This window comes from Chenopodium album, chromosome 17 (genome assembly GCF_948465745.1).
Source record: "Chenopodium album chromosome 17, dcCheAlbu1.1, whole genome shotgun sequence".
Lineage (NCBI taxonomy): Eukaryota > Viridiplantae > Streptophyta > Magnoliopsida > Caryophyllales > Amaranthaceae > Chenopodium > Chenopodium album.
Window position 1 is genome coordinate 41219855 of NC_137850.1, and position 68019 is coordinate 41287873.

General features: G+C 33.2%; 3 protein-coding genes, 2 non-coding genes and 2 pseudogenes across 7 annotated transcripts; 3 read left to right on the forward strand and 4 right to left on the reverse strand.

The window, feature by feature from the left end:
- The first annotated feature begins 2812 nt into the window (after nucleotides 1–2812).
- LOC145587992 (DNA-repair protein XRCC1-like) lies at nucleotides 2813–9634 on the forward strand. The gene is made up of 8 exons (XM_081644634.1): nucleotides 2813–2925; nucleotides 3352–3727; nucleotides 3829–4017; nucleotides 5024–5135; nucleotides 6646–6731; nucleotides 6887–7006; nucleotides 8778–8864; nucleotides 9009–9634. Exons 2-8 carry the CDS (start codon nucleotides 3482–3484, stop codon nucleotides 9363–9365), a joined length of 1197 nt encoding a protein of 398 aa, XP_081500760.1. The 5' UTR covers nucleotides 2813–2925; nucleotides 3352–3481; the 3' UTR covers nucleotides 9366–9634.
- A 1756-nt stretch (nucleotides 9635–11390) lies between these two features.
- Nucleotides 11391–25587, forward strand: LOC145589726 (N-terminal acetyltransferase A complex auxiliary subunit NAA15-like). The gene is made up of 26 exons (XM_081646406.1): nucleotides 11391–11657; nucleotides 12457–12535; nucleotides 13592–13674; nucleotides 13772–13921; nucleotides 14269–14384; nucleotides 15998–16103; nucleotides 17416–17487; nucleotides 17580–17695; nucleotides 17989–18121; nucleotides 18465–18542; nucleotides 18623–18676; nucleotides 19174–19244; nucleotides 19604–19658; nucleotides 19769–19864; nucleotides 20069–20197; nucleotides 20303–20385; nucleotides 20474–20704; nucleotides 21789–21921; nucleotides 22000–22107; nucleotides 22390–22521; nucleotides 22734–22790; nucleotides 22920–23017; nucleotides 23103–23161; nucleotides 23249–23360; nucleotides 23678–23778; nucleotides 24863–25587. Exons 1-26 carry the CDS (start codon nucleotides 11607–11609, stop codon nucleotides 25042–25044), a joined length of 2685 nt encoding a protein of 894 aa, XP_081502532.1. The 5' UTR covers nucleotides 11391–11606; the 3' UTR covers nucleotides 25045–25587.
- Nucleotides 25588–26878: 1291 nt separating this feature from the next.
- Nucleotides 26879–30199, forward strand: LOC145588996 (uncharacterized; annotated as a pseudogene). The gene is made up of 2 exons (XR_014101626.1): nucleotides 26879–29548; nucleotides 29730–30199. The product of XR_014101626.1 is annotated as an uncharacterized LOC145588996 (transcript).
- A 9383-nt stretch (nucleotides 30200–39582) lies between these two features.
- LOC145587994 (E3 ubiquitin-protein ligase At1g63170-like) lies at nucleotides 39583–44385 on the reverse strand. Its single transcript, XM_081644635.1, has 5 exons — nucleotides 44179–44385; nucleotides 42690–43478; nucleotides 40788–40913; nucleotides 40420–40711; nucleotides 39583–39909 (listed from the first exon to the last, which is right to left on the reverse strand). Exons 2-5 carry the CDS (start codon nucleotides 43331–43333, stop codon nucleotides 39667–39669), a joined length of 1305 nt encoding a protein of 434 aa, XP_081500761.1. The 5' UTR covers nucleotides 43334–43478; nucleotides 44179–44385; the 3' UTR covers nucleotides 39583–39666.
- Nucleotides 44386–47384: 2999 nt separating this feature from the next.
- On the reverse strand, nucleotides 47385–47472 carry TRNAY-GUA (transfer RNA tyrosine (anticodon GUA)). Its single transcript is given in 2 exon segments — nucleotides 47385–47420; nucleotides 47436–47472. It is a non-coding gene; the product is annotated as a tRNA-Tyr (tRNA).
- A 3321-nt stretch (nucleotides 47473–50793) lies between these two features.
- On the reverse strand, nucleotides 50794–50865 carry TRNAW-CCA (transfer RNA tryptophan (anticodon CCA)). The gene has a single exon. It is a non-coding gene; the product is annotated as a tRNA-Trp (tRNA).
- Nucleotides 50866–51589: 724 nt separating this feature from the next.
- On the reverse strand, nucleotides 51590–56179 carry LOC145589727 (ABC transporter F family member 4 pseudogene; annotated as a pseudogene). The gene is made up of 2 exons (XR_014101798.1): nucleotides 56036–56179; nucleotides 51590–54109 (listed from the first exon to the last, which is right to left on the reverse strand). The product of XR_014101798.1 is annotated as an ABC transporter F family member 4 pseudogene (transcript).
- Between the last annotated feature and the right edge of the window lie 11840 nt (nucleotides 56180–68019).

Genomic DNA, 68019 nt, shown 5'->3' on the forward strand with positions numbered 1-68019 from the left:
TAGAGGTGATAAAAAAAACGGGTAGGCTAAACCTTTATATAATATGTCGTGCCCAAATTTGCAAAAAGTAGCAGGCTGTTTTCGGGTTGGTTCGAGCTTTAAACTAAAAATGCGTTTCTAGACTTACCCAAACCCGTTCTATTTTCGGGTCGGACTAGTGAATTGGGTCAATGTTGATCACCTCTAGTATTTGTAAAAGTTTAGACAAGACAAAGAGGACATACCTTACAAAATTATGATACTTTTTTTTTGACAGAATAAAAGTATGATATATTGTGACACCAATTTAGTATGTTTTTTTATACACACTTATGGAGCTTTTATAAAATTTAATTCATTCAATCCATCATCAATAATTTGATATTAGGAAGTTTTGATACATGCTTGATACTTCTATTGCTTTCTTTTAGTTGACATATTTTTTAGTCACATTCACCAATACGCATAGATTTTGGGGGAGGGGGGTAACCCCGTAGATTTTAAAATTGTATATCAAAAGTTCAAGAGAAATATAACAAAACGTATCATGATTATATTTTTCATCACGGACAAATCTATATTTGAACCAAGATATCATAGAAAGTTATTTCAAACAAGTGTTGATGTGTTCCTATGGTTCATAGTCTCATACAATCATACTACATGATCAACTTCCAAACATTCGTTAGATCAGATCGTGAAGAATACCGCAAATTTTTAGTTGGTCTCGTGACCAGACATAGCTGGCTGGTCATGCGCTATAAAAATGAACATTTACTAGAAAACATTTGAACATGTGCTAGAAAAAAATAAACATTTTAGTAATTGAACATATACTATTAAAAAATGACATTTCCTAGCTTGGAGTGCGTGGGGAAAGGAACAACCAGCTTTTTCAGAACAAGAGTACTCCATATTGCATCATAGTCCAACGAGTTTATAGGCTTGTTGAAGAGCATGGAAAGTATAGCAAGCTCGTCTATGGGCTCTCTCATAAATCCCAGCAGTCAAGTTCGAGAAGATGGTCTCCACCGCCTAGGCCTGTACAAAACTATCTGAGAATCCGATCCGCAACCGATCCGAATTTTAGGATATCCGATCTGAGTTAGAATTTCTGATCGAATATCCGATCCGAAAAATTGGATATCGAATACGGATTCGGATAATGATTTTCAAATTTTCGGATATCCGATATCCGAAAATTGTCGGATATCAAATATCGGATATCCGAACTGATATCCGAAATTAAAAGGGTAAATAAGGAATTTAGAAAACATTTTTTAAAAAAAAACTGAATATGCCTAAAACAAAACCCCTTACTTCAATCTCTCACTAAAAAGTAAAAACCCTAAATTCCTCCCTCCCTCTCTCTCTATGTTCAAGCGCCACCCCTCCCTCTGACTTCAAATTTTTCTGGGTTCGAATTCGATCTGGAATGAATTTAGGCCCTCACACTCTCACGACATAGATCTCCTTCTATGCCCAACCACCCTTAATTTTATTATTCATTTGGATCTTCTTCTTCTCGCATTTGCTCAGAAAATCGCCATGCTCAACCTTATTCTCCAGTATGTATTTGCATTTCATTGTTTTGATATTTTTGTTGGTTTGCTTGTTAATTTGGATGTTTTTGTTGGATTGTCGATCTATTAGTATTTGTTGGGTATTTCGATCTGATTTTTTTTTTTTTTTTAATCTATTTGTGTTAATTTTCTGGTTTTCTACTTGGGATTGTTTTAGTTTTTTTATCTGATTTTCTGGTTAAGTTATAATAATTATGTGAGATTTAGTTTTCTGTTTAGGGAATTCAGATTCTTATTTTGTAAATGTATGTGTTTAATTCCAGGTCCATGGATGAAACCGTTGATATGACGAGTGAGAGTGTCCTCCTCCAAATGAGGAAGGTGCACAAATTCTAGAAAATTTAAGTCTACAATCAGAAACAGAAGTTCCTCATCCAAATAAAAGACCATACGAATTACGAAGAAGCTACTCCAAGACACTAAAATGCTACTGTTTAGTGTTTACTTGTTTAGAATTTGAAGAGTTGTATGTCAAATTGTCAATTGATATTAAATGGTCTTTTGGTAATTTAATTTGCAAAAAAAGATAAAGTTAATGAGATTTATAAGATAGGCATAATGCTCAAATACGTAGTATTGTACAAGACTACAGCCTTAATGATACAATATCGATAAAGTTAATGAAATTTATAAGATAGGCATAATCAATTTCCAATAATATTGGATAACGGATATCCGAAATATCCGATCCGAATGATTTTGGATATCGGTTATCCGAAATTTTCTGATAGGATTCGGATATCAATTTTAGATATCCGAAGCTTTGGAATTTCGGATCGGATATTCGATCCGTGAACAGGCCTACCACCGCCTGATGGGGTCATCAAATTGAACACAAATGCTACTTTGTTTGATGATGTTTGGGTGGTATTGGGAGTTGTTGCTCGTGATCATGAGGGGAATGTTTTGTTTGCTGACACGAGAAGAATCAAGGCATGATGGTCTATTGAAATTGCAGAAGGTAAGGCAATGACAATGGCTATTCAATTGGGCAAGTAACAAGGTCTCCACAAAATAATTTTAGAATGAAAATCATACAACATGAAAATAAACATTTATTTTATAATATCATACTGCATGAAAATAAACATTTAATTATTAAAAAATATAAAATTATTGTAAAATATGTTCGTTTTTAAACGAGAGACCATGAATATATGCCTAGTTTGGAGACCGGCCTTCAACATCCGGAAAAACACACCCAAATAACCCAAAGCCCATTTCGATGGCTCTAACGGTCCAACCCAAACCCGTCATTGCGCACACCTTCCTCCTGCAAAAGCAATTAAGCAAAGGCAAACAAAACCATCTCACAAGTTTCAACGACATTCTCTTTCTCCTTCTCTCCATAATAATCAACAAGGTACAACTCTTCCCTCCCACATTTCTGATATTGTAGTATTTCTGATGATGTATTTTCAGTTCACTGTAGTATAGATTAATCCTAAATTGCTCATGTTAGTCATTTAATTTAAATTCTTTGATTGCATATTTGCATGTACCAGCTTTTTTTCATTACTTTTTGGGTAGTTATTGATGAATTTCTTGATTTTGACTGTCTGTTTTGATTGATTAAAGTGTTTATCTTAAAACCCTTTTTAGGAATTGGGTAATTTGTTTATATTTGGTTCAGAAATTGGAGTATAGATGATTTTGTTGGGTGGGGCATAAGGTATGGTACATTCGGGTGTATAATAGAAATTGCGTGGGCATGAGTTAGACCCGAAATTGATATTGATTTGAACTGGTTAATTATTATTAATTTGAAATATTGATTTCAATAATGCAGGAGTATGTTGACATTGAGGTGCTTGTTTTGGTTTTGTATGTGGGTTGTGTTCAAGACTTTGAGTTGATTCATCAGTAAGAAATTGACTGCTACTAGAAGTGGTTTGAATATTAAGGGAGTGATTTTGATAATGTCGTCTTCGAAGGCAAGTTCCAGTAGTGAGACTGCTACGAATCCGAAGCGAGCCTTGCCTTCTTGGATGAGTGCAATAGACGATGGAAATGGTGATAAACAAGTTAATGATAGGGTGGATGATGATAGTCAAGTGAAAATTTTGCAGAAAAGAGCAAGAGAGGAAGGCAAAGGAGTGAATGGTGATGGTGAGGAGAAATTATCTTCAGTTGGTCCAAATAAATTGGAGTTCTCTAAGCTTTTGGTAAGCTTACAGTTATGTTTGGAGCTTAGATTTGTGTATATTCCCACATGATGCAATTTTAGGTGTGAGAGTAAATGATTATTTAATTTTAATTTGGACAGGAAGGGGTGGTTTTTGCTCTGTCAGGCTTTGTTAATCCCGAGCGAGGTATATTGCGGTCACAAGCCTTAGAAATGGGGGCAGAATATCAGCAGGACTGGAATTCTAAATGCACTCTTTTGGTTTGTGCATTTCGGAATACGCCGAAGTTTCGACAAGTTGAGGCAGATGGTGGAACAATTGTTTCAAAGGTTTACTCATTTCTATTGTGTTGGTTCATCTTGCTTGTATTGCCTTTTAACATGTTTTATTATATGTGACAGTAGGGGTTTTTTCTGTTGCCTGGTAATGTCAGTGGTCTTGTTAAGGGATAAATGTCAATAAGTGAAAGACGGTATGCTTTTTCCTTTGAATTACTGCCTTGGAAGGAGCTAATCCTGTCATTTGGATGGTTGCCTGTACTATCTTCTCACTTCTAGTCCTATAACAATCTAAAAAAAAAAAACTTGTTGACACGTCACATCTTGATCAGGAGAAGGTAATCAGGAAGGTTGGGGACGGAAACTTGTATCTTCACTTGAAGTTGATCTGTTTTCTCTGTCAATCATAGAATCACAGCCATCAATCATAGAATCACACCCAACTTAAATGATTGTACAAGGTGATTAATAATGAATTTGTGGAATACTTTTCAAATTAATTTGACTTAGAGGACAGGACCTCACAACTCGCAAGAGTCAATAATCAAAGATTCTAAGCATTTAAGTTTCATAGGGAACAGAATAGAAATGGAAAACAGATGAACTAAAATACTTAATTGTGAGATGATTGTATTACATCTAATCAGGGTGATGCAGATCTTTGTTTCTAGATGGCTCTTGCGGTGTTCAATATTAACGTTCTACTCTCTCTGCCCCCCCCCACAAAATAAACTTCCCATTTTTCACAAACTATGTGTACTAAACTTCCCATTTCTCAAAAGTTCATTTTGGGTAGGTTCAAAAGATTAAAGTGTTGTTTTCAGTCTTCTTATCTTCCCACTTTGGGTCCCTATTTTTTATCACCTTCCCTTAAAACAATAAACTCTACCCACTCTTTTATAATTGCTCTTCTTAAAACCCATGCCCATAAGACTTGGGATTTTGAATGAGGACACAGGTAGATTATGTGATGTTCTCACTTTTACTTTTGTTTAATTAATAATGTTAATTCTAAACAAGTTGTTAATCTTATATGCTCCAGTGTGTTTATTTTTAGGACTGGTTAACAGAGTGTTACACCCAGAAGAAGCTGGTTGACATTGAAACTTATCTTATGCATGTTGGTAATCCTTGGAGGAAAAGCGATATAACTCATACAGGAAACCAAGGTACTATGAATTCCTCCTCTTCTTCTAAGGATATTAGGCAAAGAACTAGAACTTGAGATGATAAGAAAGATTGGGTGCTGAAAAATTCTATTACAATAGCTCAAAAATACTCTGCATATTCAGAATGTAAGACTTTTGACTGTCGTCCTATTGTTTACTTTGCTCTTGTCTATGCTTGCTTTATTAAGGGGAGGATTTTGCTTTTTATGTGCATGATTCAGCTTGGATAAGCTTTTGTATTTGTGTGGAGTTGTTTTTTATTTTTAAATGGGGGATCGAGGTTGCAACTTGAAATTGTTTGTTTATGATGAAGCTATTATGTACAGTTGAGTGGTGATGGAAAGTTGACGTTATAATGTACAATTGATTGTTTACTTCAGGGTATGAAAACATATAAACTGTAGGCTTTGACAACATGCCTGTAAAGTGTAAACCTGTCCTGTTTGAGAGCAACGGTTTTTTCTTGTGGAGTGATTAAGTAGTTGTTTCTATTTAAAGGTGTTCTACTCAACTTATATGAAATGCTGCCACAGTTAAGTTTTCCATTTTGTTTATGCACCTTCCCTCAGACTGGTCTTAATTTTTCCCAGTCATTTAATGGTGAATGTTCCTTAAACTTTAGACTTCACAAAGCCGTGTACAGAATTTGGAAAGAGGGTGTGAAGCTGGGAATTCCGGCATTGAGGACTACATGAAGATTGTGTTTCCATAATTTATGCTAGTGATCTTCTTATCTAGCTCCCTCTTATCTGTAGCTATAGACTACTATAATTAAGTGATCACATAAATGAGTACACTGACTATACGTGTAAGTGTCAGCTAATAATGTGAAATAAGAGTCCAATCTAGGTTGTGGAGTTGGAAGGGCCTTTTGCTGCACTCCAGCTGCTTGAGATTTGCGGGCTAGCCTTTTCTTGGGCTCTTCCGTTGAGGCTGAACTTAAAGCTGCTCTGGAGACATAGGTGCCCATTGTGGTCCATTGCAAAGTATGGGACTTGAGTTACACATCAGTCATATTGGTTGGGGGGGGGGGGGGGGGGCTGATGTGGGATTTATATAGGGCTATGGGCTTTCCTCCCCTAGAGCTAGCTTTTGAGGATGATTCTCCTTTGGTCCTGTATCTCTCATGTACTAATATGCTTGCTAGGGAATTGGGATAGAAAATTACAGCATCCTGCTTATGAAATTTTCTAAACCTTGCTAGGAACAGAATCCTCATTGCTATCATTTTCTGTTTGTTGCTTTTTTTTGCTTGTGCTATTTTTCTTTCCCTAGTCCTTCCTATGATGAGTTTGCATAACCATTATGGAATAATTTTCTAATTCATCAGAGCATTTGATGTTATGGATCATCCAATAAATGAATTGTTTCATTTGTTGCTTCCTATAATCAGTAGGCAGTTCCAACAATCTTTTAGAAGCTTATAATGCCTTTTTCCTGATTGAACTGCAGCTTGATGCTCCTTGATAGTGTGTGCACTTCTGGGGGCTAATATTCTGTTTGCTTGCAGTTTCTGAAAAATCCCGACATAATAAATCTCGTAATTATGAAGTGAAACAACCTGAAGTTGAGTCTAGTATTCCCAGCTCACCAAAGGTTAGTCATACAAGTTCTAGCTGCTACTCTGTTCACAGTTTCTTGACAATGCTGGCATGTATGATTTTGCATGTAATGCCTGCTTGCTAGGGTTCAGGCAGCATGTGAACATATGCTTTCAGTTACATTGGTCAAATGTATTTCCATTGCTGCAGGGATTGAAAGAAAATGCATCAAAAGGTCTTAGAGAAAAATTTGCTGCTTCCAAGGTGAAGAAATGGGCAGTTGATGATTGGAACAGAACTCTCACATGGCTTGAAAGTCAGGAGGAGAAGGTACATTAATTTGCTTTTAATGCAGTTTAGAAATCAAATTATCAAAGCAATTATTTGTTTATTTTTAATTTGGGTCCGTGGGGAGATAAGATTGGGACTAATTTCTTCAAGACACTTCAGTCTTCACTTGGACACCTCAACTATTTTGGACCATGTATTACTTTATTATTGGAGTGAATATAAAATATCATAGAGGGAAAGAGGAGGAAAATTATATGCTCGTGAATGGGTCAGCCTTTAGATTTTTAGCAAAGTTAGCAAATAAGTCAACCTATTTGTGCTTGTGTAGATGTAATGGTGGAAAGCACATGCCAACGTGCTGTAGATCAGGAATTGTTTCATGAATGCTGTATGACTCTGACATGTCCCTGTACTTGTATCCAAAGTTTAGGGTTGTTTCTCCATGTCCAGATTGCTGTAGTGCTCACTAGTGCATCGGGTATAAAGGAAAGGACGCTTTGGGAAATGTAATTTAAGTCAGTTATAGTAGGTTGGGGAAGGCTCAGTGAGTTTGTTAGAGGGAAAGGAAATCAGCAGGCTACATATAGAGTGGATCAGATAGGAAGAAAATATGCAGAAAATTGTTGAGAACTTATATTACTTCGCTTGGTTTTGTAGTGGAATTGTCCATCTAAAATGTGTAGGATTGTAGCATTACAATCAAGTGTATCAACTATCAATTTACCCTTAAATCACTTGTTCTTTGTTTATGTTTTTCTGTTTATCTATTGTATTGCAACTCTTGAACATTAACTTGTTGGTGACTGCGATAGGTAGACATACTTAACACTTGTAAATGTATCTGGGTAATATTGTTCAGATATATTCTCCACCTTTCAAAGCTTTAAAGTACATTATGTATGATATCCCCTATACTTGCACTTTTGCGTTGAGACCTTTTGTACAACTACAACAGTGTTATTTATTTAGTTTTATAATGCTCACCCATCTTCTTCTTCTTCCTTTTTTTTTTTTGGGGGGGGGGGGGGTAAACTTTTGAAAAAATTTCAAGATAATCTTCATGTCTAGCTTTGTGCAATATATACCCCTAAACTTGTGAGTTATGCCCCCCTTTTCTTCCACTTAACTGTATAGTTTTAACGCTATAATCCTCTTTGTCTGCTTAAGGTGAAAAAGGAACCTGATATAATTATTTTCCACCTTAGATTAAGCATGCATGTCCCATTAATAACCAAACATATAGATTTTTATCAGTGCCATGTGCTGGCATGAACCTGGTTTGGGAATCGATGTAGTGGTAGTGTCCAGCAATCCTTTTAATTTAAAGTAAAAAGTTACACTGGAAGTGATTTTTTCTGGAGGTGCTCAACATTAGGGAATACGAACCGCATAATTTGAAATCCAATATGAGGATCAATTGGTCATACATATCACATTGGGCTGATAAACTACAAAAATCTCTTTCTGAGGGTGCAATAAGGTAGCAGAGGTTCTTTGTATCGTTTTGAGTGTTCATAATGTGTCGTCATGAGGTTAAAGCTATTAAGTTTGGCAGTTTTAGATCTGTAAAAGTCAAATGTAAGCGAGATAGTCAGACAGAAATATCAAAAATAGCAAAAATGTTGAGGAAAATTTCCCTTTTACATGCTAATAACCCCAAGCGAGAATCCTTTGTTTTTCTAGCCACAACTGCCCAGACAAATATACGAATATACGTGTTGTGTTTGAATTGCGTCTTTACTCTTTACTGTGATTGGGCAGATATCATCTTTTTTCAGTAACTGGTTTTATTATACTGTTTACCTTTCAGCCTGAGCCGAGTGAGATAAGGAACGTAGCTGCTGAAGGAATCTTGACCTGTTTAGAGGATGCCATAGACTTGCTTGACAAAGAGCAGGTATGCATAGCTTGTTGTGTGAAAGATTCAGCAAATTCAATAGTTCTTGCTGCATTGCAAACGAGAAAGCGCGACATTTATTGCTATATTATTTCCTCTTATCGGTCTTACCATTGTGGTTTTCTGTTTAATTTTGGATTCCAGGATTTACGGCACTTGACTGAGCAGTGGAACATTGTCCCTCGGGCAGTTGAAGAATTGATAGAAGTGCAGGGTGCTGAAAGTTTTTTCTCAATTTCCAAAGCTAATCTTCACAAGCAGGCTCTTGCGTGTAAGAAGATCTACGAGGGTGAACTGAAGGAGATGCCTGATGGTTCGAGTGAGAAGAACAGAGAGCAGAAGTCTACCAGCTGTAATACAGGAAAAGGCAAACAGGTTGTCTCAGCTGATGACATAGCTAGTAACTCAATGAGTTATGACAGTGATGAAACAATTGAGATGACAGAAGATGAGATAAATGATGCTTACAATAGTATAGCTTCCAAGATACCTAGTTTATAAAGGACCTTAAAATGTTATGACACTAGAAGATATTGTTGTTTTCTACATGTGGACTTGTGGTGTCATATACACTGTGTAGCATGCCAGCATGGATCTGTGCAATGAAACTTGTTCTAATCGGTGTATATGGTCGTTGTTACTTGTTAGTGATTAAAAACAATCTATATATAAAAATAAATAAAAAAATAAAAATAAATTATAAAATAAAAATAAATAAATAAATAAGAAACTGGCTAAAAAGGTAATCTCTCTATCCCACATTTGAAAATTCATTTCCAAATTTACCTATGAATCTGTGATGGACATACAATATTCAACCTTAACTTTTACGCGTACGAAAATGAAGATATCTACATTTTAAGATGTTTCTTGTTGACTGAGATTTTAATATCCTTATCAATTATGAATTTGCTACTGATGGATGTCGTGTGTATTCAAGTAGTAATAATAAAACTAATGAGAGTCTTGGGATGTCCTATGTATTCAAGTAGTAAGAGTAAAACTAATGAGAGTCTTGGGATGTCCTATTTACTCTTCAACTTTGCCCTCCCCTCCTTTATAGGGAAGGGCAAAAAGGAAGAGGTAACATAGTCTATTGATGTTCATATTAAAATAATCTATGCCTACACTATAACTAATCCCTTACTAAACAAAGCTTTTACATTCCTCATATCAATCTCTAAAACCAAAGCTTTTACCAAGTTTAACCACACAAGTTCCAGTTTTCAATTACATGGACATTATCACTGATGGTGCACATTATACTAGATACACCTGTTGATGATAGAATAGATTTGGTAGTTTTCATTACGTCGTCGAATGAATCCTAGTTTGGGAGAGACGAATTCTTAGAGTGAACTCTCTACCTCTTTCTAGGGCATGGTTTACTTGTATCATACAAATGTCTAATAATTAGGTGCTTCTTAAGATCATCCTATATGTAAGTACTATGATACCCCCGGTCTAAATTTAGTAAGCCCCCCTAAGATGTAAGCTGATTCAAGACTCGTTGGACAAATGAGTTCAATATGAATATAATGGGTCTACGTTCCAAAAACTAGCATTGTTGAATTGAATGAATATAATAACAAACACCTATTCAAAGCCTAACTTGTGGTTTTTCTATAAATTAGTAAGGTAACAGATATATTATTGAACCAAACAACAATAAGTAACAAATGTTTGAGATTAAGAATCCTATCTAGGCGAAGATCCACTGGATGAAAAAATCTAATTCAATTAGATGTGATCAACATTCAAGCCGGGCGTGGCCTTAATGCAAAAATCTAATGCCCAGACTCGCACAAAGTGTAGGGCTTGTTAGGCTAAAATGGATTAATTGGGCTTTTTTGAGCTGGTTTCGAGATTTTAACTAATATATATATATATATATATATATATATATACATGTGTGTGTGTGTATGTATATATTTTTTTTTTTGAGTAGGCCATTGTTAATTACCTTTCATGTATAGTCTATCAAAACACCTACGGGCTTGTTCTCTTCAACTTATTTTCATTTTCAGTTCAGTTCAGCTCCAATCAGTTCAATTCCTATTTCCTTCTCTCATAAAATATTCAGTTCAGTTTAGCTTACTTCAGTAAATAAGAACAAGCCCTACCTCGAATCCTCAATACTCATCATGAACCCCACTTAAAAGACTGATCGATGAGATTTGAACGTATGACTACTTTATCAAGCGAACTCTTGTACCATAAACCATGTTAAATGACTAACTCAATCAAAAGTTTAATCTAATAGTTGTAGCTCGAGATCAATTTATATACTTTATTACTCCACCAACTTATACTAAGTAATAGGGGAGGAGTGTCAAGTGTGTGAATTACTCCGTATAATTTTTGTTTAAAGTTACTGATTTTTATTAATTGAACTTAATTTTTTTTTACACATAATTGAACTTAATTTTACAGACCCTTACTAGAATCAAATTCTCCAATTCAATTGACAACTTTACCCTTGAAACCAAGAAAATTTCTATTGCTTTGCTTGTCCCTATTCCCTACTTTTCTCCATCCTCCTCCTCTCTCTCTCACTCTCCTCTTCTCCCCTTTTCTCACCCTCAGTAGGGTTGCAGCAGATAAACGCCACCTCTCTCTTTCTCTCTCCTCCATTTCTCTCTCTTCCGCAGCCATTAAAACTCCTTCAAGCTTTTCTCCAAACCCTCCACTGTTTCTCATCACCTTCATCGTCTCTCTCACCTCGGAAAATCGCAGCCGAAAATGGGCGCTTCACTTCCTCCTAAGGAAGCCAATCTCTTCAAGCTCATCGTTGTATGTCTTCGCTATTTCTTTCTTCTTTTTGCTCAACTCTTTTCATTAATCGAGGTTCAATTATTTGGTTGTTGATTTATTTGCGTCATTGAATATTCTGCGCCACCCCTTAAACCCTAGATTAGTATTCAATTGTTTGGAATATTTGTTGCTTAAATTCAGGATTTTTTGTTGTTTTTTTTCTTATTGATTTTGACGCTTTGTGCCTGATTTTTGTTAAATTTAACTATTGGGGTTTTAGCTTGATGTTGTTTTTTGTTGACTACTGGTTTAATTACTATAATCACATTTGTTGTTCTAGCTATTTATTAATGTAAGCAATGAGAATGCCGGTTGTTTTTTAACAATGGGAAAAAGATGATAATGTAGAATTTTGTTTCATCATAGTGGTGTTTAATGACACACTGCTGGAGTTGGTGAATTGATCAATTGGAATTAACCATCCTTATGCTGTTTGTTATTTTTGAGCTTTATAAAGTAGAATTTGTTTTTCCTCCGAATGTTCTGTCATTAGTCCTTTAATATTCACAGTTAAGAATTACAAGAATTGTCGTGTTTACTGTATAGTAGGAGATAAAGAGCAAGACTTGTCATGTATTCCTTCCCTTGTGATGTAGGTTGGCAGACTAGGGGGCATTGGGTTTATTATATATATGTAGTCAGTATTAACATTTGAGGCTCAACCTTTTTAGCTCTAAGTTTCTGTTTGTTAATAAATTTTGGAAGGTCTTAAATACAGTATTGTGATTGCATATGGATTTATAATCATTATTTATTTTCTGCTCAATTTTTTCCCCAGAAATCCTATGAAACAAAGCAGTATAAGAAGGGATTGAAGGCAGCGGATGCCATTCTGAAAAAGTTTCCGGACCATGGAGGTATGTGAAAATCTCATGTCATATGAGTTTCTGACTCTGGTAAAGTGAATTTTCCATTTATATATAATATTATTAAATTAGCAAATTCAGCTGACAGTGAGTCATTAGTTAGGTGCTTTGATTTTGATATATTGTTGTGATCGCTTGTTTGAAGTTCTATTGTCGAGGGGCTCTTCTACCACATTTTTTCCCTTCAAAATTGGGTTAGACTATTGAAACTTGAAAGTTCATGATTCTGTTCAACCTGAGACATCAACTTATTATGTTTCAAGGAAACTAAGAAAACCCAAATCATTTGTGAAGTTGTTATACTCTTACTTTAAAGATTGCCAGGACTCTTGGGAATTGTTCCACTAATGATTTTTCTTTCCTTCAGAGTACACTCCTTGATCCAAAGTTGGCATCTTTGTTTTGAAAAACTATAAAGCTTCCATCTTTTGCATCAAATTTTAGATGGCAGCTTGTGTGGGGTTTTATAACATCAGGTTCATAGGTAGTTATCCACTTATCTCCTTTCTTGCATGCCATCCAAGGCAGGCTTGCATCTCATGTTGCTGCAGTGTGATCAATGAACATGAGGCTGTGCCGCCGTGGTATTAATTATTCATGGGGATCATCGATCACGTCTTCCTCCCCAAAAAAATTCTTTAGCTTTTAATGCAAGTTACTTCTTCCAAGCTTGTGAGAAAACTTGATTTTTTTTTTTCCCTTTTTGGTGATAATCTTTGTGTATGCATATGATACTTTCACCTGTTGCTCTTACCTTTTTTACTTGAGTAATAGCCTTCCTAATCACTCAAATGTCTTTTTTTTTTCTAAAAGATACTATTCACAACTCTTTCCTGGTAGATCAAGCAGTTCAAGCAGTTCGCTGCCAATACACTGAAATGTGGGTGTTTGTATGTGAATGGGCTATATTTATGTGTGGGGAGTTGCTTTTTTTTCTTTTTCTTTTTTATTGGTATGATAAATTCTAAATAATTGTGTTCTGTAATTTAGTTTCAAGACTGTAGGTCCTAATGGCAAACTTATAGTCTATCTTTGAATGGTTAACAGAGACTCTGTCCATGAAAGGGCTAACTCTGAATTGCATGGACCGTAAAGCAGAAGCTTATGAACTTGTTAGACTTGGATTAAAGGTTAGCATGTGTGCTCTTAGTTTTCCTTTGGTGGATTTTATGGTTTGATCTTGTTTTCATTGGGTAAGATTGTAATTTAATGCATTTCTTGGTGCAGAATGATCTCAAAAGTCATGTTTGTTGGCATGTGTATGGCCTTCTGTATCGCTCAGACAGGGAATACAGGGAGGCTATTAAATGTTATAGAAATGCCCTGAGGATTGATCCTGATAACATTGAGATTTTGCGGGATTTATCTCTCTTGCAGGTGATATACTGTTTACTGTTTTCCTTATTTTTAGAATTCTTACGACTTGGCCACTCTCTTGGAAGTATTATGGGTCAGTTTAATGTATCCTAAGAGCAATGATCTGTTATTTAGGTTTTGTGTATTAGTCTTCCAATAGATTACACTTCAGTGGTATGTATGTGTAAGACATAGAACTAAAGAATCCTTCAGTAACCTCTTCTTAATACTTATGAGTATAGCCAAATTGTTAAAAACGATAAGAATAAAAAAGTCTTTACTCTTTAGTCGCATTGAGTATATATGTATCTCTTTTTCTCTTTTTCTTCTGTAAAATTGTAAGGCATTCCTTGCTGATTTCCCTGCAGGCTCAAATGCGTGACTTGACAGGTTTTGTGGAAACAAGGCAGCGGCTTTTGAGCTTGAAACCCAATCATCGCATGAATTGGATTGGCTTTGCAGTTGCACACCACTTAAACTCAAAGTATATATGTTTTCTCTTCTTAAGTTGGTTTTCCATCTGGTTAATATCTGTGAAAAAATTGTGCCCTTTTGATGTAGTTTGGGATGGTATTTGTAACTGAGGGATTATAGGACTATTCCATTGTTTGAATATTTTCTTAACATCTTCTATTAAGGAGAATGCTGCTGGATTATTTTAAATTTTTTTTGCAAGTGTAATTAGACCATGAGGAGCTAATTTTTTTGTCTGTTGTGCCTTAGGCGATTTTTTGATTTGTTCCATAACTTTCACTTTCTTGATTTTCTCAATATTTGGGTTGTTGATTGTCTGGACTCTGGAGTCCAGTTAGAAACTGGTTCTTAACCTGGCATTTTAGCCCTGCACTTTGTAGTTGAGATAAATTTTATCTTGAATTTCTCAATATTTAAAATTCTTTGTGGACATTTGTGCAAGTATGATCTTTTGTGTGTACCCACTTGCTAGTTTCCTTTGGTTGGTACTTTTTTTATTTTACTTTACTTATTTTATTTTAATTTTATGAGGTGTGTCGGTGCATCAGTGCGTGAGAGGTATACCTAGTAATTTTACGCGTTTTGCATAGTTGAACTCCTTGCCAATTACTTATCTCGTCTGCAAGAGGTTCTGGTGGAGATAAATTAATTATAAGGTATTACTTAAAGGTGACCAAGAAGTTTTTTCATTCTTTAGATTTCCCATGTTGAGAAAGCCAGGTAGTTTTAGCTTGATTAAGTCTGAGGTTTGCAAATTTAGGGTCTTTGTAGTTGGAGGAAACTGATTTGTACAAGCGCTGGACTCTATTAATCCAAGATGATTCTGTACTCTCTGATTTAGATTATTGCTATTAAAAGCTCATATGCCCTAGGTGGTTTAAAATTGGCCCTGTAAGTCAAAGATATTTCTTCACTTCCCCTGGATTGAGTGCTAGCGTGAAATGTTTGCTTGGAATACCTTTTCTGATGAGTGATGTTGCTTATTGTTTTGAGTTGGTGCACTGATTGAAGTTGACAATGTTTTGTATATGGTCCACATACTTGCGATGCGCTTCTGGCAAGACATTTAGGTGATACCTAGTGACATGGTTTCTTTGGAAGGTCCAAACAAAGCTCAATGTAGTTGAGGGTGCATTTATTGTGTTAGGGCATACTGATTGTTCATATGCAAGATGCTTAAATTGTCTACTGATGTTAAACCTTCATCTGGTGGCTTAGGCATTCAGCAGCAATTCAATTGTCAATGAAGGGCATGAAGGTTCCAAGTAAAATAACATGCGGGACTAATGGGCCGTTATAATAGTTACCTGTTTGACAGGGTCAAATATTAGATGAATTTACTAGGATGTAGGACTGCAAAATAGGACCAATTGTTGGTGTGTTTTGTACTTTTGTATCAGATGGAAGTTTCTTTGTTTCGGTGAATTGTTCACTGATTGACTTGGTTCATATTAATGATTATCATTTAAACGTCTCCTTGTCTTGCACCTTTCATTCTGTTTGTGCATCTGTTAGAAAATATTCTAATGTACTTGTATAATCCGATAATGTGATTTATTGGAAGTTCTTGAAACTTGAATATCTGCATTTATCTAAATCTTACTCTTCAATTTTGGATTGTAGTGCATCAAAAGCAATTGAAATTCTAGAGGCATATGAAGGAACACTGGAGGATGATTATCCACCAGATAATGAACGATGTGAGCATAGTGAAATGCTGCTGTATAAGGTACCTGACTATGTCATACAAAAGACATGCTTGGCACCTAAATGTTAACAGTATATTTTTTTGTTTGGGTTGGGTGGGTGGGGGGGGATGTGGGTGTTTCCAAGTGAGGCATCCCTTGCAATGTGTTATTTAATTTTTTTTTTTTTTTTAATAACCAATGATAAATGCTTTTCTTACTTGCTGAAAAAGTACTTGGCAGCTCTTTAAGCGAACTTTTGATTTACCTACGTTCCAGTACTTGTGTCATACCCTTGTTGGACATGAGTGTTATCTTTATAAAAAAACAAAGAGTAGAAACCATGGACGTGTGCTTGTTAGGCACTGTTGTGGAGTCCACTTTTGAGGAGTGTGAATACAACCTAAAAACTAGGCGTGTCCAACTGTTGCTATGAACTCTGATAGTCTGTGCAAATGTTAACATGAATGCAGTCTCAATTATTGATTTTTCTTCTGTTCTAATTTTATATGCCATTTAGATACTTGTGTTTTCTTTGAGCTCTTATGTATCCTTAAAATATTCTTCCCCTGTTTCATCTTTATTGCAACCTGTAGAGATTACGCTTCCCAACGCACACTTTAACTATTAATATCTTTAATATATGTATGAGTAAAAATATTAAAAAGTGATATATTAAAAGTATAATTTGAGACGAATCTCACAATATCCTGCGTGACTATGTTTTAATTTTGTATAAATCATACTAGATGGTCAAAAGGGTTGTGTGAATAGTGTATCTAAATGTAGCGATTTATGTGGAATGGTGCAAGTATAACGTTTTGTGGTGTTGATGTTCTTATTTGTTGTTATGACAGTTTGAAGATTTTGGTCTTGTTAGAATGTTAGATTAGAAGCTTATTGTCCATTTATTTATGGTGAACTGAGCTATTAATATAGTCCCAAACTTTAGGTTCACTTGATTCTTTTTTATCTATGCTTTCTCTAAATTCTAGTAGAAGAATTCCTATGTGTTTTATAAAACAATCTCTCTTTAATCTATCCAATGTTTGGACTTCAATTTAAAATAGTAGCTGAATTAAGTACTACTCTCTCGTTTCTAATTTTCTTCTTGTTTTGATTTTTTTTTGAGAGAATCACCATCAGCAAGATTATTTAGAAATTGAGGGAGTAGATGGAGTATAAGTAACATATGGAACACATAAACTATTTCTACACTCCATGATTCACCTGTAGTTCAATTTCCATTAACAGGGTTCATTTGCTGGCTTGCTCTTGTGCTATCTGCCTTCAGTTTTATGTTCTTGTTTTTGTTAAGCAATGACATTAATCAAATTTGTAATTTCATTTCTTTAGGTGTCTCTGTTGGAAGATTGTGGATCCTTGGAAAGAGCTCATGAAGAACTACAGCGGAAGGACATCAAAATCGTGAGATGATTGAATAATATGACTTTTGTCCTGGTATAGTTTCTATGTGTTGATCTATAATCTTGATTTTTTCTTTGTTGGTTTGGATATAGGTTGATAGATTATCTTACAAAGAGCAGGAAACTTCTCTTCTGCTGAAACTTAATCGTCTGGAAGAAGCTGCGAAACTATATAGGATGCTGCTCTCCATGAATCCTGACAATTATAGGTTTTTGCTATTTCATGTCTTTTGTTTATTACGAAACATACCTTGTTTTTAAAACACATGCAGACTTGTATAGGAATCTGCATGCTGGTTTTCTGAATGAATAGTCATATTTAATTGTTTGTAGTTGTGGAAAAATGCTCGCTCAATTGTTCAAAGTGAGATGTGAAACATTTTCTGCCAATATCCAGAACCTTATAATATCTTGTGATTGTATCTCTATTATGCTGCCAAATGGGGTTTGCTAGGAAGGTGAGTTGAGGCTAATTCATCTCTCTTTCTCTCTTTTGGTCTAGATACTATGAAGGTTTGCAAAGATGCCTTGGACTATATTCAGAAAAAGGACAGTACACTTCTGAAGAGATAGAGAAACTCGATGCTTTGTATAAATCACTGCAGCAAGAATATAAATGGTCATCTGCCGCTAAGGTTAGGAATTTATAATTATTAATTTCTTCAAATATTTGATTACCTCTTTCTCTATTCAGAAAAATATATCGTTCTTGAGTTACATTCTCATTTCATAAGCCTTTTATTTTGATTTAATAGGATGGATTCTCATTTATTTATTTATTTATTTATTTATTTATTTATTTATTTTTATTACTCGGAGTTTAGCATGCCCCTCCCTCGGGCCTCCCCAATTTGTTTTTGCTAAGCTTATTTTCTTGTTTTACTGGTTTTAGGAGTTTAGCATGCCCCTCCCTCGGGCCTCCCCAATTTGTTTTTGCTAAGCTTATTTTCTTGTTTTACTGGTTTTATTTTCTACCAGCGGATTCCACTTGATTTCCTGCAAGGGGAAAAGTTTCAAGAAGCTGCAGACAACTATATCCAGCCTTTGCTTACCAAGGTATTCTGAATCCTGCTACCTCTATTTATCTGGTTGTAATTTCAACATATTAATCCATGCTTGTTATTTGATGCTTGCAGGGTGTTCCTTCGTTGTTTTCAGATCTGTCTCCTCTGTATGATCAACCTGGAAAGGTCAGTATACATTTTAAAGTGATGTGAAATAGGAAAGATGTGAATGTGTCTGACATTGTTGCAGTTCTCCTCTGTATTTTAATTTTTAGCTTTGTACATTTTGGCTTTCACACTTGTCATGTCGTCAGACAAAATTTTGACTATTAATGTTATTAATTGCCTATCAGTACAACACGTGTTGTTATATACTACTTGAATATATACATATAGATCAACCCAATAACCTTTTACATAAAAATAATGATTTTTTAATTTTTTAATTTTTTTTTAAAATTTTTCATTTATTTTTCATTTATTTAAGTATAATATGTTGTTAAAAAAATATGGTTGAAACTAACTTAAGAATAGTTTCAAAATGTTGACGTAATGAAATGCATTATTTTTTTGTGATCTATTTCTCCTTCCACTCTTTTCTTTTGTTATATGGAGGAGAGTCAGGGACAGGGGATTGTTTAATGTTCTTATATATCATCCTGCCTTTTTTCTCTACTTAACAGGCAGACATTCTTGAAAAATTGATATTGGACTTGGAGTGTTCACTCAGGAAAACAGGAGGTTATCCTGGAAGGTATGTTGACTTCTATATGCCTCTTGTTATAGAGCACTTCTGATATGCTCTCATGGTAGGTGCTTTTTTTATAAGTAGCAAACAAGAGTTTGTATTGTAATAATCTGCTCTGTAGTTGTACCTTGGGTTGGATAAAGAGGCATGTTATTTAATTTATTTCATTTTATTTTGGCATGTTATTGTTTGCTCTAGCCAAAATGTATTTTTTTTTTTTTGGTCTACCCCTGGACAGCATTGTATTTCATAACATTAATGGTTGTGTCTTGTGTGTGTTGATTTTTCTGCTTATCTTTCTGAGAAACTTGATTATTGTATCTGTGTTTCTGAAAATTTGACTGCTAAGCTTCTGTAATTTACAGAACCGAAAAAGAGCCTCCTTCTACCTTCATGTGGACTTTGTTCTTGGTGGCACAGGTATGCTTTTCTGACATTTATGAATATGTAGTTACTACAGTTTACAATGAGTTATCCCTATTACACTTTCTTAAAGTCCATTTGCTCTTTTATACCTGTTGCTTTTACAGCATTACGATAGACGTAGTCAATACAGCACCGCTCTTGAAAAAATTGATGAAGCTATAAATCACACCCCTACAGTGATTGATCTTTACTCTGTTAAGGTTCGTTCATATCTCCCTCAGCCTTTTTAGGATTTCTCGAGCTTTCCTTTTGTAGTCCTGTTCTCGTATGTATCACATTCTCGTTATGTGATCAATGACTCGTGTTTGTTAAACTGAGAAGTGTACTGCCTTCATCTTTATTCTCTGAACTCTTTTGTACAATTATATGCTACCATGCTTATACTGTATGCTATTTTTCCACAGAGCCGAATCTTGAAGCATGCTGGTGACTTGAAGGCAGCTGCTGCTTTAGCAGATGAAGCCCGATGCATGGATCTTGCTGATCGCTATGTAAACAGTGAATGTGTCAAGCGTATGCTGCAAGCTGATCAGGTCTGCGCTTTTCTTCTTCGTTTTCTTCTTTTGCCAAACAATTTTTTTGGACTTTTTGTGTTGGTTCCATTTCTTATATTTTCCATCTGTTGGACATATATATAGGTGACTTTAGCTGAGAAAACAGCTGTCTTGTTCACAAAAGATGGTGATCAGCATAATAATTTGTATGACATGCAGTGCATGTGGTACGTATTTGGTATTCAATGAATAATTCTCAATGCAATTTATATATATGAGAAAGATATTGATTGGGCTTTTGATCGTGTATGGAAGGTACGAGCTTGCATCTGGTGAGAGCTATTTCAGACAAGGTGATCTTGGACGTTCTTTAAAAAATTTTTTAGCCGTGGAGAAGCATTATGCTGATATAACTGAGGACCAATTTGATTTCCACTCATACTGTCTAAGAAAAATGACTTTGAGAACGTATGTGGAAATGCTGAAGTTTCAGGACCGATTGCATTCACACTCGTATTTTCAAAAGGCTGCAGCTGGGGCAATCAGGTGATTCTCTCTACCCCCCTCCACCCCCCCTCGAAATGCCATGGTTAAGTTTGTACTGAGATTGCTGTTCAGTGGTCGACTGTCAAGTCTTTTTTTTTTCGGTCACTGTCAGTTTACATTTCCTGAACACGTGGAACAAATTTTATATGGATGTACACATATTTTATGGAACACAAAAAGTTGAAAACCAGTATCCCCCCCCCCCCCCCCACGTGCGCGCACACACACACACAAACACCTTTTGGAGCCTTTGCTGAAAAGCATTTCGAGGTGATTTAGCTATGTACTAAATTGTGTTCTATGTGGCAGCTACCTGGGTCAATTTATTTTACTGGGAAGGTGGATACCCTGCTATATCTCATATGTATTTTGATATGTTTTTGTCTATCATTAACATTGGGGGTTTCTGTGTTTTTTTTTCCCTTTGCCCACAATCTATGGCCAAAAGACTTTCAGCTCAGGTGCTCCTGCTAAGTATCAAATGTAATGTGTGTTCGTGTTGTTCCGTTTCCAAATGTTTGTTTTTTGCGTACTGTCAATCTTTTTGCTAGAGGGCTAGATACTCTTCACAGCTCATTTTTAGGCGGTAAATTTATAAATGATGGTATTGGAATGTATATTAATTAGTAAAAGATTTCATGCCTATGCCCAATACAACAAAATTTGATCCCTAACATGATTTTTCCATTACAAATCAAATACACCTATAAAGTGTTACTGAAATTCATGAAAAAAATGAGAGGTTTGGTGGTGGAAAATCATCTTGTATGTTGTCTTGTGAATTTGTCGTTGTTACTGCATACAAAAGTTGATTTCTGAGAAGGCTGGAAAGATTAGATCTTCAGATGTTCATTTGATATTAATTTTTTTGGTGCATGAATTATACTCTGTTTCTGCAGTTCATTACTTTTCTTCAGCATAATGCTCTATGTTAGTATATCAAAATGTATATTAGCTTCTCTATATGTTTTGGCTCTGCAAGTTGATGTCTATATTTATGACGGTTGACCTTTTCAAGTTTTTTTATTTCCCTTTTTTTTCTTTTCCTGTTTGTTTGGTGTTGACTGTTTTTTGGTGGCTGCAGATGCTACATTAAGCTGTTTGATGCCCCCTCCAAGTCAGCAACTGAAGAAGATGAGGAGATGTCAAAATTGCTTCCTGCTCAGAAAAAGAAATTGAGGCAAAAGCAGAGAAAGGCAGAAGCCCGAGCTAAGAAAGTATGTGTCTTTTACTTAATGATGATCGTGGATCCTTCTTGTCCATTGAATGCCAATCTAATTTCTGTCTAATTTCAGGAGGCAGAAAGTAAAAATGAGGAAGCAACTGCAAGCAATGTCTCGAAATCTGGAAAAAAACATGTTAAAGCAGTGGATCCTGATCCTCATGGAGAGAAACTTTTGCAGGTTTTGATAATTTTTAAAAATTGTTTTTGAGACTTTTTCTATAAAATATGTTTCCTCCGTGTTAACATAGTTGACACATTGCTTTAGCCTTTAGGAATATTTGCCAATACATGACTTCAAACATTAATACCTTCAAATATTAATGAGAGTGAACAAAACCCCACATGGCTGTTGTTTTTTAAGTAACCGAGGAATTGTAGTTTTAAAATTTGTAAATCCTTTTAGTTAAAGTATAATTGCATAATTACTGTATAGTTGCATTGAAACAATTTATTCTTGTAGGTCGAGGACACAATGATGGAAGCTACAAAGTATCTGAAGCTGTTGCAGAAAAATTCAGCTGATTCTTTAGAAACGCACTTGCTTTCTTTTGAAGTAAATATGAGGAAGCAGAAGGTTTTACTTGCTTTGCAGGTAATTTGTCTGCATTTTGGATTTGAACACTTAAGTTTTACAACTCTTAACTGGAATAATCACTTTAGTTTGACACTATTATATTGCCATTTTGTTCAAATGTCATAACATTACCTTCGTTTGTTGGTTGGCAATTTGGCATTATAATATAAAAAATGTTATTTTTTTTTGTTCTTTGATTGATTTTTTATTTAATTTTGTTTTTTTTAAAGGCTGTAAAGAATTTGTTAAGGTTGGATGCTGAAAACCCAGATTCACATCGCTGTTTGGTATGCTCTTTTCTCTTTCTGTTTGGCTGTTCCTTTCATTTTCCATAACCTGGTTTGCGTCGATGGTTGTCTTCGTCCTTCTGATTATCACCGTATTGGTTGAGTGCTGAAGTTTTTTGCTTATTACAGATTAGATTTTTCAACAAGGTGAGCTCTATGCCTGCTCCTGCCTCTGATGCCGAGCGGCTTGTCTGGAATGTCTTAGAAGCAGAGCGTCAATCTATAAGGTTTTTAAGTTGTTTGTATTGCCATGGATAAATTCTTTCAATTTATCCTTATTCGTTCTAATTGCTTCATTGCTTTCTAATGCAGTCAAGTGCATGAGAAATCTCTGATGGATGCAAACATGTCGTTCTTGACGAAGCATAAAGGTGCTTCTGGAGATATTTGGCTCTTGCTCTCGTTTCCCGTGTTTTGGACCTTTTGGCAATATGTGCTGACATTTATTATTACTGCAGATTCCTTGATGCACAGAGCAGCAGTCGCAGAAATGCTTAATCTTTTGGAACCAAGTAAAAAGTCTGAGGCTGTTAAGTTGATTGAAGAGTCATCAGATGACGTGCTTTCGATGTAATGTGATCTCATCTGATATTGTAAATGTTGTTTCAAGTGCCAATATCATTCTCTCAATCTCAATTAACTCGCTCCATTTGAATTTTTAAAGTTGAATTCATAAATTTTTCATTATATGTTTTCTTTGACTGCCAGATAGGGAAAAGCATTATCATATGTGATCTTGTTAGATTTGTTTCAATTTAAATTTTTAATTACTAGTTTTATTTTTTCATGTGTGTTAAGAGACCGTGAAGCAGATAACATAATTTGAAATGAAGGGAGTACTGTTTTTGAACTTTGTAGGCTGATGTTGAAACTTAATATTTTTACAGAAATGGAGCTTTCGGCCGTGTTGGGCAGTGGAAGCTTAAGGACTGTATTGCCGTTCACAAACTCTTGGAAAGTGTTTTGGTTGATAATGATGCTGCATCCAGTAAGTCTTTTGTGGCCTTTCTAGTATTATTGCCTTTCTTGTCAAAGTTGTGCATCATATTTAGTCCTAGAATATTGACTGTGTTGGCAAATTTTTCAATAGCAGTTTTGTAAAGATTCTTGATGAATTTTGTCTACTGGAAATAGCTGTAAGCTCTGTAACGTCTGATTTGGGCAAAACTTTAACTTAAATGATTCAAGTTGGGAGTCCTCTTTCCCGGAAATAAAGGGGGAAAAATAAAGATAATTTACATTGGCTTTAAGTCTGCAAGCTACAAGTTTGGTATATCCTTCTGATGTACTTGGGTTTGGGACCTTAGAAAAATTATCTTACTTGAAATTCAAAAGATGAAACTTTGACATTATCTGCAATAATGAGCTGTTGGCTAAGTTTTTTTTTTTTTTTTCCCTTCATAATGGTTCTGTCAAAACTTGGTTTTGCTTAAAAAACAGCGAAGGTTAATTATTGTTCTCATTAGTTGTCGTCTGGTGATACTTAGATAACCTTGGAGTCGTGTCTCATGTCTTGAATATACACTTTACTTGAATGCAGTGATATACAAAGTAGGTTTTTTTATCTTTATTGTTTCGAGTTGTTTATCCATGGTCTTGTGCCTGATATTTGTGTCTCAGACACAAGACAACTTTTAGTTTATCTTCTTTTGGAATAGCTCCTCTTCCATCATGTGTTGTGCACTATATTGTACTGGTAACTCCAGTTGATTCTGGTTCGGGTGTGATTGGATATGTATTGTCAATAGTCACATTAATTTTTGTGCTGTTGATTCTGGTTCGGGTGTGGTTGGATATGTATTGTCAATAGTCACATTAATTTTTGTGCTGGGCAGGGTTGGAATGTTGTGGTTTGGCACATGTGTACAGTTCTGGTTTGTGTAGGGATATTTGGATTATCAGTCAGTTTTTCCAGGCATACATATCTGTACCTATGTAACCTAATTTATCATCTTGTGAAATCTTGAGCTGTGATTTTTTGCCTTTTACGGGTTACAATTTGAATGTGACTGATTGTTTTTGTTTCCTTGGTCAAATTTATTAATCTTCAACATGCTATCTAAATGTTGCAGGATGGAAGACACGATGTGCCGAATTTTTTCCTCATTCTGTGTATTTTGAAGGCTATAAGAGCTCTGCTGTCTCGAATGCCTATCTAAACACCTCTTGCGAAAATTCTGAAAATGGGGCTGCAAATCATCCGGATACTGGCTCCGTCACAATAAATGGGAAATTGGAAGACCTGAAGATTTAACGAGCATGATAACACCCGTTTGCAGACTGATCTACGAGTATATGAGATGCCTGTTTAAACATGACTTGGATCAGAATGCCGGGAGAGAAAAAGGGGGTCGTGTTCCCGTGGGGTCAAAGACAATCTATTCCTGGCTGATATGCATGTCATACTCAAGTTATTGAATCATCAGAAGAAGGTCTGGGCTCTCATGTCAAGTCATGCACCACACGATTATCAATGTGCCTTGCAAATGTGTATAATTAGGTCCATTTTGACTAGGATTTTTTGATTTTTTGCCCCTCAAGATGTGCTTTCAATGAGATCCTTGCTTTTGGGTTATGATGATGATTGCATACTCCACATTTGGAGTTTGATGATTCTTCTTTTCAAGGAACTCTGGAGGGTTACAGAAGTTTTTGGATTACAGGGTTCCTTTTTGTGATCATCAAAAAATAGATGGAGATGAACCGCTCCGAATTGTTGTATTGTTTTTCAGATATTCTAAATTATCTTTTTGTATAAACGGCTTAAACGCCAGTCCATGTGAAATTTTTTGCTCAATTCTATAATCTTAGTAGAATTCTTATTTAGGTATGTGCTTGTTTCTTGCCTTTTTCTATGGCGGTTGTTGCTGGCCTACTTGCTCTGTTTTACTTTAATTGCAATAGACCAATAGTCCTATACTCTACAAAGCTAAGCTTGGTCTAGTGGTAAGATTGCTACCTTCCAACCATGAGGTTGGGGGTTCAATTTCCTCTGGGGACATTTTGAGGGTTGGGTCTGAGGATCCCTTACCCTTCCCCCTCACTGTCAAAGTGCCTGACCCATAAATACCGGACTAAAAAAATCTTGAGGGTTAAGATACGGTCAGGTTCTTTCTCCTTACCTTTAAAAAAATTAAAATAAATAAATAATAAAATAAAAAATAAAAAATAAAAAATTCGTATCTGTGGTGTTTCTAATTCACTCTCTTTTATTGGTATTCTGTAATTTCTTTCTTGTTTTAAGTGTGATGTGTGAACCTTATCTTTACTTTTCATATACAAAATTTGTGTTTTTTTTTCTTTTTTTTTTTGCTTCATATTTGTCAAAAGCCCAATCATATTTCTTAATTTTTTTTTATAACTAATACTTCGTATCAATTTGCAGTGAAAAATTAAAGAAGATAATTTCTTGATGAGCTCCTTAAAGTCTTCTTTTGAGGTTAGTTTGTACAAAGTACATATTTATTTATATAATAAAAACATGGGAAATTACTTAATTAATGCCAATTGGAAGTGTGTACGTATATGTATATAAGCATATGCCAATAAATACTTAATTAGTTAACTAATGACAATTTGCAGAACAAAATTATATTGTCCGTTTGAACTAACTGATATCACTATATTAGATAAATTGAAAATGATCGACAATTTCAATACTGGTCAAGGTAGAGAAAATAAACAAACTTTATTTGTATTTTAATGTACATTTTATAACTTTTAGTCGGTGCTTTCATAGCTTGCAAAAGTTTCAATCAATTTTCACACTAAGTAAATAAACTATTTCAACTTAACTAGGCACTAACATTCAAAAGGTTCTCCTTCCCTCGAATTCTCACAGAAAGTTTCTCTCTTGGCATAAATAATGACTAATAATCCAATTAGTCAACACACGCCTACACATTATTGCATTACCCTAGTCAAGACTCAAGAGTCAACACTCGACATATTATTGTATCAATACTATACAATTACTCATCTTTTCTCCGTATTATACAGTTACCACCTTACCAAGCTAACCGTATCCGTGTATATATATATTCATGTAATCATATACTGACCTGAAAGTCTGAAACCATATATCAGTCATGAATCTCATCTTCTTCATTGTTGTTTTCATGTTCTATTTCTGTTTACCAAACTCATGCCTTACTTCTGCCAATTCTTCAGTAGACCGTCTCGCCCTCTTAGCAATCAAGTCTCAAATTACTAATGACTCTCAAGGTGTTCTGAATTCTTGGAACACCACCATTTCTATGTGTCAATGGAATGGTGTAACTTGTGATGCAACACCTTCACAACGAGTCGTTGGCTTACGACTTGTCTCCTATGGTTTAGTAGGAACCTTATCACCTTCTGTTGGAAACCTGAGTTTCCTTCAAAATCTGAGTCTGTCTAATAACAGTTTCCAAGGTCATATACCACCTCAAATTGGTAATCTTCTTAGTCTAAGGTCTCTAATTTTACAGAGGAACTCCTTTGAAGGAGAAGTTCCAGCCAATATATCTCAATGCTCGAAACTAGAGAGACTTAGTCTTGCAGGAAACCATTTAACAGGAAGCATTCCTCGTGAACTAGGCCGTCTGTCAAACTTGAATTACTTAATACTGCAGGAAAATCGATTCACAGGTGACCTCCTTAACACGGTTGTCACGAACATGACTTCCTTAAGCTGTTTGTCTGCAGCTGCCAATTCTTTTGAAGGAAGCATCCCTGACAACATTGGAAGTGTTTTAACAAATTTAGTTTACATTAGTCTTGCACAAAATAAGATTTCAGGTACCATTCCTTCGTCGTTTTACAACCTTTCATCTCTCTTTGTTGTTGATTTGGACCTTAATAGACTAGAAGGCACTCTTCCCTTTGATATTGGGTTTCGACTTCCTCAACTTACATACTTCAAAATAAGTGGCAACTTTTTCCATGGTACTCTTCCTCTGTCTCTTTCTGACCTTACTCAGCTTCAGGTTCTAGCAGTTTATTCTAACAATTTCACAGGAAAATTCATGTTTAGTGCTCGAGACATGCCCGATCTTAGAAGGCTAGATATCTCTTTGAACTATTTGGGGATGGGAGAACCTGATGATCTGAGTTTTGTACAAACTCTTGTTAACTGTAGTCAGTTAAGTCTGTTAGAATGTGGTTCTAACAGATTTGGTGGCATTCTGCCGCGCTTTCTAGGTAATCTTTCAACAGAAATTTCTGCGATAGATTTTCAACAAAACAATCTAACTGGAAGCATTCCAACTGAACTGTTCAACCTCATTAACTTACAGAGACTACAATTGTCAGACAATGAACTAACAGGACATCTTCCACTTGAGATTGAAAATCTTAGAAAATTAGAACACTTTTCCTGCAGTAACAATCACCTCATTGGAGATATTCCATATTCATTAGGAAATTTATCGCGGTTGAGTGAGTTATATACGGATAACAATAGCTTTGAAGGAACTATTCCCTCGAGTCTAGGAGAGTGCACAAATTTATTATACCTGACACTTTCAGGAAATAACCTCAGTGGGTCTGTATCTCCTCATCTGTTCCATGCTTCAATGTTACTCGAACTTCATTTGGATCAAAATCTTCTGCAAGGAGTCTTCCCTGTGGAGATTGGTCAGTTGAGGAATTTAGTGGTGTTAGATATAACAAGAAACGCGTTCTCAGGAAAGGTTCCATCTAGCCTTGCTAGTTGCTTTGGCCTTCTTGAACTTCAAATGGGAGAAAACTTCTTTACTGGTTCAATTCCTCAATCTTTCAAGTCTTTAACTAGTATCAAGTACTTAAATTTATCTCATAATAGACTGTCAGGCCAAATTCCGGATTTCCTGTCTAATTTTTCGTTAGAAGGATTAGATGTATCTTTTAATGATTTAGAGGGAGAGGTTCCGAGAAGAGGGGTTTTCACAAATACAAGTACTGTGACAACTTTGGGAAATAAAAAGCTTTGTGGAGGGATTCCTGAGATTCGTTTGCCAAGATGTTCAACCAATACTACCTTGGCAAGAGGGTCTAAAAGGAGAGGTAGACTGTCTGTTGCTGTGACCCTGATTATCGCGGTAGCTTCTTTAGTTGTTGGTGTGTCGATAATCTCAGCAATATATTTCCTGATGTGTATTAGGAATAAAAAGAGCAAGCTATCTCAGGGATCATTGTTGAATGTGAAGGAGCCTTTCTCAAAAGTATCTTATAATATGCTTCTGAAGGCAACTGACAGATTTTCGGAAGCAAACTTAATAGGTGCAGGCGGTTTTGGTTCTGTTTATAAAGGAGTCCTTGATCCAGAAAACAGCATGGTTGTAGCCATTAAGGTTATCAGCCTTGAACAGGAAGGCGCAAGAAAGAGTTTCATGGCAGAGTGTGAAGCATTGAAAAATATCCGTCATAGGAACCTACTTAAGATTGTCACTGCTTGCTCGAGTACAGACTTCCAAGGCAATGATTTTAAGGCATTAGTTTACGAGTTCATGCCAAATGGAAACCTTAAACAATGGATTCACATTGAACAGCATACGAAACCCCTGAGCCTCCTCCAAAGATTGAACATTGCCATCGATGTTGCTTGTGCACTTGATTATCTGCACAACAGTTGTGATGCTCCTATAATCCATTGTGACCTGAACCAAGCAACATTCTGCTTGACAGTGACATGGTTGCCCATGTCGGAGACTTTGGGTTAGCTACATTTCATTCGAATGCAAGCACATATAACAGCAGTTCAGTTGCAGTTAAAGGGACAACTGGATATGCTGCTCCAGGTAACTACACTATTTTTATTTTTTTTAAGGCCATTCTGTTCAATTTACACGAAAATTGAGTTCTGATATGCAAATTACTTCAGTTGAGTAAAAATCAGTAAAGAAAAACTTAAAGCATTTTTCATAAGTTATTATTAGTAGTTTTACTGATCTGACTTTTGAAACATTCTGTTTTGGATAGAGTACGGCCTAGGAAGCGTGGTATCAAAAGAAGGTGACATGTACAGCTATGGAATCGTGTTGATAGAGATGATGAGCAGTATATTTCCCACAAATAGGATGTTCGAGGGAGATTTAGACCTTCATAAGTATGCAAAATCAGCATTGTCTGACCAATTAACAGAGATTATCGACCCAAAGCTTTTTGATGATAATGTTGTTGCAAGCAATGGAAGTCAATATGTAGCTTTGGCAAGAAAAGACTGTTATGTTAAATGTGTATGGTCTCTCATTGACATCGGCGTGAAGTGTTCAGTAGAGTCACCTCAAGATCGAATCAGAATCGAGGATGCCTTTAGAGAGCTACAAGTAACACAGGAGATGTTCCTTAAAGAGCTAAGCGTCGTTGAAGCAATGCATTTTTAAGGTTTCTATGCTGCACTTATTGAAACTTCACGCTCTTACAGTCTGCAGGAACATTTGCTAGGTAGCTGAAAGATATGAGGCTCTTACATAAAAAAATAACAAAGCTCAAAGTGTTCTTGTTCTCAATTATGAACTTTGTTACTAAACAATTTAAGGATGTTTTTGTGATATTTTCTAGTTTTATAAGGCTAAATTTGATTTAAGATTGTCTTTTCAAGTTTTCTGAGACCAGAATTGGCTCTTAGGGGGAAAAAACACTACATCAGATCTTAAAAAAGATAGACTCGTTCGTTATTATTATATTGTAGTTACCAATTTCTTGGTTTTAGTGTAATAATTAGTCAAATATATTATAATCATCATGATTTTGAAAACTGACAATAAAATCATTTTTTCTGGACGAGAACTCTATTTTCCCCAATGCGTGGTTCCTACACCCAGGTGTACCATGCGCATGGTACACCTGTTTTAAAACGCAGTCAAAAGAACATGAAGCGCAGGTCTCAAAGCAAGTAAAAAAGGCAAAAAGAACATCGGTTTATAAGACAAAGAACATGGCCTTATAACTGAAAGAACACGAGAATGTAGGAGTATTTTCTTTTAAACTAAGAATATTAGTTGTTAAATGATCTTTATCCCGCTTTAATTGTCTTATGTTTTTATAAAAATTTAGTTACCCAAAATAATTCAAGATATATTTTTTTGATAATTTCAAATTCAAATTTGATTTCCAAAATTTTAACATCCAAATTACTACCAATTACTTTTGCATGCCCCCGATTTACAATAATTTTATTATACATCGAATATTTTTGCGAAAAGTGACCATTTTTCTCCACAAAAGTGACCCATATTTTCACAAAAGTGATCTTTTTTTTACAAAAGTGACCCTTTTTTTTTCTTCACAAAAGCGACCTTTTTTTTCACAAAAGTGGCCCTTTTTTTTCTTCACAAAAACAGAGTATCAAAATAAACAAAATAAACACAAAATGCAAAAGTTAACCCAATGGCTCTACTTTCATCCCGTATTTGTATCTCTCCTCAAAACTAAACATTTCCACCATTAACAAACCTTCAAATTCTCTCTCCGCTAGCAACACCGATAGCTGAAACCATCGCCGATTCCACCATTTCCGACCATCTCACCGAGCAAAGCGACGACGATGACGATGACGACGACTGTGCACTTCAAGCTTATTAACTGCGAAATTCTATTAAATAACAAAAATCAATAAATAAAAAAGGCAAAAACCTTTGAATCTCAAAATCAATAGAGATAAATCATGGAAGGAAATGAACTGCAGCAAAAAAGAAGAGAAGAGGAAGTAAGAGTGGAGAGAGAAAGTGAAAGAAGAAAGCATTCAAAGAAGATGAGAATCCAGAAAATGAAAAAGATAGGAAGAAGGTGCTCACGTGCGAGTCCAAAGAAGCTGATTTACAATAATGATATTGTAAACCGGATTTTAATAAATTTTTGTAAATTACTACAGCATATTTCATTCCCTTTCTTTTAAAAATTTTATAAAAGCATCGTTCATATTTTTTAACCAATTTTTTAAAATATTTGTGTTTGAAAGAACATGTGTAACCACTTGAGTAACCATGAATACATGATATACTTATATTTTTGTGTAATTATGGTCATGTGTAATTTTGTGTTCTATATATATTTTTATTATGTTCTTTATTAAAATACATGATATACTTTATATTTGTTTGTAACATGAATATTTTATTACTACTATTTTTATTCCATACGTCTACCTTTATGGCATATAATGATTTTTATTTGATCTTTTAATAAAATATTTTAAATGTCCATGTTTTTTTTATTGTAATTGTAGTGTACTTTCATTGTCATAAAATGCTTATTGCTTATAATGAAAATGTTCTTCAAATATAGTCCTTAGACCATACTTAAATTTAAACGGGTTAATTCAAATAATTATAATTTCTTCATGTTCTTTATTAATATTATGGATGTTCTTTGGATCTAAAAATCAATCATCAATAGATGATGTCCAAAAAGAATACCGTCGTCAATCTTCATGATCATGAATCAAAAACATACACAATTATTAAATGTTAATTAATATTGAAAAACATAGAATTAATAAATAATATTGAAGCTGAATATACTAATAACTAAAAATGACTATACAAACTAATTTTAAAATGACATATGCTATACCAAAAAAATGTACATCACTCAATACCTCAAATAACATATGAACCAAAATCAAAGAACATTAGGAATAAAATAAAGAACATAAGTGATGTAACACCAGAACATATATATAAGGAGTAAAACATCTTAGAAATTAAAACCCAAAAGAACATAAGAGTTTAAACAAAAAACATGAACATAGAAGAACATATCATTCAAATAAAAAGAATATTTTTCGTATTATTGAAACCTAAAGAACATTATACCTTAAAGAACATAGTTTGCATTGTAAAGAACATATAATTTGGATTCAAAGAACATATTAATCAAATTTAAAGAGCATATTCCATTATAATTAACAAAATGAATACAGATCAAACAAATGATAAAAAGAACATTCATCATAATTAGAAGAACTTCATCTTCAACCTCAGAAAATAATACAAATACAGTATTTTTAAAAAAAAAAATCCTTTTATTAAAATATCCATAAATTATGAATTTTAATAATAAAAAAAAATATCTCTTTTGATTATTAAAACCCACATCTTATGAAATTAAATAATTTAAAAGTGCATTATCATTATCATCAACATCATAATTATAATTATGAAATTTAAATAAGAAAAAAAAAGTAAAATGTACGTTACCTTCTCGTCATTTGATTACAAAATCCTCAAATTCATCATCAATATTATCAAAATCTTCATTGTCATATGTATTATCAACAGATTCACAATTTGAGTCATGTAGAAATTCAAACTAAGCTACCAAGCCATTGTAATTTCTCTCTCTACAAATTTGTCTCTGTAATCATCTCTGTATTTCAAAATTGTAATTTTATCTCACCAAAAATATAAAATATAATTCTGAAAACTATTAATGTGGAAAATAACTAACAAATCCCTAAAATTATGGAGAGAATTATTTTGATTTTTTTTTTATTAAAAGTCAAAAAATACTGTTATTTTCAGCAGGATACACCCTGGTGTACTATGTAGATTTCATATTTTCCCACAGCTGCAAAAAACCATAACAAAAGAAAATAAGAAATGCATCATTCCACATTACTGTGAGTCAAATATTTACAATAATTGACTTGATTATCTAGAGAACTAAAGCAAAATGATTTCAACAAAATGGTCAATTCTATTTTAAACAATTGAAAGTTGGCAACACAACAACGTTACAACGGCACAAAAATGATCACAAATAACATCAACTAAGAGACATTTACAAGGTTGTCAAGATATAATACGAGTAACATTGAAGAGAAGTTAATATTTGAATTGAGTGCATACAAAATTTGGTCCAAGGTGGAGATTGTTGGGTGTTATCCAACATTTCTAGGCCATTCATTGCCTGTTGGTGGAATGTATGTATGTACATGAATGGACTGTAAGTGGATTAATCAAGTAAGGTTAATTCTTGGTCATAATGCAAGAACATTCTAGAACATACTTGAAAGGAAATTGGAAGCGACTAAAAGTACGTAATGGCTCCTGAAATTTCTAGAACATTATAGTCACAAAAATTGTGAATGAAGTTCTAGAATTATCTAGCCATTTCTTTCCTCCACCATCTTCGTTCAAATATAAAAAATATTGGTGTTTGGACATCATTGTAGGAACAATCCACCAACATCCTCCAATATCACCCTAAGAATCCAATATCTTATACTGCACTATAAAAGTTTTTTCTATGTTATATTACAACTTTGAAAAAAATTAACATGGAAACCAAATAACTGATAAATTCACAAGATTTTTGTGATAATAACTCAACAGCTTTTGGCTTAAAAGCCTAACAAAGTTACATATTACCTAAATATACATCTAGCATATTGCATATTGCCTCAAATCACATAAATTTTATACTTTTGATACAAATAAAACAATTTCGCATTAACTTTTGACATGCAAAATAACTTATGTAGAAAAGGAAGCACATAAATTACTAACTGTGACAATGTACAGGTGGTAAAGGACATTATTCATGCCACCGATCTCTTTATTTTGTGTTGCATAATGTCGTTCAATAGTATACAACTAATTTACTGCATTCTGAACACGAACGTAAAAGTAATTAGCCAATGATGTGACCATCTGTAGGGCTTGAGTGTTATTGGCAAAGTTATACTAATCTAAGAAGCCTGTCATAATTTGTTAATGATACAAACAGTTGTACATCATTGAGGGAAATAAAGAAAAGTATGTATATCATCTATTGACTTTAAACTAACACACAATCTATACCTTGTGGATAGTGTAGTATGGTACATGAACCTTGTGGATGATTTTCTCGTAGAATCTGTATGTTTGATTATGAGTTCCTTTATACTTCCGCTTTATACTTCCGCTTTATTTTTAAAAATTAGTATTTAGGAACTAATACAATTCACTCCCTCTTAAAGTTATTCATTTGAATTATCAATTTTCCACATTGGAGGGATTGAAAAAAAACACATATGGTTTATCAAATTTCTGTATGAGATTGAAAGTCAACCTCATGAAATATTTACAATTACCACTAATACACACACCTAACAACTACTATATCATTAGTGTAATATATCATCTATTGACTTTAGACTAACACGCAATCCGTACCTTGTGGATAGTGTAGTATGGTGCCTGAAACTTGTGGATGATTTTCTTGTAAAATTTGTGTGTTTGATTTTGAGTTCCTTTATACTTCCGCTTTATTTTTAAAAATTAGTAACTTAGGAACTAATAAAATTCACTCCCTTTCGAATTTATTCATTTGAATTATCAATTTTCCGCATTGGTGAGATTAGCCTTAAGGAAAAAAAAAAAAAAAGCAAATGGTTTATCAAATTTCCTATATGAGATTGAAAGCCAATCTCAGGAATAATTATCCTCTATTTTCTTATTTTTAAGGGATGGTTGTAGAAGGGATATAAACACATCTTATTTTCACAAAACTATTTTTGTTAGAATAGAAAATCAAAATTAAATCAAATACATACCTTATCACGAGTTCCGAATAGTTTAAAGGGTTTTTTGTCAGAAACTACGTAATACAACCTAAAATTTGTGAGAAACTACCTAATAAAAAAAAAATATTGTAAGAAACTACCTTATAAAAGCTAAAATGTTGTAAGGTATTACCTTTGGCCAAATTTCCACCGTTAATCTAATTTTAAGGCGTTGACCTACCTCAAAACACCCCCGAAACCACCACAGAGGTTGCTTTTCAAGGTGGTAAGGTTATTTTTTAGGGTGGTTAGAAGGTATTCCGAGTTGGTGAGGGTACTTTAAAGTCGTATCGGCTTGGTGAAGGCAATTTCAAGTAGGTTGCATTGGCTTTGAGGTGAAAGCGGTGGTTTTGGGGTGTTTTGAGGTGGGTCAATGGTGAATTTCTGACGGAGGTAGTATTTTACAACAATTAAATTAGGTATTTTTTGACAAAAAGTCCTAGTTTAAACTATTCCTCTATGAAATGGAGATCGGAGGTATATCAACAATATTATCAAAAACGACAAGAGGAGGAAAAGTCAAAATCACATGCTTCAATCTGACATATAATATGCTTGTTTTTTAAAGTGTGAAAAGATTTGAAAATTTTCATCTCCTAAAATATAGGGATTCTATAGAAAAAATCAATGCATAATCAATGGCGAATCCAGCATTTTTTATAAGCGGTTTCAAAAGCATAAAAAAAATTATTCATGCATTATTCATAAATTAACAAATTGCGTGAAACTACATGTATTATATTGCATATCATTGACACATATATAATTATGTGTATTTTTTTAACAACTAAAATTATGTGTATCGATACAAAATAGATGATAAATAAATTATTTTTTAAATTTTAACAAATTTTTTTTAAAAAAAAAAAATCTAACTTTGACCTCAGATCTGGCTATGTGCGCAGTTGCACTCAAGTAATATCCTTCACCATAAATTGCAAAAATTAAGATATTTTAACTCTTTAACACGTTTACAATACGAAGTATTTCGATTTAGTGAACTATTGTGTGTAATTATCATCACTAAAATGATTAGTAACGAAATTAGCATTAATGGCATAACAATATTTATGCATGGTCATGTAGTCCTTCATCAAACTATTTCATCATCACACTATTATAGACTCATATAATTAATGATATGATATTAAAAATACACATATAATTAAATTCTTCCAGCCCTCTCTATCACTTAATTTACATAGCCATTACTAATTTCAAAAAGGTTAAATAACTAATAATATGAACTTGCATAATGGATAATATGGCACTTTTCTCTACTGTCACTAAATTAAGATAGATAATACTTATTATAGAAGGGTGACATTACTTTTATGGAAATCCTATTTAAACTTGCATAATTATTGATATGACATGAATTTACAACCATCGTTATTGTTGAATTCATTCATCCCCACCATATCACTTAATTTACATTGCCTTCGGAAAGGTAACATAACTCTTATGGACATTTTCTAACATATACATGACTATTAAATATTAATCCCATATAAAGAAAGTATATGGCATGTTCACGTAATCACATCACTTAAACTGTCAAACACAGATATTCATCACCCAAAAGTTGGTAAATCACTACTAAATCTATAGATTTATATGAACAGAATTTAAAAAAAAAAAAATCAAAAAAAAAAAAAAAACTCTAATTACATGGAACAGTTCCAAGCAAACAAAAATCAAATTTATCACAATCTAAAATTGCAACAAACTTAATCCATTATAGCAAAACAATTAATCATCTAAACCCACAAAATAATTTCCACAATAACTGTTAGAGATATGAGATATCGGAAAATATATGTGTGATATATTTTCCGTGTGTATCTTATTATGAGAATAATATATTTAATTTATTTATGTTAAGATAATATTTAGTGAATATATCATTAGGATATATAATATATCTTTTAGGAAGATTGTTTCCAATCTTATAAGCGTAGGTTTTGTATAAATACTCAACCTATTGATGAATAATAATCAAGTACAAGTAATACAAAGCCATTCTATTCACTCTTTCCCCTAATTTGTCATGATATCAAGAGCAGGTTAGATTTTGGGAGTGTTCACAAAAATCCCCCCCTGCCGGTGGGTTAGAAAACTAAACCCACCGGTGGGATAAACCATTAACCAAAATAATAGTATTTTTACTCTTTGACTCCCAAAGATGAAGATAGATTAAAAAAAGAAAAAAAAAAGTTTTCGGCTCTCTTGTGTGGTGAGACAAGATATATTTGGTTCTCCTTGTGCCGTGAGACAAGGTTTGTGACTTGATTCGAGCATGATTTTTGCTCCTTTGGATTTGAGTGTGATTTACTCTGAAAGACCAATAAGATATTTGAGTGTGGTTTACTCTGAATGACCGATAAGAGATTTGAGTGTGGTTTACTCTAAAAGACCAATAAGAGATTTGAGTGTGGTTTACTCTGAAAAACCAATATTTGATTGGAGCTCGATTTTGCTCTAGAAAAACCAAACTTGTTATATTTGCAGGTTCGAAAAGAACGACGTTCCTGTTTGTTTGATGATTGATGGGTTCGAAAAGATGACGTTCTCATCATTCTAAAAGAAGAAAAAAAAATGAAGGCGACATCAACAGAGTAATGCATCTCGATCGACTTCAACAAAGTGAAAAATTGATGAAGGCGACATCAACAGAGTATTGCAACTCGATCGACTTCAACAAAGTGAAAAATTGATGAAGGCGACATCAACAGAGTATTGCAACTCGATCGACTTCAACAAAGTGAGGAATTTCCAATCGCAACGTTCGTGTTACTGCCGTTACGATTGCGGGAGGGTGTTAGAGATATGAGATATCGGAAAATATATGTGATATATTTTTCATGTGTATCTTATTATGAGAATAATGTATTTAGATTTATTTATGTTAAGATAATATTTAGTGAATATATCATTAGGATATATAGTATATCTTTTAGGAAGATTGTTTCCAATCTTATAAACGTAGGTTTTATATAAATACTCAACCTATTGATGAATAATAATCAAGTACAAGTAATACAAAGCCATTCTATTCACTTTTTCCCCTAATTTGTCAATAACAATCAAACAATTGATAATAGGGGAGAATCGAGGCTTAAGAGTGTGTTTGGGTGAAAAGGACTTTGAAAGGTTGGAATTTGAAAGTGGTGGGCATCTTAATCCTCCAGCTACTTGTGTTAAAGCTGCTATTTTATTGTTACTGTTCTTTTGAGCTTCTTCTTTCTCTTCTTCCTCTGCTACTGACCTACTGTGATCATGTTAGAATTGTCTCAACATATAATTACCTAATATCAACTTGTTATAATTTTAACGATAATTAGAGATATTAACAATTAAATTTGTTCATTGGATTATGTAATAAAAGAAACTTGTCAACTAAAAAGCATGAAGACTAAAAAAACACAAGTATAAGGCTGTTTATAGTTGAAAGTTCTTTCAATTAGATTGTTCTTTTTTATTGATTGTTCTTTATGTTGGGTTGATAAGTTGATTGTTGTTTATGATCTTTTACTATTTATATGGGTATAATTGTTTTCCTCTATATGTTCATTTAATTGATCTATGTATTTTCAATTGTGTTCTTTACTCCATGTGTCCCTAAATATGACACAATTAAATCTGTGCACAAATGCTGATATATCAGTTTAATCTTATTTTTATATAATTAAATATTAATTAAAATTATTAAAAAAATTATATTATAAAACTTTATATTAATACCCATCTAACAATATATTTCATGATAAAATATGTTTTTATTACGTTAGTTAAAAAACTATAATCAAAGTTAACGTATGAATAGTGAAAAACAAGTTCAACATGTCAATTATTCTAAGACGGATGGAGTATATTTTATGTTCCATTATATTTTTCTGTCCTTTATATTATTGGTAAAGCATGATGTTGTAGTTCAGTGACATTAGTAGTGCCTGAACTTTACCTGAGGTATGATTGTACAAAGAAGGTCGCACAGCCTGGGTCTTCTTCAGGTATGAACGTACCCGAGCGCCTTAACCTTAGATGCAATGAGGTAACAGCAATGGTTAAGAAATTAGTTCATAGCAATAATGGCGATAGATGGAATTCCAGACTCTGCCTAGGCTCTCGTTAGCTGTCTGCAAACTTTCTTCAATCAACAAGAAATGACCATAAACTTTTGAATGTACGGATTGAGACAATTAAGTCGCATTTTCATAATGTAATCCAAGCTCATTCAATATATTCCAGACCAGTCTCTCTCTGTACTATTAATCACAAATGTTTATAAAGCTGAAAACTGGTCATAGTGAACTTTTCAAGAGAAGGAAGGTTGGTATTACATAATGTAGTATATAACATGTGACACTACGGATTATTGGAGGAGGTTAAACTGGGATCGCCTTCATCATCCACATTTTGTCGCATGCTGTTGTTTCGGCCAGATGACAAGGCCCTAGTTCTATCTTCACTGATCTCAAGCTTGCATAGAGGACATGAAGCATTGATTTTCAACCATTTGTCCACACACTCGGTGTGAAAGAGATGGGTGCAAGGCAGTTCCCTTAACTCGTCATTATCCACATAGGCTGCTAAGCAAATACAACAAAGCTGCATCGAAATTTATTTACGAGAGAGACAAACCATGAGTAGCTAATTTTAAGTTGAAAATTCACAAAACAGACAAGTTGCACAATTATTAGACAGAAAGAAGAATAGGAAGCATGAGCTCAAGGATGCAAAAGAAGAGGAACATGACATTAATCAGCTTTAGTAAAAATTTCCTTTTGGGTGCTACACAAGTACACACGATCAAGCTACAAGTGGTTTGTAAGTTTATGGGATCTAGAATGTTCACTGTGAACGATCACTGATCTGTGACCTTGTGGCATGGGTATGTAAAAATGTACTTTTATATCGATCCTAGTATTCCCATATGTATTCGTTCAAAAGATAAGAAAAAGAACATTTAACACATCCTGTCATTTAGTCTTCTATTGTCCCTCCATCACAGATGATTAGCAGATTACTTTAAGCTTTCTAATTCAATTTCTTTAACCCCAGCCATGATTATAAAATCATAAATGAAGAATTGATTGAAACAAATTACACGACACTTACTGCATCTTCTCCAGATATGACACACTCATTCTGAGCTCCATCAGCCAAAATGTCATCTTTGCTAGCCTTCAAGCATATCTGTTCATCATCAATGCTCCCATTTTTTCTTGACTTGAATTTGTAGGTTGGTAGAGCATCAATAGTTTCTATACTTGCTCCTCTGGGTTTTGAGAGATCTTCTCGAATACCCATTACTGAAATAATACAGGGAAAGCAGCAGAATATGGTAGCACATAATAGGAATGGCAGCGCATACCCAATGCAGCTGAAGGTAAGGAAAACTATACATAACCTGCATAGGGAACAAAGACTTAGTTCACATGAGGTATAATGTAGAAGATTAATGGAAACTAATCGAGGTTATGTACCTATACAGCTTTGGAGCTACTGAAGGAGAGGAATGTGCCCCAAAAATCCACACATTACCCACAACAAACCACACTGCAAAGAAGCAGTCCAAGGCCATCTTGAAGTGATCCACTACTCCATTGAGTCTGCAAAAGAAAAGTTTTCTTATTTAGTAATGACGAAATCATTTTATGTCAACTAACAAAGAATTTGACCAAACATCTTACCCAAGACATGGAAATTAATAGGCTACATATTCATCCTAGTTTAGATATTGGCCAGCTATTTTATTGACTGGATATCCTTATTCCCCACTCTGAGTTTTACTATTTCTTCATTCCTTTTTACTGTATCCATTTTACCATTAACATTCCCTTCACTTCGTGATGCATATGCCATAAAATAGTATTTGGCAATGATTAGAAACAAATTTCACTCCATGTATGCGCAACATAGGCTAGATTTAAGTCCTTACAACTCCACCCTATTGGAAGACCATAAGGGTAATAATCAACCTGAAGTTTTCAAGCTTTTGCAAGAGACAGTAATCTGGAAAAAAGATTTAGATTCACACATGAAAACAATCTTTTTTTAGTTCCAAGTTCTCTGAGTCTGCTTGACTACTATAAAAGTCAATCCACCAGAGGAAAGAGGTCTCCTTGAGTACTAAAATAATTAAATTGTTGCCTCTGTTAATTATTGTCTTTCAGCAGCGGAGTTATAATAAGGAAATAAAAAGAATTGGCGGTCACAGATATCCTTTTGAACTTCCTTCCTTACATCCATGATCTATCAGTGAATCCCTCCGACCCGGACCCACCACATACACTACTCCTTCAACCACAAAAGTGTTGAGCAATTTAGCCTTGATGTTTCAAAGCTTGGAGGGTCCGAAGTACATGCTAAAAATTTATCATGAACAGGTTTCATGAACTCAATAACTCAGCATCAGTAATCCTAGTTTTCTATAAATTTCAAATTTGAGTTTAAAACATGGAGAACATGGATGTTACACAAAACATCAGAATGGCATAGACTTCAAATGTTGCACACTGTAAATGGTTCGACTTATTCAGCAGTCAGCACACGATCATAGGCACCTATCTTAAGCACTAAACTCCAATCTACCAATTAGATCTTTAAGAAATTGGTATAGATTAACTACATCATCTCATATTGTGAGTGAACCCCCTCTGTAATTCTCTCATCATTGGAATCAACATCCAGTTAATTCCAAGTGACTAGTGCAGTCCAATTTATTCTTGCCCTCCCCTTGTTTTATAAGGGAAAATTTCTCTAACAAATAATGAAATAAAATGCACACATTCTTGTTGGATCTCATTAAGGACAGTCACTGTTTGGATTATTCAATGATAGAGAATTAGTCATTTTAAAACAAACAAAAAGACATACTGAAACAGTGAAACCTACATGCAGTAAAAGACTGAAACACTCAACAACAGCAAAGTTATACTTTCTAGAAAACTGAAAATTCCCTAAATAACAGAAAAATTAATGAAATGTTTTCTTCAAACTAGCCCTATTGCACTTGCTGTAGATTTTCCTCAGAGATTTTAGTCGTCAATAATTATAAACAATTTTGACTGGAATGCATGTAAGAGAAAAAGGAACTTTCAGTTAGAAGAAAGATTGCATCTAAGAACACATATGCTCTATTAACCAAATCAGAATGTTGCAGACCATATCATTTATGACAAGACATCAACAAAAAGATTTCATCATAACTGAGCTACTAACTCAATCAAATAGATGTTTACTCTTTTCTCTCCTCCTGATAAGCATCTTATGGCATGAAAGCAGCTAATATTCATAAAGAAACTACTCAAAACTAGACATACCATATGTTATAGCACTTGCCCAATCGGCCAGGACAGCCTTTTGAAATGAAAGAAATAGCTTACCGTACACTAATTCTTCGTCTCATTTGACTGTTTCTAGAAACTATACGTGAATTGTCATGGCTATTTACTTCTTGACTTAAAGGTGATGTGGAAACAGTAGCTTCAGCAGTGACACTCTCTGAGGAGCTATGATGTGCTTGAACTGAAAATCGATCACGATCACGACCACGGCTGCAATTGCGAAGACGCCAATAAAGAATAGGAAGTGTTGCAAGACAACCACATGCGTAGCCCACAACCCAAGCAAATAGCGGGGCATCTGAACTCTTATATCTTGACAAGGACAGAATAACTACAGAAGCAACAATTTGAGCTAGAGTGACAATCAGCTCAACTGAGATCCATAGACCAGAATTCAATGGGCTGGTGTAACCATAAGAATCACTTCTCCCCACATAAGAGGGGTTTCCAGAGCTATTTCTTCCAGAAGAAGACTGTGGTGAGTTGGTTTGTTGTGTACTACTCGAGGGTCTATCTACAGAATCATGAGATTCTGCTTGATTCGATATACTAGAAGAAGCATCATTAACAACAGCAATATCAATTACATGCTGATGACCTTCTTGATCTTCCAAACGCTCCATAAGTAAAGGGAACCGGTCTCTGGATGTCTCACTATGTAATGCCAGCAGGGGAATGCCCATCTAAATCTGAAAACAAAAGCGAGTAGGATGGGCGTAGCATAGAGAGCCCGGTATATTTATACTTGCTCTATGCCTTTCAATTTCTCTCCTTTTACAAGTAGAGTCGGCTTACGTTCTGCATCAGTCACCAGACATCACTGAACACCTAGCACCAGCAAAATATAGAACCTTCATTTTGCTTGAATAGCCAAACAAAGTCTAAAAGGACAGCAAATACAAGATCACAACTTCACAAGTGTTGTGGCAAATTGAAGAAATTGCAAATCTATTACTCAACCAGAATTTCACACACCAAACAAAAATTACTCTAAAAAAAACAAACAATTTCACATGTTCTCAAACAATATTTGCTTAAATAAGAGGTACCCATTTTCTATTTTCTGCAAATTTACAAGAATCCTCACTTTTTTTAACCTTGTTTTCCAGAAATCCAAATGGGGTTATTGCAGATCCATATATTAAGCAACAACTAAATCTCATTCCATAAATTAACATAAACCCCAATTTAATAAGAAAAAAATTCACTGAAAAGTTTCCAATTAAACCCAACAAAAAAACACAAAAATAATTCAATAAATCATTGTCTTATAAAACCCCATTACATAAATTCGAGCTATGCACAAACCCATCAGTGGGAAAGCACACAATTCCTGAGAAATTACAAATTTGATGAACTTCAAAAGTAAAAAAGTTGAGCTGAAACACTAAAAAAAGACATAATCCAAGCAAATTGTGCTAAATTAAGCAGAAGATACAGAATTAAATCAAGCAAGCAACACAGAAAGAAAAGTAATATACGCGCTAAAAAAAGTAGATAAAATCAGAGAAAATGATGGGAATCTTACAAATTTGGTCTGACAAGTTTCAGATTTCTGAGCTGATACTCATTCTGGGTAATTAAGCTTTTGCAAAATACGTAGCAGCTTTTGGTTTGAGTATTCCTACTTCACACTATGACGCAAAACATAGAAAAAGGGGCTGAATACAAGCTTAATAACGGTAGTAATATGTTTGTTAATGTTATCTTACCCAATTGCCTCAACCATAGAATTTAGGGTCTGTTATCATTGACTGAATTCAGCTGAATTGAACTAAACTGAAATGAATATTTTATAAGAGAAGGAAATTAGGAGCTGAACTGAACTGAACTGAACTGAACTGAATTGAGCTGAACTGAACTGAACTGAACTGAACTGAACTCAGCTGAACTGAACTGAACTGAATTTCAACGTAAGACAACAGGCCCTTAGTGTGCCCTATGTTAGTATGTTACTTGAACTCGAGTGCTCATGTCCGATTGTGTATGCGTATGACTGTACGAGTGTTCAAATCAGATATTTTGTGAAAAGAAAGTGTTTTTGTCTTTTTGGCCTAAGTGTCCAGATGTTCTACCAATGTCTTAATGTCGAAATTTCTACTTAAATATTGGAGATAAAATGAAGATTGAAGAGTATGAGTAACATAAATTGGGGGCTTGCAGGAGAAATTGTCAACTTCACTTGGATGATTTGGATTTTTTTTAGGAAAAATTGTCAGGAACTACACGCTTAATAGGGGTATTTGGAAACAACTACCCACTAAAAAATTTTATCAAAAAAACTACCCCTTAATTTAAAAAGTTAGAGCAGCACTACCCATTTGCATTTTCCGGCGAGAATGTCCGGCGTGTGGGCCCACTTTTTCAATTTTTCTCTGAAAAAACACGATGCAATGACAAATTGGACCTTAATTCGTAACCCTAGGATAACCAATTTGAATTAAAAGCAACAAATTCAATTAATTTCAAATTATCCCCAATTTCTAAGAACCCTAATTTTTCTAATTGTGACACCCTAACATCAAAATTCATAATTAATGGATTAAAAGAGAAGAATTAACTATGAATTGCATACCTTACTTGTTTTCACTTCTTCAATTAGGGATTTTCAGAAGAAAAATTGAAAAAAGTGGGCCTTACACACCGGACTTTCTCGCCGGAAAATGCAAATGGGTAGTGCTACTCTAAGTTTTTAAATTTAGGGGGTAGTTTTTTTGATAAATTTTTTTAGTGGGTAGTTGTTTCCAAATACCCCTATTAAGCATGTAGATCTTGACAATTTTTCCTTTTTCTTATTCTAAAATTGTTCCTTTTTGAGATTAGAGATACGAAAGTCTAATTTAATTAATTCCAATTTCATTATTTATGGTTAAAATAGTGAAGGAAAATTTTGTTGCAATTCCAAGTAAATTTTTTTATTCACATAATATCCAAAATAACGATAATTCATGTTTTTTTTTTGTTAATTCCCCAATGACAAATTCATCTTCATATAAGTCATTCGTTTGGTATTTGATTATTATTTATTATTAAGGAAAAATTGGAGGTTTCTTTTACTAAAAGGGTAAGTATTGGTCTCAAAGAGTTGATTAGTATTTTGAAAATGAGACAAGTAGATAAGCACAAGAAGTATTTAGGGATCCCATTGATCAATAGAAGAATAAAGAAGTCAATGTTTGGGGCCCTAGCTTCTAACATAGTTTGGAAAAAATTTTAAGGATGGAAGGAGAGATTGTTCTCCAAAACAAGGAAGGAAGTTTTGCTTAAAGCGGTACTCCCTCCATTCCTAAATTATATTCCTAGTTCACTCTATTATGTGAAAAATAAATGCTAGAAGTAGAAATGTAATTTAGAGACGGTGGGAGTAATTTAAGCTATTCCAACATGATCATATAGAAATTCGGAGATTTAACGTTTCACCTAGATAAAGCATGTCATCCCTTGTGGAAATTATGCACCAACACGATCTCTGCTCAAGCTGTTTTGATACAATGTCATTTATTAGAGGACTCTTCTCACCCTTAGTGTCAACTTGAAGAAGAGATTCCTTGGCATAAGTAACACAATTGCACCCGTGTAAAGAGTCTATTGGATGATTGTAGATGTGATACATTGTTATTTGATGGCAACTTAAATTTCTCAACGAATAATTTCAAATCTTATATTTTTAGATAAAAATATTAGAGATTTTTACGATTAAACTTATGCATTGACAAATGTGATAAAAGAAACGTACCAACTAATTTAAACAGAGAAAATAATACAAAGCCTGACCTTTAAGGTAATAGTTGTTTACATAAAATTTTAAGCATAAACACTAGTAATTATAAAGTCTTACCTATAACCTATGAAGTACTCCGTAATATTTTGTATTATTCAAACAAAGACCAATTGGAGTTCGAAAAAAAAAGGGTTTTCTAAGTTATGCCCTTGAGGTTGTTGAGTTTTTAAGGTGTGCCCATGCTTTTTCTAAATTACAAGTTGTGGCCTCCAACTTCATTTGTTTAATCAACCGTACCCTTTAACGTTATTTGACGTTAATAATTTTAATAAGAATTAATAAGAAGCGGATGAGAAAAAAGAAGAAGAAATACACCGAGAGCTTGACATATCAATGATTGTTTTAAGTAGAAAGAAGAAAACGTAGATGAGAAAATGGCGAAAAAATGCTTAATGTTAATTCCTTTATATAACTCTAACCCAATTTGGGCGTGAAATTTCTCTCCAAAGTGCGTGGGGTAATTCACATTTAACACAACTACTAACGTCGGGTTAATGTCAAAGGGTACGATTAGATAATCAACTTAAGTTGAAGGGCACATCTTGTAATTTTGAAAAAGTATGAGCGTACCTTAGAAACTCAATAGCCATGGGGACGTAGGTTAGAAAAAAACACACGGAAAAAAAAAGGCAAAAAACAAGAAATCATACTTTTTTTATCTCTTTGTGTTGAAACTTTCTACTCTATCCTTTTTTTTTAATAAGTGCTCCATGTTAACTTTTTGTTCAAGTTAATCATATACTACAGTGTTTTGATCAGTGTTTATACTTTATACCTAAAATTAAATATAGTCATGTGTGTAATTGTTAAATTTGTCTAAATGCGTAGTTTTCACATATCAAATTTCTATAGCTTATACTTATTACTAATTGGGTCGGTTAAAATGGAGCACTTATTAAAAGAACGGATGGAGTAATGGTTAATTCTTTTCCCCCCAAAAAAAAAAAAAAAAATCCGACCTGCCGGAATCGAACCAGCGACCTAAAGATTAGCTGTGTTTACCACTACAGTCTTCCGCTCTGCCAACTGAGCTAAGGTCGGATAGTTGATAGCCTTTGATGGATAAATTAAATAAATGCTTTTGCAATTTCAAATATAAAAAAGACGAGAAAGATGGTCCACATCTTAAAAAAATTTGATTACCACTAATTTGAAGACTACAAAGAGGTAAAGGTGACCCCCACACTAACTATATACAAAGAGAAACATGAAAACCCAAGTTTCATGCCTTTTGTTATTAATCCATTATAAATAAAACTACAAGGGTCATCTCAACTTGAAAATCATTTTAGTTTCATTAGTTGCGAATGATTCACATAGTAAAAGAGGATAGATAATTACCGTTTTATTAAGCTGAAGCGACAAAACTCCTAATATCACCAATTAATTAGATTGAAATTTAATATGGAATCTTCTTTTGACCTTTGATTTGCCTATGGCATTAGAGTCCGGGTTACTGGCCTTTTGTTAATAACTAGGTTAAGTCCCGTGCCATGCACGGTCATAATTAAACTTTACAACAAAAATTATAAATGATGGTGTTAATTATTCAACAATAATTTATCCAAAAAAAAAAATTGTAACAAAGTAACTTGAATTTTAATTTATACCAATTAATACCAAATTCATAAAGGTTATTGAATTGAATTTTATTAAAAAAATAAATAATATAGTAATAGAAATTTAGAAGCTATAAGGTTTTACATAAGAAAATGAAAATATTAGCTTATATTTGTTCACACACTTTGACCCATATATGAACTCATGTACATTTGTCCTTATAATTTGTTGACACACTTTGACCGGCATAATATAAAAATTTAGTTGATTTTATATTACTTTATGATAATTAGTATTATGTAATTAACTTTTTTAAAATGTATATTTTTAGTGAGTAGTAGGGGTTTTACATTGCATAAATGCATAGATCAGAGTAATTAGATTGTAGAAAACTGTTTGGTAAATAGCTTATTATTTAAAGCTAATTGATTATGTGAAATGACCAATAAACTAATTGTAGGGTAGGTAGTTCATATTAGAAATTTTAATTAAATGGGGGTATAAGTGTCATTTCAATATAAGAATTGAATAGGCTAATTGAAAAAGCTCCCAAAATGAGCTTTTTGAAAAAGAGCTTATTTAGTGGAATAAGCTTTTTAAATAAGCTACTTACCAAACACCTTGAATTGACCTATTTAATAGTCAATAAGCTAATGTAGGTCAAATAAGCTAGTTACCAAACACATCCTATGTTGTTGGATTATTGTCATAATGTTTGCTTTTATAATTTTTTATTTCCATAATTTTAATAATATCTAATTAAAAATATAGATGGTCAAAGTTGTGTCTTGATAATTCTAGCTTATAAAAAATGGAGGGAGTATAATATAATAGAATGATTTTATGATTTTGTTCAGTTGTTCTTGTAAACATTAGATATAATTTTAAGATTTATTCAAAGTATGCTACCAAAATTATTTTTCTATTTTTAATTTAAATAAATTAGACTGTCAAATGATAAAGTTGGAAAAAAAAATTGATAATATTATAATAATCTTAGATAATGATGTATTTCAATACCTTATTTTTAATCTATAGTATATTTCAATATTTGTAATTAATAGATATCTCGTATATAGAAAGAATATATGTTAAAAAAATTAATTGAGTATGATTGGATTAAATGTGCTATCAAAATAGAAATAAGAATTATTTGTATGTTATAAAATGGAAGTCATTAAATTTCAACAACAAACACACAAAAAAAAAAAAAAAAAAAAAAGTAAAAAAGGCGGGAAATTTTGTAATGACATCGTGACAAGTGTCACTTTAGGTTTGCTTTTAGTATAGGTTAATTGATATTTTTTTTTTGGCTTTCATTTAATATCAATTCGCGATTGTTATTAAATATGGTCGGATACACATATATTAAGAATTTAGTAACCAATTATTTGAATATCGAGGTTTAAAATGCATAATAGTACGAACTAGTACAATGGATAGATAATGTTGCATTGATTAATTTTAGAATTTTTCAAGAGTGGATCAGAATTGTTTTTCATTATTACTTCTTGCATTTCTGAATACTAATAACATTTTGTTTAACACACTTGTCACAACAACTGATTTTTATGTATTACTAGTAAGAAAACATGGTCAAATTATTCTTACTTCTTTGCCCTCAGCCCGAGTGCCATTTGTAGAAAGTCAAAATCTATAATCGTTTTTACAAATATTATTTTGCCATGCATTATATCAAGTGTGCTGTGTGCATAAGCTCTTTTAGACGTCTTGTACTTTAAACCATGTAGGTACCGAATGTTGACCCACATCAAATAATAAAAGGAATACATTTCTTCAGACGGCTTGTACTTTAGACCATGTATGTAAATGTCGAATGAGTAAATGTATTAAAGTTTAGTTTGCTTGATTAATTATTTCCTTTGACCAAAAAATGCAAACGAGCTGCGTTCAAGTTATTAAAAGGTAAACCACTTTTTTTTATATAAGACTAGCTTAAGGCTCGTGCCATGCACGGTAAATCTAATTTTTTTTAAGAAAATTAATTATATCCAAGAAATAAAATTTGATAAAAACATACAAATCAAATATATAGAAATTATAATGTCATAATATATATAAATAGGCAAAGCAACAAATTATCTAAAAAATGGATTTTTTTAGTCTGCCTGAACTCAAGAATTTTTCAGGCAGGACTTGATCAGGTCTAGTGGCCATATTAGTGAATACTTATTTATAAATGCTTTTTTTAATAAACATCAAAAATCAATTCAACAACAAACTAAAATCTCCACTAAAATTATTAGCAAAAGTGCAAACATACACAAAATAACAAATAATATATCACCTTTATATCTAAAAAATTATTTTTAAACACAACATTTATTTTATAGCAGTATATCAATTTGTGATAATATGTACGTATAGTAGTAAAATTTCATAAATAAAATTGTAATTAACTTGAATATATAGTTATATTGAATTGAAATTGAAATAAAATATTAGCTAGAGGTATTTGAAAAAAAAATAAAATAAATAAGTGATGTTTTAAAGTAATTTCTTTAACATCTATTACATGAATCAATTTATTATAACTTTTTTGGCAAAATATAATAATACTCCATTTAAAATATAGTTAAAAAGGAGTTGATTTTTTTTTTTTTTTAAGAAAAAGAAGAAGAAGTTGAAAAATAATATATATATATATATAGAATAATTATGAACACCAAATAAAAAAGAATATATAGTTGTCATAAAGATAATATAAAAGATTTGAAATGATATTATTATAGTTACAAATATTAACAAAAAAAAAAAGATGATCTGTTGGGATCAGGATATTGAACCTGACGTGAATCGAACACGCAACCTTCTGATCTGGAGTCAGACGCGCTACCATTGCGCCACAGATCCCCGTTGAATATTTTGGCCTTTATTTTTTATTAAAATTTTCATTATGGACTAATATGGATTAAATACCATACTGGGCATATTCATTGTGAGTCTTATGAGCAACGATTTTTATCATCTTATGTCATACGAAGTATATAATTGGATATGGTCCAAAGTTTGATCAAATTTATGTCTCATTATTAGGAATTGGATTTATTTTCCATTTTCAAATAATCCTGGTATATTTTTACATATAAGCATAACTTGATCGTGGATCGCCTAAAAACTCGCATCTACAAGAAATTGGGCTTATCTTCTCCAAGCCTAAGGGAGTGACTTTGATGGAAGTTGTGCAATAAAGACACTAGGATTTGGAATTGTTGATCTCATTACTCCAATCCAGAGATCAAGTATAGATTGAGTTTAAGAAGATCTAAACAAAAGCAGCTTTTAAATGATGAAATTCGTCTTAACTAACTACTACCTCCGTTAATTATTATGTGCAACAAAGGAATATTTTATGTCTCCTTTGTTGCACATAATAATCAATGGAGGTATCATAAACAATAATCACTGTCAAAAAAAAAAAAAAAAAAAGATCATTACTGTATTAGCTGAAGTTTAAAGTAACAGTTCAAAGCTCAAGAATTCAGAACTTTTAGCAAAATTCTTATATCTGCACATTCTGTGCTTGCTTTGCAGAACAATACAGATGTAACATGTAATTCAATTCAGAAGACAGTAATTTAAAAGAAAAACTCTCAGCAATTGAATTGATGATACAAAACTAGCTTTGTGCGTCTAGTACAATAACACTCTTTCAAAAAAAATTAACTCCAGTAGAAAATCCAGTAAAGAATAAGTATAAAAAAAAAATAATAATAAAATAAATAAATAAAAAAATGCATGGAAACCAGAAAAGCGAAAATTGCAAAATTCATCTGCTTCATTCCTTGTCAAAACAGAAGCAAAAATGGGGGATTAATCAGATAATCCAGATTGCAGCATTATAATATTATAGCCTCTGAATTGGATGTAACAAGGAGCTATAACAAGATATAGTACAGTATACAGGAAAGGTCTATCAGTCATCAACTTCAGCCTTGATCTCCTTCTGAAGGTCCTCCTTATACTCTTCAAACGATCCAGGAAACGTTCTCACTGTCCCATTATCGACAATCCAGATCTGGCTCCTCTCTTCATCATCACAAACCCGTGAAATCAGCCGAGAATCATGACTAACTAACACAACACCCCCGGTGAATTCATCTAGCGCGTCAGCAAGAGCATCGATACTCTGCATATCCAAGTGATTTGTGGGTTCATCTAACATTAGTATATGGGGCTTTGACATTGATATGGAAGTAAAAACCACCCGAGCTTTTTGACCTCCTGACAATTTTGCTATTGGGCTAAGGTGGTTATGACTAGAAAGCCCAAATTTCCCAAGCTTAGCTCGGACAGCTTCTTGCTTGCTCATCCCTTCTTGGTCAGGGTGTAAACGAAGGAGATATTGGACAGGGTTTTCATCCATTGTTAAAAGATCAACAAAGTGCTGTGAATACCTTCCTATCCTCAGTTTCTGACTCTGCCTCGACTCCCCTTCACTTGGGCTCAAATCACCTGCCAAAAGATTGAGCAGGGTTGATTTGCCAGCACCATTGGGCCCCACTATAGCAACACGGGTACCCATATCGATACCCACATCAACATTTGAAAGCCTGAAATCAGGTCGGTTAGGGTAGCTAAAACTGACTTCAATGAGCTGAAGTAGTGGAGGAGTGAGCTCAGTGGGTTCTGGGAAGTGAAACTCCACTGTGTAATCTCTCCATTTGCTCGGGGCTTCTTGTACTGCTTCATCTTCATCCACTTTTCCTTTTGATTTTTTCTTAGACACTTCTTTTGCTGCTGCAAACTTTGCTCTCTCTTTCACCTTCTGCTGCTGAGCCTGGTTTCCAGCCCTTTTCGCGGCTTTCAATTGCTTTTCATATACCTCATACTTTTTATTCATCTCTTTTCGACACTGTTCATATCCACTCTCGAAGTCATCAAAATTACCCCTGTATAAATGAAGCTTCATATCATGAAGATGTATAACCTCATTACAGACAGTGTTGAGGAAGTCACGGTCATGGGAGACAACAATGAGAGTTTTCTTCCACCGGCATAAATACTCTTCTAACCAAAGAACTGCTCTAAGGTCAAGATGGTTGGTTGGTTCATCAAGCAACAGAAGAGTAGGTTGCATAAATAGTGCCCTGGCTAAGGAGATTCTCATTCTCCATCCTCCGCTGAATGACTTGGTAGGGCGTTCCTGCATATCCTTGGTGAACCCTAAACCAGCCAGAATTTTAGATGCCTGAGCCTCAGCGGCATCTGCATCCAACAAATTCAGCTGCTCATATAATTCAGCAAGTCTCTCTCCCGCATCATCCTCACCATTATCACCATTGGCACCATCCTCCACAGAAGAAACATTCTGCAAAGATGCAGCCTCTTTCCTCAGTCTCACCAATTCTTCATTGGCGGAAACAACTGCTTCAAGCGCTGATCGGTCATCACCAACTATTTCTTGTTCAACCAGTAAAACATCAATATTTTTAGGCACTGGAATCTTTCTCCAGGCTAAAAGCTTCAAAAGGGTAGACTTCCCCATCCCATTGGGCCCAACCAAACCATACCTCTTTCCATGAGAGATTTTTAATGATGCATTCTTTAAAAGTTCTTTTCCCCGAGCGGAAACTGAAAAGTTCTCAATTGTAATATCTTTGACGTTAGCATCAGCATCATCTCCGCCCTCGAGGACAGAAGCCCGACTTCCAATGACAACAGTGAATGCATCACGATCATCCTTCAAGGCCTCTCTTTTTGCAAGTTCAGCAGCTTGAGCAGCCAGCATGTCTTTTTTCTCTCGTTTCTTCAACTCTTTATCAGTTATAGAAGCACCAATCATCTTGGATTCTGTCTGCTGCAGTAAAGAGCTTTGTTTCTCATCCAGCTGTTGCTCTTCTTCTAAGCCATAGTAATCATCATCATCATCTGATGGAGGAAGATCTATATCAGCAGTATAAGATGAAGCTTGTGCCTTTGGCTTGGGTTTACTCGACACAGATGCCTTTTTTGTTTTCTCTGGCTTTTGATCCATGCTAGCAAGCATGGCTGAAACAGAAAACTTTTCTTTCTTCCCGTCTTTAGAACTAGCTGATTGACCTTTTGAAATGCCTCCAGCATCATCAGATTTTTTCTTTCCCATTAGAAACAATAGCTGCAGCAAAAAAAAAGGCTAGTCATTAATAATTTATACAAATAACTTCTTGTTCTTTGCCAACAAAAAAGGCTGTATAAACACACAAAATCATCTTATGGTTCGGGTCACATTAAGAGACTAAAGCACATGGCAGGTCTTTGCAACCATTTCAAATATCTTTTCTTCATCACGGCCGAATAAAGTCAAAAGTTCCATAGAATTGTGTTATATATGACTTACTTAACTTACTTCAAATACATAAGTTCCAATAGGTACCATTCGTACCAATAAATTCAAGCAGCTACAATAGACTCCAATAAATTAAGTTAACCTACATTAAGATGTGCCAGATTCAGTAACAGAACATGCCATTAAGACTTAAGAGTATGTCCCAATCCCAAGGAATACAAGTTTACATGAGGATAATCTTAAGCCGCCATCCAAGCACAAATTATTTAAGACTCTGACCCTCGCTCTGTATTCAGCAGGATAATGAAGTCAAACATGCATAGGTATAAAGACAATTCCCAAGAGCACTCATCCACAAACTGAATACTATTAGAACTAATATGCTTACATTCACTGAAAATGTTATCCCAAAGATCTAGGACCAAAAGGCAAAAGCAGTTATCCATGACCATTGAATAAGTTTCCTCATCTTGAGTTGGAATAAAACCCTAGATTGTAATTCTCCATCATCAGATAAATATGGCAGCACTTCATAAATGCTTTTTTTTTTTTTTTTTTTGTTGGTTGGGGGGGATAAAACCCTAGATTGTAATTCTCCATCATCAGATAAATATGGCAGCACCTCGAAAATGCTTTTTTTGGTTGGGGGGGGGGGGGGGGTAGTGTTGGTACTGGCAAAAGCAGTCATACTTCACACTACAACCTCCTTAATGAAAAAAAAATCTTTATAATAACAGGCTTGTTTCATTGACGAAGCTCATCTTACAAAACTAAACATCTCCTACAGCCCTACCATGATAAAACTGTGAACAATGTGTTTGATCTGCCCATTGTCACTTGTCTTGCTTCTACGGTTCTAATAAGAGGGGATAATTCTTTTAATACAATACAAGTAATAGAAATTCCCATGTCTGAATTGATGATAAATGACCGTGATCAGAATGATATCCTCTAAATCATACAGTGAAACAACAAAATTACATCTACTCTCCTGTATTTCAACTCTTATCATTGCTACAATAGTACAATCCTCAAGACATCATGTAATTAAAATTTACCCGCGATTGAACTCCATGAAATGACACCAGCCCTTATTTAACGACTTAAGTCCCAAGACTCCCAACAGATAAATTTAAAGGGATACTCAGAATTTCAGCTCCTTTCGATGGCACAATACACCTACACTGCCACACCACCAAACCTCCTCCAAATGTTCTAAATCTTAAGATTCGTAAATAAATACTCGTACAATAAATCGCATTCAGCTAGTCTTCCTCAACTAAATGTCTAAATATATTTATCATAGAAAAAGTTTATCCAAGCCGTCCCTTAGCTAGGGGAAAGGGGGCTACCGCCTCGGCGTGGCAGAAAAGATCCAATTATTATAGTTCCGTCCAAACATTAAAGGGTTATAAACAAAACCCTGCAATATATTGGCAAGATGGAAACCAAAGTTGATCCAATCATCAAATTAGGCAAGAAAATACACATAAATTTCTTCTGGTTAAGAATATCAACATAAATTGCACATAACAAATTGTAGCATCAAAATCGTTTGTTATAATCTTTCATAACTTTGTAAGCATAATTAATAGTTCAAAAATCAACCTTGAAAGAACCCTAAATTGACTATACTCACAATTGAATTAACGATAAACCCTAGATTGTGAAATTGATATACGATGATTAGTAACAAAAAAAAAAAAAAAAATAATAATAATAATAATAATGATAAAAGAAAGAAAAAAATCTAACCCTGGAAGCTGTTTTCAATGGAGGAGAGAAAGCTCAGAAGCCGCTTCAATGGAGAATTCTGAGTAGGCTTGAATTAAGGGACGACAGAAGGGTGTTGGAGTAAAAGTGGAAAATTTTATTAGAGGAAGGTCGAAGACACACATTTAAGTTAAAAGTTTTTACACAAAAGAAGTCCTACAAAACATTAACGGATTTTAAGATAAAAAAAATTAATAATAAGTTTAGAATTCTATTTTCAATCAAATTTGGATATAATTTTAAGATAATTTAGGACTTGTTTGGCACCATTTTTTGTTTTGAGTTTTCTTTTTTTTTTGAAAACTAAAAACCAAAAACAGGAAACAAGAAAAAGGTGTTTCCACTTTTCTGTTGTCAGTTTTCAAAATTATTATGAGTTTAATAAGCTTAAATAATTTTTGATTCATTATTGGACATATATAATATACTTTTAAAAAACAGAAAACCACAGTGATGCCAAACGAACCCTTAGAGTTTTATTTTTGATGAAATACTATGGTACCTGGTTTTTAGTGGACAAAAATTAGTCTATAAAGGTTCCACTTAAGTGTCTGATAAGACTTATAATTGCAAACTTTAGAGTCGCTACCTTATTTTAAAACAGTCAATTTTAAGAAATAAAACTAAAAAAAAAAAATTAACTGCTAACTCCATAAGAATAAATAAGGCACAAGGTTGGGGGTTTAGTTTAAGAGAATCGAACGTCTGGAACTCGTCTTCCCTTCCGTTCTAAGGAACAAAAATCAAGTTTTAAGACATGTTAATCACATAAAACGACATAATAATTAATACAAGGTAGGTTTAAACACCAAAGTTGCACTACGTACCTGTAGACACCCAAATGTGTCTCCCCAAAACCAAACCCAGTGATGAATACTTTTTATGTCATTTGATTATCGAACGAATTGAAAGTGTGAAAAGTCTAGTGATGTGGTTGTTTTTATTATAATATCTCTCATTCTGTTTTTGAAAATATTTCTTCTTATACTCTATTTATGAAAATAGCCAGTCTAATTTAGTTTGGTCCATGATAAGGGTCCAATAATAGTGTAGTTGGATTGGGCTTGAAAAGTGCTTTCCAACGATATATTATAAGCCGAATTCCGATGAATAATAAAGAAGTTATGGTCAAAATATTAAATTGGGTTCGAAATGAATTTTATATGCGGCCCAATGATGTAGAGGAGGGCCTATTATTTATTATTCCTAAAGTTATTAGGATTGATTCTAATCTTCTAGAATATCTAGAAGGTTCTTTTAAATTCTAATGAGATTAGGATTAATAATTATATTTTAAAGAGTTTAATTTTGAATAAAATATGTGATTTGTCACAAACATGATTTTAATCTGATCAACGCAGAATTAGCTGCTTAATCGTATTAAGAAGAGGATTCCGCGTGGAAAGCGCGTTTTAATTCTGACTTAGCGCAAGACGACAAGGTTGTCGCCTGGCGCTAATAGCTGTCGCCTGGCGCTGATCCTGTTGTCTGGCGCTAACTCCCGTCGTTGGCGACAAGAGGTATTTTATTCCGAATAGGACTTGATTTGTTTCCAGACTATTTTTCTATAAATAGGGTCCTAGACCTCCGTTTTTTTATTAACAATCATCAACAATCACCAATCATCTATTCTCTCTCTCTTAAAAGCTAGAAGCTTTGTCTCTCTCTTCTTTTTCTAAACCTTCCTTCTCACAAAATTCCACATTCACGAGTTCTAGACACACCTACCCAAGTTCGAACTTGCCTTCGCCCTAGACGTGAAAGGTTGATAATTTCTGAGGGTTTGGTCCCAAATCCTATTTCAATTATTTAATTTAATTGTTTGATTTAATATTTTCCTTGAAGTTACTAACGCGTGTATTTTGTTATTAGAAAGAGATATGAGGCATCCAAGTAAGTAATTTAATTGTTATTTTGATATAGAAATCGTGCTCTGATTATTTTTTATTCCTAGTATCATGTTAGGATGTTTTATTGTTTCTTAGTATCATGTTTAGGGTAATAACTAAGATTTCTAATATCGTACATGTTTCTATGATGTTTCTTATTCTTTCTTTATATCATGTTAGTATCATGTTAGGGCTAAAGATTTGATCTTTATTGTTTAGTGACATGCTAGGGTTTGTTATTAATCTTGTTAGTATCATGCCTAGGATCTTACTAATAATATTATTATGCTTTATTGAGATTGTTATGATAATGATGATTGTGATTATTATGTTGCTTGATATATATTATTGTTATTGCTTGATCACGCCCTCTCTTGCAGGATTAAAGGGAATTTGTACTTGTAATCACGCTTAATAAGATAATTAATAATCTTGTTTAGGCTAATTTGATTATAATTCAAGTGATCGCCAATAATAGATTTTCTTGTGCATTAATATTCAACCAACATAGATTAAACAGGTTAGGATTAACCTATTGATTGTATGTTAGTCAGAAAGCGCACATGAATATGAGAAGAATAAAGTAGAGGCCTATTTTTAGGGCACGTTCAATCTCTTTTAGGTTGGATTTGTACCTTCATCCCCGAATATCCAGTCATGGTTCCAGACCACTATGGAATTAGCGATCTCATGGATCGTAAAGGGGTGTAACCTTCACCCTGTGAACGGTTTGCAAGTTTCTAAAACTTGTTGGCGACTCTTTTACTCTAGCCTCCTTCCCTTTGAACGCCACCATGCTTAAGTGTATGATCACAGTGGGGCTCAAGTGTGGGATGCTTGAAATATTCCCTACAGTACCGATCATAGTGAGATTTTGAATTCACTCACGGATCAAAACCTTTGTAGTTCGGACCGATGCCATGTTTTAAGTAACCAATTCCATTGGGTTTTTAATTTCAATAGTTGACATAAACGTCATTTTTGTAAGTGGGATTTTTGTGATCTTTGACGGATTCACCCATAAAAGTAAAATGAACTACCTTGGTTGAGGAAAATCACCCCGATTAGTGATCACCAAAAATGTCTTTTGAACAAGACGATTCAACAAATGCATCCCAATTGACGACTTTTTTAGTGGATCAAGGTATTTTTTAGAGTGAAACTGTAATGGTTCACTGTATAATCTCACTTTGGGTTTAAAAACACTCAAGGGTAATTTTTGTAAGATTTTAAGGGTTTTGTGTTTAGGCTTAATGGAATTGACCAAATAAAACACGACACCTGTGAAGGCCTTACTTCCAAATAAAAGGGAACAATAAACTATTTAATCATATTCGATTGTCAATTAATCCATCGGGTAGTTACAATGGGATATAAGCTTATTTTTATGGAGATGGATAACTGTTACAACCTTATACAACTAATTAATTAATCTTAACCTCATGCTTGGAAATGAGGCCATAACCTTATATTAACTATTATTAATTGTTAAAAACAAACAAGCAAAGTTATGATTTATTCTTGTGTTACAAAAGGGTTTGAAATAAGAACATTCACAAAATTATAAAAGAAAATAAAGTTTGTTAAAACTTTTATTTCTGAAATCGTCTTAAAATAAAATTAAAGCCCTTAAGACATCATTTATTTCGAAAGTCATCTTTAAAATGAGATTAAAGATTTTTAAAACAACAACATTTAGAATTAAAGTTTGTTAAAAGCTCTTATTTCTAAAATCATCTTTAAAATAAGATTAAAGTTTCTTAAAACAACACTTAAAATTAAAGTTTGTTAAAACTCTTATTTCTAAAGTCATCTCTAAATAAAATTAAAGCATTTAAAACTCTTAATAATTAAAGTTCCATAAATGAAAAATACATAATATAGTGTAATATAGGTTCCATGACACCATTAGTTTCTTAAAAATAAATTAATACAATTTTTAAAAAATAATTAAGAGAAAAAACGTGCCTTTTTTTATCTCTTTGATAGCTTAAACTAAAAAAATCATTAAGAATCATAGAAAAATCGAAAAAAATAAGGGGTTGTTAAATATCGCCCTCGAATATCTAACTAACGCCCGCAAAATAAAATAAAATTACGTATTTATCCTTATAATAACGATTATAAAAACAACTCAATTTCACACTTTTACTGTACACAAAACTTTTTACCGTTCTCTCTACTGGTCAACGGCCACTAACGCTCATCGAACAACCACCCCAACCACCGTGAGTTTCAAAATCAAACAAATTTTTTAAATTTTGCAAAATCAAATTCGTTAGATCTTATGGACAATGACGAAATACCAGAAACACAACCTTAGACGCTCGCTAAAGGCTCGTCAAACCGTACAGAATCAATACGTCGCGATAATTTTTTTAAAAAAATTCGAAACCCAAGAAACGCCTAGAATTTTCGAATACCCTAGGCTGAAACGCCTAGTTTTTTTGGAACATCCTAGGCTATTCGAAAAAACTAGGCGTTTCAGCCTAGGTTATTCTAAAAAACTAGGCGTTTCAGCCTAGGGTATTCTAAAAAACTAGGCGTTTCACCTCAAACGCCCAGATTTTTCATACAACCACACGGTTGTTCGCATGAACTAGGCGTTTGAGCCTAGGACGTGCGAAAAATCTAAGCGCTTGCCGCGAATTCAGAAAATAAAAAAAAAAGCATTTTCTCCGCCGGCGATCGACTTCCCTTTGTCCTTAATTACTCGTCATTACCGTGGTTGTGTAGATCGTGAAACTGGAGGTAAGGAGTTGGTGATTAAAAGAGGAGGAGGAGGAGGAGGAGGAGGTTGTGGTGGTGGTAGTGGAGGTTAGTATGAAGAGGTGGTAGTGGTGGGTGATATGAAGAGGGGGTAATTTTTTTATTAAAAAAGGGTAAATTTGTAATTTTAGTTTATTTTGCGGGCATTAGTTAAATATTTGAGGGCGGCGTTTAGCTTTTCACAAAAAATATTGTGAGATACAGTTGAAAAGCTCTTGAAAAGTTCTATCACTTGAGCTAGAGAAATGGAACTGCTATTGGACGTAAGGGTTGTTTCATAGGCCATCTTTGGGACGTGGTAAGTAACTCTTCACTCTTGAATATCCTTTACATAAACTTTTAATTCCTTAGGTCTTTAAGCTCACTTTAAAAAGTAAATTATTCTTAAAAAAAAAACTTTAGGCAGACACATGAATGTATTAACCTTTTATATTTTAAATGCATTATAAAGAGATGCAATGCAAAATGCAATTAACCCCCCTCTTTGTAACCTATCACCTCACCAAGGCTTGGCTTTCTAATGTGGAGTAATGAAATATTTAGGGCTAATTTAGCACCTAATATCGTCATTACCCCTATCGGTATCATCACATGGAAACAAACACATTAGTTAGCATAATAATAATAATTAAGGAAATTAAGAAAGGAATAAAGATAATACCTTAAGCTAGATGTAGCAATTTTTTGGATAACCCTTCTTGCTTATCAAGGATTAAAAGATGGTAACTCCTTAATTAAAATAAATTAAAAAAGACTAAGTGATATTTTTTGGAATTTTGAGATATTAAAAGAAATTAGTGTAAAATAAAGCTAATGAACTTTTTTTTTGATTTTTGATTATAGAAAAGAAACTTGAAAAATAAAACTAAATCTTGAGAAATAAACTTTTTTTTGGTTTTAATGTAGACTAGGAATACTTAAACAATTAAACTAATATTTTTTAACAAGGATAATAAAGAAAAATAATGCTTGAACTTGAAATATTTTTGTGTTTTTTTAGGAATTAAAGATAATAACAATACTTAAATAAAAATGACAACTTAATTATATAATGTTTTTTATAAGCTAATAACTTAAAAATAAAGCTAAATTAGAGAGATTTTAACTAAAGCAAAAGATTAGAGGAGAATTTTTAGAGAGAGAACTTGTAGGAAATTTTTTGGTCCCCTAAAATGAGAAAATTAGGGGGTATTTATAGGAAAATAAAGGGATTAATTTGTAAATAAAAAAAAGTAAATAAATCATAATTCAAGGATTATTTTGGTAAATATCAAGATTTTGGTAATAATGAGAATCTGGATATTAAATTCTTTCATTTTATATGTAACAAACTACTTAATCTGTTTTGCAACACTTAAACTGATAAAATAAATAAAATCGTAATTAAATCAGACTCTAATATTCATATAATAAAAAGGTTCTAAAATGCCATGGTATTACAAAAAAGAAAATATATAACCAAGTCATGTCACAACTCAAAAAATACTCACATGGTATACGTATAACAGAGTGCCTAAATTTATTTAGTGACTATTATACTCACCAAGGTACTAAAACAACACTTATAAAATAAAAATCTCCCTAAGATGTCAGCTCTGAAAGTTACACAAAGACATTAGGTTACAATACTAGTAGGGGTGGACAAAATATTTTCAGAGCTTAAAAAAATAACCCTTGCCCTTATTAGACAGTACATATAAATTCACCAAGAACTTTTAACCATAAGACAAAATCTTATACGTACGAGTATTACAAACAATGACCCTTACTAAAAAAAAAGTAAAGGTAATGTAGATTATATAAAGTCATATAAAAATTGATGTGGTCAGAGTAAAAACATACTATGTAAAACCATATAACAAAAAGTTGACATGGTTAAGAGTAATAATTATTAAGTTATTAAGTCATATGACATAAAGTTAACGTGGTCAAGAGTAACATGTATCCCTTAACCAAACGACTTCTTTTTTCTTTTAAAAAAAGAACTTTTATCCTGTCTTACTCTACTAAAACACAAATTTATATTTATCATAGTCGTAAGAAAAAAAGATACAAAACTAGATCAAAACAACAGGAAAACGAATAAAACAGAAGACCAAACTCACGTCGGCAAAAAAAGAGTAACGGAAAATACTGTTTGAATAGTGTCAAATAGTGTTTTGAATAGTGATATGCAATATGTGATGCGTATGAAATCCAGCTGTCCCAATTAGCGTCAGATAAATATTGATACAATTGATCCAAATTGAAATTTATTGGATACAATATTAAACGTGGGGGATTAAAAAAAAAGGTAGCATTATTTCACTATTGACAATGGTTCATCAAAATTGACGAAAGGATACAAAAATTAGACTGAAATAAACAAGTCATAAAAAATAAATAAGATAAAAGATAAAAAAGAAAAAGAAAAAAACAAAACGAAATAGCCAAAAGAAAAATGTCAGAATGCCATGAATTCACTAGCAAAAAGAATGAATAATTGTGACAAAAGAGCATGATCCTAAATTGCCGCTTCTAGGACTATTCATCTAAAGCTCAATGTAACAACCATACGCAATTATACACAAGTATACATTTCTATCCATACATATCCCTCTTTTACTCTCGTCCATACAACACCTAGATAAATATCGACGGGTATGGTCCAAACTTGTATTTATCGGATCAAGTATTAACTGCGGAACAAAAGGACAATGATATTTTGGTCTATGGTAAAACAAGTGTATATAAAAGGAGGTCCCTTTAGTACTATGACATGTAGTACCTCTTTAGGTGTGGGGTTGTTTGTCATTTCCCTACATTGGTTGGGCATGAGTCTTTAGACTAGTGGACTTTATTGGTAAACTAGCCAAATAATAGAATATTACACAAATCGCAAAATTACTAGATAAAAGTATTCTAATACTCTAAGTGAACATACTAATATACTTACTATACTTTAAAGAAGTAAACAATGCTTGTTTATAAAGAAAATGACATATTCCCCTGACGAGACAAAAATATTGTACTTTATACTATACGATTATTATACATATACGTATAAAAATATAGTATAAAATACCTACTTTTTGCTATAAAAAGAAAATTACCCTTATCCAAAATCTCCACTCACCACTTAATTCTTATCTTCTTCCATCTCCCTCCTTACCCGAAAAAACCAAACAAAAACCACCATTAATTTCGCCCACCATGTTTCAAGATAACCAAGAAGATCAACCTGTCTTTACCTTTGAGGAAGACATGAGAATGATACGGGTGTACTTCATGTACATTATGGGGCTAGTGGTCCTCCTAATGGTTGCATTAATTTACTTGTTAATCCACAAGTAAAGCCCAAAAATTACTTCGGTGGAGCAGGCTAAAAACGCATGTGGTGTTAGCTGTACTTCAATATTTTGTAATTTAGTAGTTTAGAAGTACAAATTGTAACATGTATTTTGGAAATTATGAATAAAAATCATTATTATTACTCGTTTTTGTCGTTTTAAATAATAAAACAAACGTCATTAAGTTTATAAAAATATTTAGCAAAATAATAATAATTATTTGCAAAAATCGATAACTATAATAATAAAAGATAATAATAGTGATAATTACAATAGTAGGATCAAAATTTGGTGTCTACAAATTCCAATATTTCAGATGTACATATTGAATTTTAATTTTATTCAAAATAAATTTTTAGATTATAATTCTCAAAGATTATCATATAAATTTATTATTTTTATATCATAATATTTTTTGGAGCGGAGGAAGTAGTTCAAAACGTAAAATATCCATTTTTAATATATATATTAATCGGTTAAAATAGTATACTTTACAATCATCATCCTCATATATAAAGCTAAACTTTTAGCCACACCACAAGATAATGACACTTGGCATTCCAACTTTTCGTCAAGTATCGTGCCACGTAGGCGACAATTAATTATAATTATGCCACGTAAGATTTATTTGAATATAATTTTTGTAAAATTATGATAAAAAAAGTAGGATAAAAAATTAAAGTTATTTTAGAGTTTTATTTTCAATGAAATTTAGATAGATTTAGTAGGATAAAAAAGTTATTTTAGAGTTTTGTTTTCAATAAAACTTTTAGTTTAAAATTTTATTTTCAATAAAATACCAATATTTCTATACAAATGACAGATCCATAGATGTATAGAAGGAAAAAATAAAATATCAAAGATACATGTAATTATATATAACCGTTTTCTTAAGTCTTAACGTACAACCAACCTTTCACTAGATATTCAGATAAAATTAAAAGAGATCACAACTTTAGTTGGCCGTTCTTTTTGGTTGAGTACATTATTAATACCCATAAACGGACAAGTATGATTGTCAAGTGATTATTAATCCATGAGTAGAAAATTCATATCACATATATATTTTAGATAAATTGTTTTATTTTAAAATTCAATAAAAAAAAACCCTGGGCATCGCATAGCGCACAAAACTAGTTTCGTTAAATAAAGTTATACGACATATACAATTGACAATTAACGATAATGAAAACAAAATTAACAAAATCAAATAAGAACTAATCGAAGAAGGACTAAAGGCATGTTCACATTTACTAAACTGAACTGAATTGATTGGAGCTAAACTGAACTGCGTTGAAATGAATATTTTATGAGAGAAGAAAATTAGGAGCTAAACTGAATGAACTGAACATAGTTGATTGAAGCTGAACTGAACTGAAATTAAGCTGAAGTGAACAAGCCATAAGAATTCAAATGCATAAATATAACACTTCGGTACATTCTCGATTCGTTGTCTCATATAATTTTTTGAGTGGATCTGTCACTGCTTTATAATTTTGTGAGAAAGAAAATTCTTGTGTTGATTTTGTAACCCATCCGAGTCATAATCAATCGAAGCCCGCACAACTAAAGACCCTATTAAGCGCAAATAAAACCTTGTCTTTTGAAGGAGATCGAAAAAATCCTATCTTTCGAAGGAGATAAACTCTTTCTTTCGAGGGAAACATTATTAAGATTAGGGTTTTCCACCGGTGATATCCGATGAAAACCCCTTCAAAATTAACAATGGAGGTTAGAGTTTTGGAGAGGGAGGAGACAAGTGTTACATTTTACTTTTTGTAATACATTTAAGTTTCATTTCTACTACTTCCTCAATTTTTTAATTATTGCACCACTTGCGTTTTAGATAAGGGCATGTTCTCTTCAGCTTAATTTCAATTCAGTTCAGCTCCAATCAGTTCAGTTCCTAATTTCCTTCTCTCATGAACAATTCATTTAAACCCAGTTCAGTTCAGTTTAACTCCAATCAGTTCAGTAAATCAGAATAGGCCCTAAGTTTCACAAATATTATTACACCAATCACTATATTAATTTTAGGAAATAAAATATTTATGTTTATACTTCGTATATCCAATATAATCACCTAGATAATTTTGTATTTTTGTCCATCTCTCTTCTTTTTTCCTACTACCAAAAAAAAGTGTGACTAACCTCTATGGTGCAATATTAAAAGAACGTATGAAGAATAATTAACTTTAAACATTATTCTTAGGTATCTTCAATCACACAAGTTACATTTTGGGCCAATTGACCATATTGGTAAGTAAAAAGAAACCCTTAGTGTATTTTCCAATCTTTTTAAGGAAAAAATTGTTTGAATATTAATTTTTGCTTAATTTCCTGCCCTTTATTAACCAAATTTTATCAAGATTTAACAAAATAAAAAATTATGACATATTAATTCAAAATTTTATATGGAAAAAAATAAATTAAAAACACAAAAACGAATAGGATTTTTGAAGAGTTTGTCCGAAAAATTAGACTTCTTTGTCCTAACATCGCATGAGTTTATTTTTGTACCAAACTGTTGCACAAGGTTAGTTTTTTTTTATTTTTTTTTATTTAAAATACCAAATTGCCGCCGGAGTAATTTTTTTTACTAATCTTGTCAATTGGCCTTACTTTTTGTGATTATCTTTTCATGTAGTTGTGTTAGTGACTTAGTGTATCTTATTAGAATCCCCTAAACTTTCATTTTTCAAATACAAATGTAAATTATTTGGCATAGCTACTTGTAATTTGTTGATAATCTATATCTATATCTATATCTATACTTTTATATATTAAAAAATGTTCCTAAAAATGTTTATGTGTCACGTGACACCCTCGCCATGTCATTATATTCATATTTGAAAAATGTCTATCATGAGATTCGAACTCACAACCACAAAAATACACGTTAAATGTCTTACCATCTCATCAGTAGAATAATCATGTTTTATATTCGACTCATAAATATATATATGGATTGGAGATATGAACATTTAATAACTGCAATTCTTACAAAAAAAAAATCGATTCTATTATTTTGATAATAATTATGTTTTTATTTTCATTACATCATAAATTTTATACAAAGAACATGTTTGTATAAATAGTCAATAGTTGTTCCATAAATAATTTATTCAAAGGTTTAACGAAAAACTATTAAGAATAAACAAATAATAAAGAATGAATACTCCTAGAATAGACACAATGTTCAAAGTAACAACCCGGGACATTGCCCGGGCCACACACTAGTTTTATTATAAAAGCTTAGATCGAGCAAAATAATCTAATCCGCTCATTTTTTTTTTTACCAATTAATATCTTAAATTGACATAACACGCAAACATGCGCTACACTATACCTGACGATTTGAAACTACCCTAGATTATGTTAGAGAAACAAAATTTTTTTAATCACATGTCATTTTGTAAATAAACTACCCAATCAACAACTTTATTCACTCATCATCAAATCCGGGTCAACATTTTATGAAAAAATCATGCATTTTATGAAAAAATTATGCATTTTATGAAAAAATATTTTAATTTATTTTAAAAATATAACGTGATTAACAAATTTTGCTCTTTTCCAACATAAATTTAAAGTTTTTTTTCCTATTACTCTACTTCTTCCGTTTCTTTTTAGTTGACGCGTTTCTTTAGTCACGTTTACTAATGCACATATTTATCTGTTAATATTTGTAATTATTGAAAATAAAAAATTATAAAAAAGTTGATATTTTGAAAATCACAAAGTCTTATATGTGGCTGGTCACACGGTGTGGCCATCTAATATATGAGTTACTTCGTTAGTGTAATAGGGGTTATTTGGTCAGTGTTAAAGGGGTTACTTCGTCAGTGTTATACGAGTTACTTAATCAGTATTACAGGGGCTACTTAGTCAGTGTTATAGGGGTTATTTTATTATTTTATAAGCGGTTGGTCATATGGTGTGGCTAGCCACACACAAGACGGGCCGTTTGAAAATATAT

Coding starts and splice junctions, on each gene's coding strand:
- LOC145589726 (XM_081646406.1), top strand. CDS start 11,607: ATGGGCGCTTCACTTCCTCCTAAGGAAGCCAATCTCTTCAAGCTCATC. Junction 16,104..17,415: donor GTGAAATGCTGCTGTATAAG/GTACCTGACTAT, acceptor TCATTTCTTTAG/GTGTCTCTGTTGGAAGATTG. Junction 20,705..21,788: donor GCTGCAGCTGGGGCAATCAG/GTGATTCTCTCT, acceptor TGGTGGCTGCAG/ATGCTACATTAAGCTGTTTG.
- LOC145587992 (XM_081644634.1), top strand. CDS start 3,482: ATGTCGTCTTCGAAGGCAAGTTCCAGTAGTGAGACTGCTACGAATCCG. Junction 4,018..5,023: donor GTGGAACAATTGTTTCAAAG/GTTTACTCATTT, acceptor GTTTATTTTTAG/GACTGGTTAACAGAGTGTTA. Junction 5,136..6,645: donor AACTCATACAGGAAACCAAG/GTACTATGAATT, acceptor GTTTGCTTGCAG/TTTCTGAAAAATCCCGACAT.
- LOC145587994 (XM_081644635.1), bottom strand. CDS start 43,333: ATGGGCATTCCCCTGCTGGCATTACATAGTGAGACATCCAGAGACCGG. Junction 40,712..40,787: donor GTAGCTCCAAAGCTGTATAG/GTACATAACCTC, acceptor TTCCCTATGCAG/GTTATGTATAGTTTTCCTTA. Junction 39,910..40,419: donor TCATATCTGGAGAAGATGCA/GTAAGTGTCGTG, acceptor ATTTCGATGCAG/CTTTGTTGTATTTGCTTAGC.